The sequence below is a fragment of the Musca domestica genome, unplaced genomic scaffold (assembly GCF_030504385.1).
Source record: "Musca domestica strain aabys unplaced genomic scaffold, Musca_domestica.polishedcontigs.V.1.1 4, whole genome shotgun sequence".
Lineage (NCBI taxonomy): Eukaryota > Metazoa > Arthropoda > Insecta > Diptera > Muscidae > Musca > Musca domestica.
This window is the reverse complement of record NW_026712328.1, coordinates 11,938,818-12,000,657: the sequence shown is the minus strand read 5'-3', so window position 1 is coordinate 12,000,657 and position 61,840 is coordinate 11,938,818. Positions and strand designations below refer to the sequence as shown.

General features: G+C 31.2%; 1 protein-coding gene across 2 annotated transcripts; it reads left to right on the top strand.

Moving 5' to 3' along the window:
* Positions 1 to 4,489: 4,489 nt before the first annotated feature.
* On the top strand, positions 4,490 to 55,436 carry LOC101887934 (uncharacterized). Of its 2 annotated transcripts, XM_059126898.1 has the most exons (11): positions 4,490 to 4,640; positions 4,697 to 4,794; positions 4,846 to 5,371; positions 22,092 to 23,524; positions 23,584 to 24,319; positions 24,378 to 25,773; positions 25,825 to 26,251; positions 26,309 to 26,392; positions 54,674 to 54,849; positions 54,910 to 55,111; positions 55,171 to 55,436. In XM_059126898.1, the coding sequence occupies exons 1-11, from the start codon at positions 4,614 to 4,616 to the stop codon at positions 55,415 to 55,417; spliced, it is 5,352 nt and encodes a 1,783-aa protein (XP_058982881.1). In that variant the 5' UTR covers positions 4,490 to 4,613; the 3' UTR covers positions 55,418 to 55,436. The 2 variants fall into 2 exon arrangements, with proteins under 2 accessions (XP_058982881.1, XP_058982879.1); XM_059126896.1 differs by having other exon boundaries at positions 24,378 to 26,251.
* The last annotated feature ends 6,404 nt before the right edge of the window (positions 55,437 to 61,840 follow it).

Below are 61,840 nucleotides of genomic sequence, written 5' to 3'. Positions count from 1 at the left end.
ATTTCATCGTATGCATCGACAAAATCTAGAGTTTTTGTAGCGAAATAATCCTTTAGAGATATATAGAACCTGGTTGACCTTTCATTCAGTTTTCGCGGCTTTCAATTATTTATTCAAAATAAATGCAACAAGTTGTTTGATTTTTTTATTGTTTTGATACTAATTCTGACATTACAAGCCAAACAGGTAGACCTCTATACTTGCAATTTTTTCAAAGTTGTCCTACCTTCTCTTCATTGTACCATGGGTAGATGCATGGTACAATGATATCAAGGTAGGGCAATGATACCATATGATTTCAATTTTTTTATTTTCTTGGCTTAATATGTCATCTTTATTTGTTTATGTATGTGTTTTCTTTTCAATAACAAAAAAATTGTTCAGAAAACATTCAAATTCGGATGTTTTCAAAATGTTTATTTCATCGTATGCATCGACAAAATCTAGAGTTTTTGTAGCGAAATAATCCTTTAGAGACATATAGAACCTGGTTTTGAAAAGAAGTGTTGACCTTTCATTCAGTTTTCGCGGTTTTCAATTATTTATTCAAAATAAATGCAACAAGTTGTTTGATTTTTTATTGTTTTGATACTAATTCTGACATTACAAGCCAAACAGGTAGACCTCTATACTTGCAATTTTTTCAAAGTTGACCTACCTTCTCTTCATTGTACCATGGGTAGATGCATCAACGCTTGGAAACATTGATATGTCAAAATTTTTGAAATATACTTTCAAAAATAGGTATGTTTGTATATGTTTTCGTATACGACCCCAATCGGAAGTTGTTATTATATGGATTTTTTTTAACAATTTTGACAAATTTGAATAGGTTTTCATTCAAAAATTTCAATTCCAAAATTTGTTTGACAGTTCATTGTCCCAGCGACTACCTGTATTCGTCTACCGTTGATTTATGAATAAAAATTGACAATGAAATGTTGTCAAATGTATAAAATGCCCCGTATGCGGGCAAAATACATGACATTAAAATCGCATACGTGTGCATAAAGCTTTCAGCGCACACGGTTCGAACATTCATTTTGCTCTTGATTTCGAAATGTGCAGACAATGTCGATAATGTGGCGTTTCCACTGCACTCGATTTGCTCTCTATTCGTTTTTTGACCCTTAACTATGAAAAAACTACCTAATTCTTCACACAAAATTTCCTGAGCGAACACTCATATTTGTAAATTGTTGAAATCAAATCACTCTCAGAATCAGTATTGCCAGTATTATTCAGTCTCTCGTCCCCAAAATCAAAAAACGTTTCCCCAAATCTCCTCAAATTTGATTCAATTTCCTCAAAAAAAAAAAATCCCCAAGTATTTAACAAAAAATGAACAGAGTAAATTTATTTGAAAAAATATTTGTACATAGAATTCTATTCATAGACTAGTTTATCTTGCATATTATACATGTAAAATAACATAAAATTGAAAATAAGAAATAAATAGAACATTTTAATTTCATAGACTAGAGTTTTCAAAGTTGCAATGCAACCACGTCAAAACTTCAAATTCTAAATCGTCAGCATTTTCAGTCTCATTTGGTTTATATCAATTCTTATAATTTAAAAGCTTTAACTTTTCTTGGTAGGCTCAAAATGTTTGCAGCAAATAGAATTATTTGAAAATTGACTATTTATTATTTATAAAAGAGCTTCCAACAAATCATACTGCATTTTTTATACCCTACACCATACATAGTAAGGAGGAAATAAAAAGTTCGTCATTCCGTTTGTAACTCATCGAAATAATAACAAGTAAAAAAAACAGTAAGTTCGGCCGGGCCGAACTTTGAATACCCTCCACCATTTGGAACGAATAAGAAAATTTTTAAAAAATTAATCCATTAAAAATTCTTTTAAAATATTTAAAATATCTAACATCGGAAGGTGCCGATATATGGGGATATACCATATTGTGGAAAAATTCTAAGACGATTTAGCCCTGTCCGTCCGTCTGTTGTAATCACGATACAGTCTAAACAAATTGAGATAGGAAGCTAGAATTGTGCACATATCTCTCTTTTGTCTGCAGGCAGGTCAAGTTCGAAGATGGGCTATATCGGGCCACGATATCGTATAGCCCCCATACCCCCCGATTTTCGGTATTTTGATGATGTTAGCAACATTTTTCAATGGAATTGTCTGAAATTCCACAAATAGGTCCCTTGTAAGTACTTTACCCCCTGACAGAGAATTGTCTATATAGGCCAACGATATCGTATATCCCCCATATAACAGTACAACCCGATATTCGGTATTTTGATGATTTCAGCCATTTTTTCAATGGAATTATCTGAAAATCCACACAAGGAGTTCCTTGTGAGTACTTTACCATCAGATATAGATTTGTCTATATAGGTCCACAAAATCGTATATCCCCCCATATATCGGCACCTTCCGATATTAAGTATTTTAAAGATTTTAACAGAATTTTTAATTGATCTCTTTGTTGGATAAGTTTTTCATTCGTTCCAAATGGTGGAGGGTATTCAAAGTTCGGCCCGGCCAAACTTACTGCTTTTTTACTTGTTATATCTAAGTTTGGTTTCACTGAGTTCATACCTGAAAAAAATCGTTCTACACATACATTGCTGGTTGGCACCTTCTATTTAAAACAATCATGCAACTTTTAGCATTTTCAATGCAAATATCAATGTAACTGTCATGGTAGAAAAATACAGGTAGATGCATCTACGCTTGGGAACATTAATATGTCAGAAATTTTTAAATAGTTCTTCAAAAATATGTAAATTTGTGTATGTTTTCCTACACGGAGGAGGTTGTTATAATATGCATTTTTTAACAATATTTACAAATTTGAGTATTTTGTCATTCAACAATTTCGATTCCAAAATTGGTTTGACAGTTCAATGTCCCAGCAGCTGTGTCGAAGCGTCTACCTATATTCTTCTACCATGGTAACTGTTCTACAAATATACCTTTTTTGACATCACTACAACCGAGACTCTTTTTCCAAATCGCAATGTGTATATGTTATAGGCAAACACAGAGTATGGAAAGAGATAAGTAGATAGCAAATCCATTTCTTAAATCTGGTATAAATTATAACTACTTTGTCTGGTTAGTGGGAAACGTATTTTATTTATGCGTTACGGATGTAAATATCAAAATAAGTAAGGTAGTTAGAATTTTTATTGAAAAAAAAATTCTCACAAATTCCGCAATTTTTTAAAAAATCCCCACTAAATCCTTAAGTCCCCAACTTGAATTTTTCGTCCCCAATTTGAAAAAAATATCCCCTTTTTGGAGAAAATTCCTCAATACTGGCAACACTGCTCAGAACAGCTATTTTTCGCTGTCCCATCTCTAATAAATGAGAGCATTTATCGAAAAAATAAAGTATGACATTTAAAAATTAAAAATAGAAAAATTTAATAAAATTTTAAAAATTTTTAGAAAGACTGAAAACTACTATGTTGAATGGCGTATGTACATTCAAACGTAAGTACATTTTGTTGTCTCTCTCATTCGAGGTACGCATTTTGTCCACGAGTTGAAATTTTCACAGAAAACTGCAAACAAAAGAGGCAATATTTTCAAAATATTTGTATCGCAGAAAAAAAATTTGACAAGTGTCTCTCCAGCAGAATTAAAAATAGAAAAATACACAAATATGTTCAAAATGTCAACATTTACAGAAAAAGTTGAAAACGTGAATGAAAATTGTAAAATTAACTTGGGAGAAAAGCAATAATTTCTTCTATTCATATTAGTGAGAATTTCATGTATTTTCGTATAAATCCACATTAAAATCAACAAACAAATTTTTTGAAAAAAGGAATTATTTTACGAATCGTGCCGTGTGAACGGGTTAATTCGTGTACAAAATTCTGAGAGCGAACAACGTGATTGAAAGTGTAATGAGAACATAGCATAACGAACGGTACAGCCCGTGTGGTTGAAAAAGCCCGTGTGCTTGAAAAAGAAAGTAAACGAAAAATGTAAAATATATAACAGAATCTGGACGAAAAAAATGCACAAAAATATTGAATTCACGCTCGAAAATATATTTAAAATTATTTAAAAAATGAATAGTTTCACTTACGAGGTATTACTAAGCCTGCGTTAGTCTCTAATTAATTTTTCGGTATTTCGGCATCGATACTTCATATTGATTTTCTTAATAAACCGACTTCAACACCCAAAAACATTTTTTCAGTATCCGACATCTGTATGCACCGACAGAATATGCATGATCCCTCCACCGCGCACCCGTCAAAATCGAGCGTCATGCACGAGAAAAATTAAAAAATTCTGATGCACGAGAAAAATTAAAAAATTCTGATGCTTGATGCATCAAGATGTGACGCATACATATAAATGTTCACTAACGTAACGTTTTACCATAGTGGGGAAGTTGAATATTTGTGTACGCTACGTCGAATTTTAGGTAACGTTGTGAGATCGAAAATTAGTTGAAATGTCCATGAGAACATGGTATTATTGCACATTTCCGATTACTACTATTTATTATTATCGATGTTCAAAGCAGCCAATACAAGCAGTGTCGTGAAATTTTAAACATTTGAACGCGGCAGCATCTCTATTTGGAATTTTTTGTATAAATTAAACAAATAACAATGGATTTAAAAAAACGAAGAAGTTCTGTAAGTAATATGTTTTAATTCGGTTTACAACAATTCACTTTATTTTGTGGTTATAGCTACGAAAATACATTCCGAAAGATGATGAAAACGGAGCCTCAGCTGTGACACCACGCCTGAAGAGAAGAATCAGTTTCAGTGGAAAACGTTTAGTCAGGTATTTTTTTTTTTTTTAATAAAACACATTGAGCTAACAAGTTATTCTTAGGGAGTTTCATGTGGAAAAGGAACCTAAAACTTGGGACAATTCGTACGAAGTATCGGACCATATAAATGTAGAGGAAATGGATGGAAAAGTACCAGAATTTGAAAATGCCGCCAACCCAAATATACAAAACCCACAAAAATCGACATTTTCAAGGCCAGAAGAATTGTTTGGCGAAAATTGCGACGAATCAACGCAAAATGTAAACGACAATACACTAAAGTATTTAATCAATAAGCCCTTGTCGAACAATACTTTGTGCATTGAAAACAGCGTTGATATTACTCTATTTGAGAACGAAAGACAATATTTTTCAAAACCGAAAAAGAATGTGTCACATTGCAATTTATCAAACTCAAATCAAAGTAATATTAACAGCTTTTCTCTATATGAGAATGAGTTTTTTGAATTGCCAAATTTGCGATGCAAAGTGTATGGTGAGCGTACAATCGACTTCATGGACGATCTTAAAGATTTACGTGTTGGAAAAGAAGCGAATTCAACCGAAAAAAAAATTGATCTTCCTCAAGTAAGTGTTTTTATTATCAAATGTAATATAAAAGTTGTTGCCCAGCAAACGTTATAAATTTTTTCATAGAGATAATTGTTATACATTGGACTTAAATATTTTTGGAATTTCAATACAGTAGATTCTGGACTTCACTTTCCCCTTAATTTCATTTGTCCAATTTCTACCAATTATTTGGCATTTTGGCCATTACTGAATATTTTTAATTTTGGTGATAACACAAACGCCTAAAAAGCGTTCAGCAATCTTCCAGCAAGTGTAGTCATAATGGAAATCGAGATCCAAAGCACCTCAATTCAAATATCATATGTTCACCTTGATATGTTTTTATACCCTCCACATACATAGTATGCAGGGTTTATTAAATGTGTTATTCCATTTACAACTCATCGAAATAATAATTTTAGACCCAACAAAGTATATATATTCTTGATCAGTGTAAAATTCTAATCATTTCAAACAAAGCACGTATTTTTTCATCAGAGTAAAATTCTAAATAGATTTAGCTATGTCCGTTCGTCTGTTTGTTGTAAGCACGCTAGAGTTCAAACGGCATGTGATAGGTAGCTAAAATGTTGCATAGAATTGCCTTTTGTATGCAGTCAGGTCAAGCTCGAAGATGAGCCATATAGTCAACGTTTTCGTATAGTCCCATATAACTGTACCTCTCGATATTTTTGACTCACATCCTAACGGAAAAGTTTAAAATTCGGAATTTAGAGTTCATAACATGTTTTACTTTTTTGCAGAGCTTTGCTTATATAGGTCCACGTTTTTCTATGGCCCCCATATAGAGGTACTTCCCAATATTTGGTATTTTGACTATTTTAGCCACATACTAAAAATTCAGCATTTGTATTTCGTAATGAGTTCTTCTTTATAAGTCAACATTTTTCTTTAGCCCCTATCCTCCTGATATTCGTTACCTTGATGATTGTAGCCAATATTTTTCCAGAATTTAGATTTCGGCATTTACAGATATATTTTCACACGACTTACATGTAGAAGAATAGTTTTGTTGTTTCTTTTGTTTTTTTTTTCAATCGTTCCCAACGCCACTCTTTCCCACCCCAACCGACCGTGGGGGCGACCTACCCAATAAGTAGTGGTCCCGTACTCACCATGATCCGTACCATGGTGGAAAATTAGTAGGCCTTTAAATAAAATATTTCATTAGCCGGTGAAAATTTTTTTTACTCATTTGAAAACAATTATTCTATATTTTATTATTATTATTTTTTTTTTTTTCGAACGTTCCCACGCCTCACATTCCCACCCCTGCCGACCGAGGGGGCGACCTCCCTTTACGGAGGGATCGTACACATCATGATCCGCATCATAATGGGAATTCAGTAGGAAATTGAAAACCAGCTACAGAATCTAATTCATCAGCTAGTTTGTCAAATAATAAAACATGTATGTTAATTGTTTAAAACTAAAATTATTCTAGATTTAATAACTTCTAAACTCATACAAAAATCTACATTATAATACACAGAATTAAAGTCAACACACATTTTATTAAGAGGTTCGCCCATTGAATAATTCGTGCGGTGAAAATCAGTATATAATAATTGGTAGTATCTACTAGATCTAAAAGGAACATTAATTCTAATAGATGAGATTAGGAAATCTGAAGGTATATAACCATTTAATATTTTTAGTACAAACATGGAGTTCAACATAATACGTCTGCTTTTAAGTGTAGGCAATCTAATTAATTTTAGCCTGCTAGCATAAGAAGGCAAAACAAAATCACTATTCCAATGTAAACCTCGTAAGGCAAATAGCAGAAATTGTTTTTGCACGGATTCTATTTTATCGTAATATATTGCATATTGAGGATCCCATACAACAGAACCATATTCCAATATAGGTCTAACAAGAGACGTAAATAATTGTTTTGTTATATATGGATCAGAAAATTCTTTGGCCCACCGTTTAACAAAACTTAAAACACCATTTGCTTTATTTACCATTGTTATTACATGGCTATTAAAATTTAATTTTGGATCCATCAAGAGGCCTAGATCGACAAATGAATCTACAGTTGATAATGAATGACCGTCAATATTATATTGTAATATGCTTACATTTGCTTAAATTTAACTCCATACAATTTAACTTGCACCATTTAAAAAGGCTATCTAAATCGTTTTGAAGTAAACTGGCTCGTTTATCACAATTATGGGAAATGAATAATTTAACATCATCTGCGTACATTAACAATTTCGAGTAATTTATGGAATTAGGTAAATCGTTGATAAATAAAAGAAAGAGGACCGGTCCAAGGTGACTTCCTTGCGGAACACCCGATGGAACGTTAATCGTTTTGGATAGATACCCTTCAAACAAAACTAGTTGTGATCTATCTTTTAAGTAAGATGATATCCATTTGACTAAGTTTGTGTTGAAACCCATATAATTTAATTTATATATTAGGAGTTCATGGTTAACCCTATCAAAAGCTTTACTAAAATCAGTATAAATTGTATCAGTTTGTTTACGCTGAACAAATCCTTTTATTACTGTTGACGTAAATTGTATAAGATTTGTTGTAGTTGAAAGACCACTACGAAAACCATGCTGATATGGACTCAATATAGATTGAATTTTCTGTGAAATTACTGCAGTAATTAATTTTTCAAACAATTTAGGTATGGCACTTAATTTTGCAATTCCTCTATAATTTGACACATTAGTAAGACTACCAGACTTATGTAAAGGTATAATATAAGATTTTTTCCAGAAAGTAGGAAAGTGACCAAATTTCAGTGAATAATTAAACAATATAGTTAACGGAAGTGCTAATGTTTCTGAACAATATTTAAGAATTATATTAGGTATGCCATCCGGTCCTGGACATTTAATCGATTTTAAACTACGCAGACTATTGTACACATCCTGACGTTGTAGAAAAGGCATACAAATTTGATCAGCCTGTGACAACTTATAAGGATACGAATCTTTAATTTGGCAAGATGTACTGGAATAGGTTGTGGCAAAAAAATCTGCGAAACATTCAGCAATATCTGTGCCTGTGACAAATTCTTTGTTGTTATATTTCAATACAGAGGGCTTTGAGAAAACTTTTCGTTTTAGATTAACAAAATCATAAAAAGATTTAGGATTGGATTTAAAATTAATTTTAATCTTGTCTAGGTAAAGATTATACCATCTACGAGACTCTTAAGTATATTTAGATCTGGCAACAGAGTAATTTGTGTAGTCTATTGATAAGCCTAATTTTTTATATTTTCGAAAAAGCTTATTTTTAGAATTCTTTAAACTTGATAACTCAGGGGTAATCCATGGATATTTATTTGAATTTTTAACTCTAGTGGTTGGAACACATTCCAGTTTAAATCTATTTAAAATATCATAAAATTTATCAATTACATATTCTAAATCTTTATGGCTGTTACACAGGCACACAGAAGCCCAATTTACGGAGGAAATGAGGGTATTAAATTTTCGAAAATTAGTTTTTTTTTGTAATTAAGGACAGTTTTAAATGAGTCGGACTGACTTTCTTCAATTACATAACTATGAGTCATGGAGATATATAAAGTTGGATGGTATATATCTTCAGGAGTGCATATTGGAGGAATTCTGAATATATCAAAATGCTGCGTTATATTTACAAACGCCAAATCAAGAATTTTGCCGAGGGAATTTTTCGCACTGTTTATTTGATAAAGATTTAAGTCACACAAACTATTTATAACATCAAATGTATACTGAGTACTGTTCATTTCGGATGGCAAAGGAATCAAAGCTTCAGAATCTGGCATTGGAAGCCACCTAATGGAGGGCATATTAAAATCACCAAGGATCAGAATGCGATCGGAATCTTTCATTTTTTCAGTGATTAAATTTATTGCTGATAAATGCTGATTATAAATGTCAAGTGAAGATGAAGGGGGAATATAAGAGCAAGTTACAAACAATTTAGATATGCCCAATTCAATGGAAACACCAACAAATTCTATATCAAGAAAATCATTTAGATCAATTAAATTAGTGGTATATTTGGTATCAACTGCAATAAGGACGCCACCACCTTTTTTACAAACACGATCTTTTCTAAATATTTGATATTTTGAACATAAAATTTCACTATTTAATATAGATGTTTTTAACCAAGTTTCGGAGAAAACCAATACATTATAATTGAAACCAATGCTATCAGTATATAAACTGGTTAATTTTGTATTAAGCCCCCTCACATTCTGATAGCAAATAGAAAATGAGTCATTTAGTTTTTTTGGCACCGAATCTGGTCTAAGAGGCAAATGCGCTAAATTATCGGATCTCTCCACAAATTCTTTAATAAATGCCCTAGTAGGCCAAAATTCTTTTAAAATCAACTGTACAAAAATACTTTCAGGCACAACGATTTTGAAGGAAGATCTACTTTCAGAAAATGCAGATCGGAGCTTATAGCATCTCAAAAAGTAATCTCCCTCAGTTTTTGATTTTATGTAATACATTATGTCATCGGCCGTTGTTTCTGGCGCAAACCTTGTTGCAAATATCATTTTCATGGCGGGAGCCATAGATAATGATCTTTGGACAGGTTGAGTTTTGCCAGTAGCAGTCTCGGGACGATCACTAGTGGTAAGTGAAGGAAGTGATAATTCCTGTATGTTACGAGTAGATTGGGAGGTTTTCTTAGAAACCTCACTATCAATACTCATAACTTCAGGATTATTTACCAGGGTTGGGCATATTGCACTAAATTTTTAGTGCACTAAGAATCAAATAATTAGTGGTAGTGCAATTTTTAATTCCACTACCACTAAAGGGTTAGTGGTAGTGAAAAATAAATTGCACTACCACTAACCGTTTAGTGATATTTAAAAAAAATTGCACTACCACTAAATTTTAGTGGTAGTGAAATTTTAATAGCACTACCACTAAATTTAGTGATTTTTCAAAAAAAATTTGCACTACCACTAAAATTTGGCGAACCCAAAAAAAGCACTATGTATATAAATATTATACCAGCTATAATGAAGTTTATTGAAGTGAGTAGGGAACAACAATCCAGAATATATAGTACATATTCATAAAATTTGATTACTTTTCTAAATAGCACTAATTTAGTGCTATTTTTTATGAAATACCACTAATTTAGTGCAAGCTTTTTCAAATACCACTAAATTTAGTGGTAGTGCTATTGAAATTTCACTACCACTAAATTTTAGTGGTAGTGCAATTTTTTTTTAAATATCACTAAAGGGTTAGTGGTAGTGCAATTTATTTTTCACTACCACTAACCTTTTAGTGGTAGTGGAATTAAAAATTGCACTACCACTAAATGAACAGTGATAGTGAAATTATCAGTGCACTAAAAATACAGTGCATTATGCCCATCTCTGTTATTTACCCCTTTACCTATACCGCTGTTATCTACCGGAACTGGGTGTGTAACAACACTGGCATACGACTGTTCACGTCCAGTCTCAGTTGTTTCAGTGATATTAACTGAAACCGGTTGTGGAACAGTGTTTTCCACAGAAACTATTGCTTTGCGACTAGGCATTCCCTTAGTTGGTGCCTTTTTCGCAGCCCTTTTGCGTTTCTGGCCAGAAACTGACGGTGACGACACAAACTCATCTAATTCTTGGTATTTCTCAAACAATGTAGAGAAATTCTCGAATCGGAATGATAGTGAGGAAAAATCTTTTTTCATCGATGTCAATTCCGACTGCAAATCCTTTACAAAATTATAAAAGTCTGCAGAGAGTTTCCTACATTGCACACAACACCAACGAACACCAACATTATTTCTAATTGTGTCTACAACTTTTGCATTAATCCTAGCACACTTTGCATGCCATTGATTAAGACAAAACCAACAGGTAACACACAATTCATCCTCTGCAACAATATTACATAATTCAAAAGGGCACGACATTTTTTATTTTAATTATTATTTATTTTAATTATAATTATTATTTTTTAATACACAAGATACAGCTATATTTTTCAAGATTAGATCTGTAGCTGGAATTTTTTATTTATTTATTTATTTTATTCTTTTTTAAATTCTTTTTTTAAATGTTGGCAACTCTATGAGATGACAAACAAAACAAGACGATATGTTACAACAACTAATTAGCTAATGTAACAAAAGAAAGAGGATAAAAGGAGAATTTACAACTACACAATTTAAAAATTAATATTACTTTAAAAGACAAAACAAAATTTTAAAACACTACACCAATTATCACTTTGAGTTACAAAATCACTATTGAACACTTTAATACACTTTTCTACCAGATTAATTAATTTAATAAAACATATAACTTAATTTTTTTTTCAAAAGCACGGAGCACCACAATTTTTTGACACTAATCACAACAGGGTTGCCAACAATTTATTCATAATACTGATACCAAAATCTACGATATCATACAATGACTTGAGATCTAGACGACGCATTCTATTTGTAGATTCCCCCGTTTAAAAAACTGATAATACCTGTTTAATGTAAATGAAATATTTATTCCAAAAGAAGAAATAGGAGAGTCCGAAGACACATTACCATTTAAGATTTTAATGGACATGATATGTCTACCTTTTACTGTAGGTAATCGAATTAATTTTAGTCTGCTTCAATAAAATCTATAGATTTAAAAATCAGACATAGTTTTTGCCATGGTACATGGTTTTTGCGCCGATTCAATTTTATCAGAGTAAATGGCATAATTAGTATCTCATGCAACTGAAGCGTGTTCTAGTATAGGCAGAACAAGTGATACAAATACGGATCAGAGAATTCTTTAGCCCACCCTTTTATGAATCCTAAAACTTGATTTGCTTTATTAATAATATGATTATTAAAAGATAATTAAGTATCGACTAGTAGGCCAAGACAAACAAGATATTTCACAGGTGATAAAGGAGTAGATCGTGAAAAACACATATGTTTATGCTTTACTAAAATCTGTTTGTAAGAACATGAAATAGGCTCAACTTTATATGAAATTATATCAGCTATTCGAAAAAGCTTTGGAAATGCACATAGTTTTGGAATGTCCCTATAATTGGATGCGTCAGATAAACTACATACTTTATGTAATGGTATTAAGTAAAATTTCTTCCAGAGAATTTTTTAAACAATAGTGCCAATGGGATAGCTAATATGTCTACGTTGACTGACAAGACGTCTAAAAAAATTAAAATATTGTTTTTTTTTTCTAAATATTTTTTTAATTGCTGGCGGCAATACATGGGTATTTCGAAACAAAACCAATATTGAATTCAGCCAAGAAAGTATGTGGTTGTTATCACTAGGCCCAAAATTTTCAATTCCTATTAATGAAAAACAATTTTCGGCGGTACAATTGATAGCCGACTTGGAACAATGGGTCCAAACCTTAACGGAGAAATAATAAGATCAAAAATAACACATAGAATTTTAACGTTTAGACGAGCATTTAAACTTAGTCCAAAAGAAAAATTCATTCTCCAAATATTTGAAGAGGCGAAACAGTTTTTAAGAAAACACAAAGACCAAATTATAGTCGCAAAAGCTGACAAAGGAAATAAAACAGTGGTTATGTACAGAGACACTTACAAACATGGTATGGAAACCCTTTTAGCTGACAAAACAACATACAGAGTTTTGAGAATGGACTCCACACAAAAGTTACAAAGAACGAATAACAAAATAATCATGGATTTGCACAAACAACATTACATAACTGCTCAAGAAAAGTTCACGTTAAAAACACATGCTTCCAATGCACCGAGATTATACGGTCTTCCCAAAGTACACAAGCCAAATATGCCTTTGCGTCCAATTTCTTCTTCGATGCAAACTTTCAAAAAATGTAGGATAAATACTTAAACATATTATAATAGATAAAAATATTATAAAGAACTCAGTGGAATTAAAGAAAAAACTAGATAGAATAAATATGGAAGACGAGGACATCTTTGTTTTATTCGACGCAGTTTCATTATTTACAAATATACCAATCTATCTAGAACATAACATAATGACGCAATGGGAAACTCTCCAAAAATATATAAAAATTCCAAAATTCCTCAAAATTATACAATTCTGCCTAAAAAACAATAATTATTTTATATTTGATGGGCAAATATATTCACAAATATATGGAATGCCCTAACAATAGCGAACATTGTACTAGACACACTTTTGATGCAAGTAATGGAAGATCTTGACAAGGAAACCATCCAATTCATATTTTTGACGAAATATGTCGATGACATGTTCGCAATAATTAAAAAGGGAGAGGAAATAAGAATTTTGGAAATTTTTATAAATACCACAATAAACTCAAATTCACATTGGAAATTGAAGATAACATCAGCTTACCATTCTTGGACATAAAAATACACAGAAATGGCAAAAAGTTGTACACAGACTGATATATGAAACCAACATCAACAGGAAGAATAATAAAGTATCACTCTACACAACCACTTCAACAGAAAATAAACACCGCCACAAATTTAATAAAAAAGCCTTAACACTCTGTCACGAGTTTATATTGGGACAGCAAAGCGAAGCTTAAACATAAGAATAACAGAACACAATACAGACATACAAAAAGGAAAACACACAACAGCTTTGGCACAACATTGTGTTGAAAAAGGCCACACAGCTGATCTCACAAACGTCAAGATTTTGGACAAAGAGAAGCATGAGAACAAACGATATATATTAGAGAGCTTAAGAATACAACAAAAAATAAAGAGTGCAAAAAAAGAAAGAAAGACAAAGATAAAGCAATTTTTAGTCGTATTCCAACAATCTGTGATTCTAGCACCTAAGCAATACCTGTGATATTTATAATAATTTTAATTATTTTTACATTTAGTTATTAGTTTAACGAAATCTAAATGTAGAAACTTGAAAAAATTATTTGTAAGTATTACTTCACTTAGTGCTAGGAACAAGAATGTAATATAAACTTAAATAAATATTTTACCACTTCTGTTGTAAAATAAAATAAAATATCCCTGAAGAAGTTGGAAAATCCCAACGAAACGTCGGATGAAAAATGAAATAAATAGTTTTTATTTTCATTAAATAAAACCCAGACCTAAAAAGCCCAATAAGACAAAGTCTTAGATCATTCATAAAATTTTTATCTCCAGCAGTAAAAAAATTGAGTATAGATCACACAAGTAAACATTCCATTAAATGTCGCTCAAAAGATGTATAAAAGTGTCAAATTGTAAATACCAAAGCTCGTTACAAAAGGTTTGGGAAAATCAAAATGACGGTTCAATTGACGGGGAATGTTTGGCTTCCATTGTATTACCGTGGAGAAACAAATAGAATGTTTCGGGAGGATGTGCTAAAAAAGGCACACCTGCCCCTAATTAAAACTTCTATGCAATACAATGCTGGCTTAATGATATTAACGCAAAGAAGATTAAATTTAAGAATCACGGACATGCAGTTCAATTATGCAGGAAAAATAATAAAATTACTCAATATAAAATGACAATAAATTAAACAAACATTTAAAATTTCTAGCAGATTAAGTCAACGTTTAAAGCAGTACACCAGGTTGTGGCATGGTTACGGCATAGAACCACTAAATATTTGTCCAGTTAACTTCTTCATCCCAAATTCACACAAACCGTCTTTAGTTGCGAATTTCATAATTACCCGTAATTTTAAGAACGAATTTTCCAACTTATGATATTATATTATATCCCAATTACTTTGAAATTAATACTACTTCCAAAAATAAGCCCATAAAAATCATCATCCCCACTAAATATCCCTGATGAGCCGAGTGTGTCTCTCTGGCTTTCCGTTTTACTGCAGATTTTAGATCGTCTCGAAAGAGAAATATAGAAATAAAATTATCAAAAATAAAATATATCACAAATATAAAATGATAAAATCAACGTAATAAATAAATATCGTTATGATATTTATTTATTACGTACGTAGCAGAGCGAATTTAAAATTTAGTAAAAAAAAGGATTCATATCCTCCGAAAATGTTTGCGAAATCTTTAATATATTTAAATCATAGGTACCGTTTTATGCAAAAGTGAGTAACGTCATTGCCCAATAGCCAATCTGGGAGTTGGACAATTCTAAGTAGATAGTATTCGGTTACTAGATTGAAGTTCACAAAAAGGTGTTTGGGTACAAAATGGTAGATCGAATTTACAATTTGGTAAGGAAAGGATTCATTTCAGATCCACCGATCTATAGAGATTCTAACAGATAGCCTCTATGGGGACTCTAACACACAAGGATTCTTTCCAGATGCACCGATCTATAAAGATTCTAACAGATTGGCGGACAAACAGACGGATATTATTTGCCTTTATGGGGACTCTAACACACAAATTATAAACGATTGATATATATTTTTTAACAGCTGTGCTTTATTATTTAGGTTTCTAACTCTCAAATTACAACCTATGGCTGAAAAATAGGATTAAAAATAACAGATATTTTTTTCAGATATACATTAAAATTAAAAAGTTTTGGTATTCAATGCACAATATGAATATCTATTATAATTTTTTGCCATACAAAGTGCGGTTTCTACTACACATTTTAAGTAATTAATTGTCAAATTTGGTATTAAAACAATTTGAGCTATTTAATTTTAGGTAATCTTTAGAATAAAGTATTCCATCCAATTAATCGTGCTCAAGTAAATTTAATTTTGTTGAGGTTTACATAACTAAAATTTCATTCCAGTAGCGGGACCACCCGGTCCATTTTCTGGAATGATGTGAGTGGTTAGCCACAATTTGAAAATTTTTGTCAGGTACTCAGGTTCCGGTGTGTCCAGTTGTTTCAACGTTACCATTGATATTCCGTTTGGATCCAACGGTTTGGATAACTTAGCGTTTCCTATGACATTTGCATCATAAACTGTGGCGGTGTCTTTTCGGTGGGAAGAGATCTGTCACGACGTAGTACTTTTCGCGTCACCCTGTCGCTCTTGAGGTGCTTGAATAATTGTCGGTTAAAATATTCAGCTCACCTCTTCGGATCAATCATCATTACGTCGCTAAATGACAGAGGTCATATCATCTTTTTCCCCAGGGTTCGGTTCCAATGTTGCAACAATTCATATGGTCTAACCACATCTCCTCTTGTGTTCCTGTACCAACCGGTTGACTTCTACATTCAATTTACAGATTCTGGTATCAGTAGGGTTGGAATGACAGAGATTATCACGCTCATTTGCTAGTCCCGATGCCTCTTCTGGGAAACTGCAGCTTTGATGATGTCTCCGAATACACATTTAAAACCTCTGCAGTTCCACGCTTCACTGCTACACCCACACATTCTATGTACGGATCACAAGAGACTAACTCAAACTAGCTACAGGCCTTTAATTGTGTAATGGGCACGCTAATCCTTGAGATCTTTCTTCAGTTCATTGTAACCAAAACAAAACGTTGCTGTGAAAAAGATCTGCCAATAGAACTTGAGTCGAACCTGGAGAGTTTCTAGTGTATAATTCGCATATGCTAATTTGCAATAAGTTCGAAATATATACTACTTTCCAGAGAACGGCCCTTGTAAGCCATCATCCACATCAAATATGCCTGATGAGCCGCTTAACCAACGGCGAAACGCGTCGCATAGTGGTGAGTGTGTGATAGTGTCTGTCTGGCTTTCCTTTTCACTGCAAATTTCAGATCATTAAGCTCGTCTCGAAAGAGAAAACAAACACTCAAAACAACGTTCGTTGAGCTTCAAAATATTCCTCCACATCATATATTCCACTATCTCATGTATTTTGTCTCGGAGTCACTTGCAACTAAATTGCAAGCAAGTCGTTGGAACAGCATCATGTGGTGTAAGATGCTCCGGTATAGGTTGCTATTCGGGTGACTGACGAAGACTCAGAAGAGGACCACGAAGACGTGCTGTATCACGTCGCAACATAGTCTCTTCTGCTGTAGTCTCGCAACCACTTAATCCAGAACAGTTCCTGCAGTGCACCCAGTCTCTGCAACACTGAGGTGACAACCGCTGGCCGAAACTGGCATTTTGTACTTTTTAAATTTTTATTTGGTAGATAGATAGATTAATAGGAGGAGATACGGATTGAATATTCTTAATGTAATTATAGTTGGGGAATTATCGATGACAATTCGAACATGAGTAATTATAAACAGTGCGTTTTTGTATGTCGGAAGGCCAGTAAGTTGGCTGAACGGAAGATATCACATTCAGTATAGCTGACGAAATGGTGTTGAAAGGTTTTCACATTTTAGTGTAATGATCTAAACCAGTGGTGCCAAAAGTTTACTGGATTCTGACCCATCTAACAAACACTTAACAATTTGGGACCTATTGGCTGCTTTAGAAAATTAAGACAGGAATTTGATAGATATATCAAACAGGCAAGGATCTTTCAACTAACTGAGAGCAAGAATTTCGTTAAATAAATCAGTGAACTTTTCACTTGTTCTTGTCGACATATTTGTCGGTCCTAAAGTGTGTTAAATATCTTATTTGACTGTTCATAGTTTATCTTCTCTTCCACGAAATAGGTGTCAACGTCGTTTCTTTATAATGATAAATGAAGTGCAATTGCAGAATATAAGCAAAGTTTAGGTAGCCTTCTTTTTTTAAAGATGTCCTTGACATTAGTATTTATTTATCCTTTTTTTACTAGGATGACATTCGTTTATAAAAACATAAATGCAATACGATGTTATATTTCACGCTGGTTTAGTGATAATAATATGGAAGACAAAAGCGATGATATTTGGTCCGTCGCACCGACTGGGAAGTTGTGTTAAAATGCCGGTTAATGTTTATTGTCTAACTTCGTTAATCGTTAAATTTATTTAGGTGTTATTCTTCATTCAAAGCCAAATTCTTCTATGCATATTCGTGCCTTATGACCCAAAGATAAAATATACACCGAAAATTAAACTCAATTGATTTCTATTTGCCTCTCTTTGTGAAGAGAAATACTTCTGGTACAGCACATAAGCATAACTGTTTAACTTCATTTGTTTATAATTTGCATCGTTTGCACAATAATTATACTATTCATTTCAAGATGTTTATTATTTGCGTACGAATTGGATGGACACCAGATTTATGCCATTGGTAAATGTCAAGATCATGAAAGATTCTCCATTGGCCACAACATCTTTGAGTTACAGTGAGATGAATTCGTTGTTAAGTAGGTTCTAGATCATGTACTATAATTCAAATGTGTGACCAATGGACAACAAGACGATAAAGAACGAAAGGAAGATAATTGGGTCCATCAATACCGGTTAATATATTGGTTTTCTCATTTTAATACCCTACAGACAACCTTGTCCGCCTTCAAAGAATAAAATATTTAAATGTGTTTGGTTGTTGTTGTTGTAGCAGTAGTATATGTATGTGTTTGCGTTCTGCTAATCTGGTTCCAGCTCCAGGTTTAGAAATTCGGCTACTTTTACGGGCTGTAGCCAGAGATCTTCTGGAGTGAGTTGGGTAGGTTTGGCTGAGCAATTAAAGAGGTGTAGCGTATTGTGCGGGCCTGTATCGCACGCCGGGCAGGCGTCACGCACATCTTCATCAATTCGTGCCCAATACGAATTGAGACGACTACACCATCCTGAACGTAATTGCGCCAAAACTACCCTGGTTTGTCTAGGCAGCTGACGTTCTTCAGCTGCAATGGATGGGGGTGGACTCCGAGGACGGCATTCACTTTATAACTGCTAATAGCATCCGCGACTGCATCGGTGTGAATGCCACTCAGACCTGCCTGATAGGCTTCTTGATCTAGAGGTTCTCTCTTGTGGCTCTGGACCTCCCTCTCTAGATCATGTATGTCCTTCCTGACACGCCTGGGTGGGGGAGATTTATCCACCATATAATGGTTGGGATGACTCTCACGGTAACACCCAAGCAGGTACTGCAACGAAAGCATAAGATTATGCAGACGTTAGGGAAGGACTTTCACCTCCTCATGTAGATGGTTCACTGGTGTCATGAGGAGGCACCCTGTCGCAGTTCTCAGGGCAGCGTTCTGGCAGGTCTGGATATGCTTCCACTGCCTAGCACTAGTATTCGCAGACCACACTGGAGCCGCATAGCTGACCACAGACCGACTATCGCGTTATAAGAGGTCAACAAGGTATCTTTGTCCGCACCCCAAGAGCTGCCGGCTAGCACCTTGAGGACCTTGTTCCTACTTTTCATTTTGTCGCAGATAGCTGTGGCTTGTGCGGACGACTTGAACATGCTGTCGAACGTGACTCCAAGAATCTTGGGGTAGTTCGTGGTCGGTATTAGATTCCCCTCGACCTGAACATTCAGCTGTGTTCTCATCTCCGCAGACCATGTGGTAAATACTGTGGCCGTTGATTTCGTGGCGGATATTTTCATATTTCTCGCGTGGAAGTATGCGGCAAGCTCCGTGAGATAGGGGTTCAACCTTTCGCATATGTCATCGACCACTGGACCCGACGCCATGATCGTACAATCATGCGCATATGTTACGATCTCAATGCCGTCTGGAGGGCGAGGAATTCCGGAAAGGTAGAGGTTAAACAGTTCCGGAGATATCACCCCACCTTGGGGAACTCCCTGTTTCACTCTACGGGCTTTGGACTTCTTGTTCCGGAATTCCACGAACGACTGGCGTCCACACATATAGTTGATTATCCAACGTTTAAAACATGGCCGGAGGGTAGTTCTCTGCACGTCCTCAAACAGTGTGGCATGATTGTATCAAATGCCTTTGATAGGTCAAGGGCTACCAACACTGTTCTGTCACACGGCCTGTTCTGGTTCAGTCCTCTACTAATATGTGTGGAAATGGCGTGTAATGCTGTTGTGGTACTATGTTGTGGACGGAATCCGTGCTGGTGGTTGGCAACATTACCATTGAGATTCCGTCCGGGCCCAACGCTTTGGATGACTTAGCGTTACGGATGACATTTGCAACATCACCCATCGTAAACTGTGGTGGTTCCTCCTCGGCGGGAAGAGATCTGATACGACGTAGTACTCTTTGCTTCGCCCTATCGCTCTCGGGGTGCTCGACAAATTGTCGGTTAAAATATTCCGCGCACCTCTTCGGATCAGTCACCGTTACGTGGTTAAAAGTGACTGAGGTCCTATCATCCTTTTTTCCAGGGTTCGAGAGCGACTTAACCGTTACCCACAGCTTACTCATATCAGTTACAGGTTGCAGCACTTCAGATGGTCTTGCCACTTTTTCCTCTTATGCTCCTGTACCTACCGGTTGACTTCCACTGTCAAATCACTGATTCTAGTATCAGTGGGGTTGGTACGACGGAGATCATCACGTTCGTTTGCTAATCCCGCTGCCTCTGCTGGGAAATTTGGTCTTATCTCGGGTATTCGAACAGCAGGTATATAGCGAGCGGCTGCAGCTTTGATGATGTTTCGGAAAATCCTTTCTTCTAACCGAACGTCACAAGGGTTGGACAGTTCTCTGAAGCTGCTGTTGGTGAATTCTCTGAACTCTGGCCAGTGAGCTTTCCCATGGTTAAGGAAAGTGCGGCGTTCAGAGGTTATGAAATCGGTTATTGCCTACCAATAATGGGCTAATATCAGGCAAATAACGCGGTTCACAGCTATTAATCGGCGGGATATACACATTAAGCACCTCTACCTCGGCAGTTCCACACTTGACTGCTACCCCATACATTCCATGTATGGGTCACTAGAGACTAGCTCAAGCGAGATAGGTCTGTACTGAACAGAATGGTGTAACAGGAACGTTAATCCCCCACCTCCACTTCTGGTGCGATTCTTCCTTAGTACGTTGTAACCATAACAACGTTGAAGGCTGCAATTTTCATTCAGCTTGGTTTCATGCACCGCTGCGATCTTAATATTCATCCGACTCATAAATTCCACTATCTCATCTATTTTGCCTCGAAGTCCGTTGCAATTGAATTGCAAGAATGATGCACAATCCGGAGTTGGAACAGCAACATGTGGCATTAGGTGCTGCGGTGTTGGTTGCTGTTCTGGAGACTGCGGTGGAGTGCCATACTCCGACGACGTCTCTGATGAGGACGACGAAGAAGTGGACTCGCTGGGGACGACGTTACTGCAGCAAGTCGCAACATAATCCCTTTCGCTGTAGTCTCGCAAACGCCTTAATCCGGAACAGTTCTTAAAGTGCACCCATTCTCTGCATCCATTACATCGCACCGAAACAGATGTGTGGTAGATGACTTTCTGACAAACCGAGCAGAACCAAGGTCCGGGGTTTTCCTCAATCCCGGAACGGACCAATAAAATCCAGAGCAAGCATTCCGGGATATACGTGGGAGCACCCAATGCAGATAAATGAACAAACACAAACATGTACATACTGGGTTGGCAGCCGCTGGCCGAAACTGGGATCTTGTTGTTTCAGGTCAATCCGGTATCGTAGAACCCGCTGCCGTGGGATTGTAAATGTGTTTGGTTGGGGAGTTTGGCTTCCTAACCATTATTTTTAACCTTTAATATGTTATTCTGATTGGTTAATACTTTCATCCGCTAAAGAAAATTTCTATCACTCACAATGCAATCAAAGAACCGTTTTTACTACAGAAGTTGAACACATGTATTTATATGAATGTTATCGAAATACGTCTTATTTCAGTTTTGAAAATAAATTGCAAATAATACTTAAAATTAATATCATGTTAGTCATTTAATAATTGCCATTAATTAATGTATATATAATGTATATATATTTTAGGAAGAAGATATTTTGGAACCACGATCTGATGTAAATCAACCAGAAATGACTACAAATTGTTCTTTATCAGATTCTAACTTGAATTCTAAAAAAGAAATTTTCCCAGTGAAAGTAGGTCTTAATAATAGCTGCAAAACTGTGGACGAGATGGATATTACAATTCAGAAAGACATGAATGAACAATCGTCAAATATTTTCTGGGATACTAAAAAAGGGAATATGTTTCCAGTGAAAGTCACTCTACCTGACTGTTGCACAACTTTGGGCGAGATGGATATTACAACTCAAAATGACTTGAATTTCGATAAAGAGAACATGAATCCAGCAAATACTACAGATGTTGACACTGCTAAATCCAGGGAGCATTTGAATGCACGGAAATTGTACCAATTAAAACCCACCACTAGCGATACTTCCTACATGGACATTGACAATCAGCTTACGACAAAAACCAATACTCGTATAGCAAAATCATCGGAGGATTTTAGTAGAATGATCGATAGCATGTCCCTTTCACAAGAATCTAATGAAAATTGTGCAGATTCACAAAGAGATATCGATGAAGATGGGCTTACAAGTTGTCCCAACAAAGAAATCCACGTATCCCAACGCAATAAAGGTAGTGGATCAACGGATATGGACGAAGATATATCACCAATAAAAACACCCATCACTAGACATATGACTAGCACAAAAAAATTGCTCGACAATTGTGGGCCTCCAAAACTGGTGGTGAGAAAAATATGTACGCCACTTATGAGCCATTCTAAAAATATAGTTGGGCTTGAGGCACGATTATTAGAACGTTATCATAATAAGCAAGGCAAAGAACCCACGCCTGATAAATGTACCGATCATGTCTCAACCACAATTGATGCTGCTGTAAAACCTAAGGGACTAGATAATTCTCTTAATTTTTCTATAAGCAATACTAAAAATATGTCGTTGTCTTCGGAGTCTTCATCATCTCTATTGATTCCATCTGAATATAAAACATACAACTTAAAACAACTTAATGATGATATTGAAGGAGGAAAAATACAATTGTTTTCTAAAACTCCTACAACAGATGGAAAAACAAAATATAGCAATTTAGAAAACAGAAAATTTAACAAGAACAGGAAAACCCTTTTTTTTGATGATAACATAGATATGGATGCAACTACTTCCGAAGAAAAAATTGATATTTTTGAATCCAATGCTTGTCGATTCACCGTAAATCAAAATATTAGCGCCAATCCGCGAATTTCTCTCTACGAGGATAAATTTTTAGACAATACCAGTTTTTTAACGAATGCTAAATTAGACGATACTGCTTCGCGTAACAACACCAAAAGAGAATTGTATAATATGCACGACATAGATATGTTTGAGGAAACTCAAAGGGAGGCAGCAAAGCAACTTGAGAAAACATCATATGACCAAAACAATGCGTAAGATAACTGCAACAAATTTGTGTTAATTGTTTTTTAATATTTATTTTTATTTAAAGGGAAATAGAAAGTTTTTTCCCATATCACAAGCTGGCTGAGATACATGATAATGTAAATATTACAGAATTTTGTACGGAAGATACAAATCAAAATCATGAACCTCTTCACACAATTGTTTGTAACAATGACATATTGGACAACAGGGAAACAGAAAAAATATATAATGATGTAGAAAGTGATGCAAAAAAAATTGTAAAAATACGAGTTGATGAAGAGAATTTTCAGCCGCAGAAAGCGCAATACGACAGTAAAAGCATAACTAAACCATCTAACGAAAGAAAAACAATATTCGGAAGTTTCGACATGGATATTGAATATACTGACTCGGCAGTATTCCAGAAGATAACTGAAAATGAGATATCTTGTTACTACGGTGTCGGCCAGAAAACACACAATGCTATATACATTAGTCAACTTGATCCATCGGACAAATTACGCCCTAAAATCGATATGGAAAACCAAAAGTTGTCTAGACAAACAATATACTGCGTAAATGATATGGAACTTGAGAATTATGAAGGCGACACAAATTTAGAAACAAAAAGAAGTTATGGTGGCGTACAAAATGATAACCTGTTTCTAGAACCAGATGACATGGTTCTTGAAAAGTCCATTAATCGTTCTCACGTAATAGAAGAACCTGGAACGAAGAAAACTCTTGAACGAGAATTTGAAACAAGTACAACAACTTGTTTGAACGACGACACTAAAGGTCCACTCGAGATATGTGAACAAGTAAGATGAAATTAAATATATTTATTTTTTTTTAATAAATCCGAACCATATATTTTAGAACACTTGTAGTAACCTAATTGACAAAGCAACGTCATCAGAAAATTATAGCCGAAATCAAAAGAAAACAAGAAGAACTCGGATTTTAAACGAAAGTATTGATTTTGAGCCGTCCGAGAACGGCAGATTAGTTGCAAATAAAACATTAGCAGAACGTTACACCAAAAATATAACTGATACACGTATCTTAGATGAAAGCATCAATGTCATCTTTCATGAGAAAGATGCAAATGAAAATGCTAATTCTCGTACTAAAGGAGATAATATGGTACATAATGACACTATGAATGAAATGAGCGCCAATAATGAATTAGATGTCTCAGATAATGTAGAAAAGTCTTTGGATAAAAAATCAATTTGCTGCAGACCTGCTCATCTAAAGATTATTCCCAAAAACGATTATGTTAATGAATCTATTATGGAATATCATGGCATGGATTTAGATAATTCGATAAATATACTTGTGGGAAACATAAGTCCCAATGATGGGGAACCAAAGGAAAACACATATACACATAATATTTGTAATCTCGATAAGGATTTTTCAGAATTAAGGAGAGAGGAGGAAGGTCCACATAATGCTACAAACATATCAGAGAAGGAATTGCATCCTAAGAAGATATATACTTGTAATGAGGAATGTGAAGACAATGGAGAACTCTTAATTAATGAGGTGGAAGACATTACCAGTCCTGAAGCTGTAATAAAAGAATCAGCGTGCGGAAAAAGAGTTCTCGTGAAGTGTTACGTTACACCCAAAGTTTTACCACTCAAACTGAGGAAAATCCCTCCTGAACCTCAAAGCGACGATGTTGTGCCGATGACACCACCGCATCATTCGATAACTGAATTTTTGGCATACGAACAGACTGCAAATAGTTCAATTCATAATGAATGTACACACAAAAGATTACCCATACATTTAACACCTTTATCATCCAATGCGAAAAAAAGGCAAACTGTTTTATTTACGGAGGGTGAAAACGATTCGGAGCAAAGAAATTATTATGCAAAATTCAATGAATCAATAAATGACAGTCATAAAGATTTAAATATACATCATATAAAAGAATCTTCACCACCACTTTATGGGGACGATAGTGTCGAAATGTTAACAAGCGATATAATGAAATCGGGAGATATGAAAGATGATGTTGAAAATACTTCAGAAAGTATTCAAGAAATACGGAAAGCGGCATTTAATCGTAGAACTAAATCTAATATGAAGTTTCTAGAGCCCATCCATTCTGGAGAAACTTATAAATGTACAGAATCATTTATATTTGATGGCAAATCAATTTCTATACACGATATATCCGAATGTTTTTCCAGTAATAAAAAAAGTGTGGGTGAAAGTCTTGATGTGCACAAAGAAATATGCCTGGAAACGATGAAAGGTATTAATTTCCAGAACTGTTATATTAATTTAACATGCGATAATACTTTAGCAAATATTGACCAGACTACATTTAGTTTGGTTAAGACTATTTCCGATGACGACGATGATGATAATGAATTTGAAGAGAAAACAATTGAAAGGTCAAAGGATTACAAATCTAATTCGTTTACTAAAGTAAATGTAACAAACACATGTCGGAAGTGCAAAAATTGTCAACAATCTATTCAAAGCGAAAGTGTTGACATTGTTGACGACACCTTTCACTTACCCAAAATGCAACCTATTCCAACTTTGGATCTAAACAGGCTTAAGCGTCTGCGCTGTCGTCCACATATTTTAGATGTGAATAGTTTATGGCAGCGAGTAAGTTTGGACCGCACTGTCGTAAATACAAATGATTTGTCGACGAGCGATAGCCAAATTGAATGTTCTATTATTATAGAACCAATAAAAAGATATGTGATGTCTAATAAGATGTAAGTAATGTTTCAAATATATAGTTTATCGAAGTATTTAATTTAAACTTTTTGCAGAAAGAAGAAACATTTGAATGTCCCTTATGTGGATGCTGTTGTGGAAAGGAAATCTGCTGCCTCACGCATCTGTGAATTGTCAAGGTATTTATGTGGTACATTTAACTTATATTTAATAACCATTGTTGAAGCAAAGGTTGATGATTTTTCAACGAAATGATGGAGGGTATTCAAAATTCGGCCCGGCCGAATTTACTGTTTTTTTAATTTTTTTCCCTGAGCTAAATAGCTGATCATGTGCAACTTTGGCTCCCATGGCTGCCAACGTTTAATTGCAGTTGCACTCTAAGGCTAAGGCTAATTTCTATAGGTTAGGGCTTTTAAACGCTGATTATAACTAAGGATCCGAAACGAAAAACCATCAAAAGTCCAACCAGTAGTGGAATTGAGGAACACAAGAATTAATTAGATTAATTGGAAACATGACCAGCATTTAACTTCCCAACATCCACATTCTTAACTTTACATTCCTCAGCACACAAACTATTCTTTCTTTAATATTGAACATACTTGTGTGGTTTTATTAACGTCAAAACTTTATAATCAAGCAAAGGTATACCATATACACATAGTTTCAGAAGACAATTGCAGTTATTATCACTTTACAAAATGCACATCTAATCGGAACGATTTGCAAACATTGAACACCACAATTTAGATATTGACCAGTGGATCAACATAACTGTAGTCAGCATACTCGTCTAGGTTGCGCCGATTAGGTACATAAAGAAACAATAAAATATAAACGAGTGATCAGATATTCGAGGACAAGAAAACTGATTCAAACATGCCGACAAATTAAAAGGCACAAAAAAAAAAAAAATATTGAATTATGCACACTAATGCACGGCAATTTAATGTTTTGTACTTTTTCCTTCAAACAACACTTGTTCATTTATCTTGACAGATTAAAAAACACGAAGATATTGCTTTACATTAAAAAACGCATATAGACTAACAACAATCCATTAGTAAGGGATGCCATTGCGCTCAATATTTTCGTTTACAAACTCATCAACCTATCAAATATACGACATAAATTCTAAAACGTTTAACCAGGGAATCTATGTACAATAAAGAATACGCGGTGTTATTTAAATCAGGGGTTAATAACCAATATATTCAGGACATATATTCCTATATATTCCGAATATTCCTGTGAGCTTAATATAAATAAATATAAAAAAATTTGTAATTAGTTGAAGAATAATGAATTTATGAACTAATTTTACTGGTATATGAAGTTTAAAGTGAAACACGCTTGAATTTAGATACTTTTGTATAAAAATGTTTCCTTTACCCTTAGATGGATGATAGTAATAATTCTGCCCGGCCGAACATAATTTTTTTTACTTGTTTTTAAAGTAATATGAATTATTTGTCATTGAAATTGCGCGTTGGAGACCCCATAATTTTCATATCTTTTATCATAGTATAATTCAAAGACGATTAAACAAATGTCCGGTTCCTTAAATCATATGATGATCAGTTTTTGCATGGATGGTTTCTTCCCAAATAACCATCATTTGCCGAAAATAGTATGAAAATATGGTTAAAATGTAAGATATACTTGAAATCGGTTTGTATACTTATCCGGGGGTTATGGCCCATATCATGAACTGCAAAAGTGATTTAAGGTATCGTGAAAGTTTAGGAAGAATTTCTGAAAGAATAGAAATCCTTTTCCCTTTATATTCGGTATTTCACTTATTGCAGTCCCAATGAATTTTGCATATTGAGTTCTCATTGGACGGATTATTGTCATTTGATAGAAGTAGGTGGGTCCACGTTTTGAAATGAGCCCCATAACGTTTTGTCGGTTATTTTTGTTTATTTAATTGTGTTCGCATCTTCCAGCTGAAGCACGATGTAAATCCTGGAGTTGAACGCTAAATGCCGATTTCAGACATGAAAGATCGCCATTTAACATCTTATTGCGTACTATTTCATTTTTGATATTATTCATTCAGAATTCAAAACAATAAAAAATGTACACTTCTATATAGTTTTTAAATTGAAAAAATTTCACGCCAAAAGGATTTTTCTTTTATATATTTATTGGCATATTTTACGCAATTTTTTTTTGCAAGATTCCATTCCGAAGTTGTATGAATTGTGAAAATCTGTCAAAACGTTCTTGAGTTATAAGCATAGTAACTAATAAAATAATTTAAAAAAAATCTTCAACTTGTTCACTGGTTTTTTACAGCCAATATTTAAAGGTCCTTATGAAGTTTGGTCCTTACTATTATTTTGAAATTTGATTCCATTGAAAAAATGTTCTCAGTTATTCCCTATTTTAGAGTTTTTGCAGTGCAATATGCTCTTTTTTGATTTTTTAGCAATTTTGATTTGACCACGTTAAATTATTTTGACACCATCTTTTCAGTTCTGCCACTCCATAAACTACAAAACACTACAAATGTACATTCCGAAATAGTAAGTCAAAATGGAAAAAAATCATGCAAAATAAAACATTACTATTGTACACTTCAAAAGTCAAAATGAAAATGTTAAAATTTCACATTTTTACGGCATTTTTTGGATTTTATCCTTTTATTTATTTATTTATTTATTTTCAATTAGTACAGAAACTTAGCCAACAGGGCCATGGACGGTTCAAAAAACTTCTATACATGACTACTCTAAAATTATTATAATATCCTTAATCCTAAAAGAATTACTTAAAATTAAACACTAAAACAAATTAACAAAAAATGAATAAAATTAACAATTGATTGATGGTTCCAAGAACTCCTATACATGACTACTCAAAACTATTCATAACATCCTTAATCTTAACAATAACATTAAAAAAATAACAAAAAAAAATTAGCAGAAATCACAATTCATTGAAGATTTAGATAAATCAACTATGCAAGGAAAAAAACAAATTAACACAAGAAAACTATATATTTTAAACAATATTGAAATGAGCATATAATTTACGCCTATAACATTTTAGGGAAGAATTGAATGTCTTAAGATTAGGTGGCAGATTGTTGAAAATGCGAGCAATTCTTACATAGAAGGATTTTTCCAACAGAGGAGTCAAGCGTGGTATAACAATTTGCAGGTTCCTTACAGATCTCGAAAACTTAAAAAGGTCCAAAAGAGTAGAAGATGTCCTCAATTTAAAATGTTTGTAGAAGAACAACATTGACCTTAAATTCACAAAACACTCAAACGAACAACCAAGAAACTCTTTCACAGAAGGAGATATATGATCACGACGTTTGACACAAAAAACATATCGCATTACTCTATGAAACAATAGTTTTAACTTACGAAAAACAAAACCGTAGCTACCCCCAAAAATCTCAATACAATATAAAAAGTGAGGCATTATTAATGCATGTACCAACTGAATTCTAATCTTCTTAGGCAAAACTATGTCCAAGCAGTACAACTTCTTTAAAATAAAGTTAACTTTGGACACTAAAGAATTCACATGCACATCAAACACCAAACCAGAATCAAGAAACAAACCAAGACATTTCATCGAGCTACAACATTTATAGGCGTCCTATAAATGGAAACTCTAATTGAATCCTCTTGCAAGTTCCCAAAAAACATAACTTTAGATTTTTGAGTATTTATTGAGAGACCGTTACAGGACAACCAAGTTACCAACATATTAATATTAAAATCAATTGACGACTGCAACACATCCATAAACACATATTCTCCTTTAAACAAAATTTGAATGTCATCAGCAAATGCAAACGACATACAGTTCCTACCATTAATACAACTCAGCAAATCATTAACATACATAACGAACAATAGAGGGCCAAGAACAGATCCCTGTGGTACACAACTAACTCACTGGAAGAAGATTGGAAACAACATTTTTACCAGAGACATACTGTTTTCTCCCGAACAAGTAAGAAAACATTAACTTACAAGCCGAGGACGAAAAATTGAAGAGACGATGTAACTTACTAATTAAATTGGCATGATTAATCCTGTCAAATGCCTTCTCCAAATCAAGTGATAATAAAACACAGCAATCACTAGCACTGACAGAATTTCTTATATTGTCAGTCAATCCAACCAGAAGAGATGTTGTGCTACGATTACTTCTAAATCCATACTGACTCTGGTGTAATAGTGAATGCTCATTTATATATTCTAACATTTGATCTTTCAATACATATTCAACCATTTTAGAAAGAATTGGCATTATTGATATGGGTCTGTACTCATCAGAATCACCACTTTTATGAATAGGCACTATTTTAGCAATTTTCCAGAGCTCAGGAAACACAGACACTGTCAAAATCGTATTCACAACATGAAGCACAAAAGGACCAACAAATGGAAAAACAAGTTTAAGAAATTTAAGTTTAAAGCCATTGTAACCTACTGCTTTTGACTTAATTTTATTAAAGGCGCCAATAACTTCATCATAACTAACACAAGAAATATAACAGACATCCATAGATTGATTGGAGACAAAACAAGAATTCAACATCTCAACATCCACATTTTCAACTTCACATTCCTCATCACTCAAACCATTCTTATTTAATATCGACCACACTTCCTTTGTGGTTTTATTCATAAACAATTCCTTGTGAGCAATATACTTCAACCTCCTTATGACTTTCTTAGCACGGTTCCGACAACGACAAAAATTCCTCCAATTATCTAAAGTCCTATTTTGAAGATACGCCTTATATGCTGAATCCCTAAGGGAAACATGATAACGGATGTCAGAAGATTTAAACCAATCACTATTATTATTCTTATAAAATCTTCTTCTTATCGGAACAACTGTATGCAAACATTGAAGACCACAATTTAGTATATTTACCTGTGAATCAACATCTGTCACTGTAAACACTTCTTCAAAGTTGCATAAATCCAAAGCATCCGAAATCGCTACTGGTTCTGCCAAGAGACAATTCCGAATTGGTGTAAATTGTTAAAATCAGATCAGCGGTTCTTGAATTATAAGCGTAGTAACTAACACATCTTCCTTATATATATAGATAGATTCCGCGTGGTCAGTTCCCTAGCGCCCAAATTAATTCCTAAGTTTGGAGGGAAAGTCAACAGTATTTCGTGTAATAATTTTCAAACCGATATCTTCATTATCTGGCAAATATAAAGGTTTTAGATAAATCAAGATAGTGGGCGTAAAAGTAGGCGTGGTCAATATTTTTTTCTTTAAAAATTATGCAAATCGGTCCAGCCGTTTTTAACTGATTCCATTACCAACAAACAACAATTGATTTTTATATATATAGAAGAAGAAGAAGATGACTCAGTAAGCTTTTTTCACGCAAAAAATTTGCCAAAAACTGGCCAATTCATCGGCAAATTCATTGCCAGATATGTTGCAGTGTCCAGGAACCCAACAGAGCTTGACAACCGACTTAACCTTTTCCAGGGCATTCTTGCACTCCAGAACAGCCATAGATTTGATTATAAAAGAATTTAGAGCTTTTAGGGCCGCTTGACTATCGACATATATAGTCACCGGTCCATCCCGTTCATTGAATCTGTTTTCCAACAGCTCTATGGCCATTCTGACAGCAAAAATTTCTGCTGAAAAACGCTACAATCGCTGTTTAGCCTGAAGGATCTTTGGATACTTAAACTTTCACAGTAGACTCCAGCCCCCGTTCCACTTTCCATCTTTGAACCATCAGTATAGACAGCTATACCGTTAAAAGATGGAGTGCCACGGGACCAGATATCCCTGTTTGGTATGCGGATGTCGAGTAATTCAAAGCTGTGCCTAAGGAGTATATAGTCACTAGCTATAGCCTTAAGAATGACAGAGTGTCCGAAGGATTGACTCCGCCATTGTCCCAGTTCATTAAGTCGCAGGGCACACCTAGCAGCTAGTTCCTCTACAAATAAGCCTAGCGGCTTTAAATTGAGTAGGGTATCTAGAGCGGATTGTGGCGTGCTCCTGACCGCACCTGTAATTAGTAGCGATGCAACTCTTTGAACTTTATCAATATTCTTACTGAAGGTGGTTTTCCTTAAGGAATGCCACCAAACAAGTCCCCCATAAGTTAGGATTGGTCGGACGACTGACTCATATATCCATCGGATAATATGGGCTTTAAGCCGCCAACTCTTTCCTATGGAGTTTTTGCAGGAGTAAAGTGCATTTAAGCCCTTCTTCGCTCGCTCCTCGATATTCCTCTTCCAGCTTAGTTTCTGGTCTAGGATAGTACCGAGATATTTTGCTTCCGAAGAAAGGCTTAGAATTACACCGTCCAGCATTGGCAGAGAGAAGACAGGTATTTTCCGCCTCCTTGTAAAGAGTACGAGCTCAGTTTTGGATGGGTTCACGCCTAAACCATTCCAACGCGCCCATCTGGTTAGTTTAACTAGAGCTCTCTGCATAAGATCCGAAACAGTTTGCGGAAATTGTCCAGCAATCAGCAGGACCACATCGTCGGCGTAAGCCACGACCTTTGTTCCGCCGTGTTCCAGATCGAATAAAATGCTGTTTAAATTAAATCTATCGACATCCGATTGAGATGGAAGTGCGATGGACACATTTTATTATATTTTGTTTTGTTCTTTAATTCTAAAATGGATTTGGTTTCACAATGTAATAGCTATGCGACTCACTTAAATCGGATGCAAGTTGTATCGATATTTCATTTTTTCCTATTGACATACATTTGGATGGGTATTAAATTGCAATGCCAGCGGACTGCTGGGGATACTGCGGCAGTTCCAGAATATAATATTTAAAAACTAGCTGGCCCGGTCCGCGTTGCCGACCCCTACTTTTAGTCTTTAATGCATATTATTTTAAGCATTATAGAATTATGTAAGCGGCATAAAGTTTTGTTATAAGTAAAATAACTCCATAGTAATTTCTAAATAGAAATAAACATTCATGGGAAAAATTATAATAGATAATAATCTACCGTCGGTTTTATATATTTTGAATAGCCTGATCTTCTTTTTCAGCCTAAGGCTATAATTGAGTGTTAAAAACCTGTATGATATAGAACTTCTATAATAGCCCCATGTGAAAACTCAGCTAAATTTTTGGTATTGAATTTCCAATGTTAAGAATACCGTGCTGCGTGGTATTTAGTTTTGTTCACCTCATAATTGAGGGCGGAATGATTTCAAAATAGTCAAAGATAATTGCTTTTTTACACACGTGAAATATTAATTTATTTTTGTCATTTAAATTGTTAGTTAGAGAACCCATAAAGTTTATATTTTTTCATCATAGTATAATTCAATAACGATCAAAAAAATTAATATTCGTGATTTTTTCATGTTTCTGCCACAATTTGATATTTCGGAGTTTATGGCATGTAGATGTAAATCCCACATCTACGTTCCCAACCAATATTCTCTTGGGAGTTTCAAATTCAATAGTATATCAAATTTTCTTTTCTGACCAACATTGGTTAGGAAAGTGGATTTGGGTACACTAATGTGGGAACTATACTCGAATAAATGCCTATGTGGACAATTATATGAGGGACGATTCTCTACCCCAGAGTTGCCTAAATACATTTTTTAGCCAAATCAATTGATGAATGTGGTCAAGACCAAGATGGACTCTACTCAGAAAATTGAAAATATTATGAGAAGAGGTTTTTTACACCCTTAGAAACAACGATTCCAAATAAAGGCCAAAAATGAAAAAAAATGTCGAAGGCCAATGTCGAAGACATGATCATATTTTGCGAGGATTGTTTCTTATCAAATTACCGACTTTTGGTAAAATGAGTATGAGAAAAATGTGGTTAAAATGTAAACAATACTTGAAATAGGGTTGTACCCTTATCCGGGGGTCATATATCATGACCTGCAAAAGCGATTTAAGACATCTTGAAAGTTTAGGAAGAATTTCTTTCTTTTTTCCTAAATGTCCAATTCGCTCTATCATTTTGCACTCTTTATATTCGGTATTTCACTGACTGCAGTTCCAGTGAATTGCATTTTGAGTTCTCATTGGGCGGATTATTGTCATATGAAAGAAGTAGGTCCACGTAGGTCACTCATTTTATTTTAAATATTATTCATTCAGATTTCAAGGCAATAAAAATGTTCACTTCAATATAGTATGTCAAATTGAAAAAAATCACACCAAAAAGATTTTTTTATTAATATTTTTATTGGATACCATTCCAAAATTGTATGAATTGTCAAGTCGTTCTTTAGTTATACCTTGCGTATTTTTTCCCCGATTTGAGAATTTTTGCAATGAGATCTCTTTTTTCAAGATTTTTAGCAATACTCTGGTGTGACCGCGTTAAATTATTTCGATAACATCTATTTCGTTTCGCCACCACATAATTTGGTACTGCACTTCAATGTAACCCGGCTTCTATTTCAGTTCTAAAGAAATCGAGTCAATTAAATAAATTGGTATTAATATTGGAATCAAAAAGAAAAAAAAATATTATAAAAAACACTACAAATGTACATTCGAAAAAAGTAAGTCAAAATAGAAAAAAAAACATACAAAATAAAACATTACGATTGTACATTTCAGAAGTCAAAATGAAAATGTTAATATATCACATTTTTACGCGTTTTTTTGAATATTATCCTTTTCGGAAAAGAGACTATTTCAAATTTGTATGAATCGTTAAAATCAGATCAGAGGTTATTGAGTTATAAGCGTAGTAACTAACACAACTTACATTTATATATATAGATAGATATCATACCTTAATTAATATGAGTTCAATAAATACTTAATTGCTAACTGAGCAATAACATTAAATTGTTCTTGTTTATTTTTACAATCTGGTAGTTCACTAATAATAATAAACGTAAGAGACGTAATTTCTCTCTCGGAGAATAAATTTTTTTGGCTACTTCGTTGTTATTAGTAGGTAATGGAGAGCTTATAATATTTGCAGTTGTAGTGTTGCCGAATGACTGAGTCTACACATTAGCCGGAGGGTGTTGAACAAAATTCTTTAGAGACATATAAAGTTTATCGCTTTTATGCTTCAACTGACTATATGATTTTTGTCCCAGTTCACAAAATCTTCATTTGAAATGTTGAAAGTCGTTTTTTTTTAATGTTTTTATTGGGGTTATTAAAAGGTTCTTTGATTTCCAAATACATTTTCCTATTGGGACATCCTTCAAAAGTTGCCTTGTGCGCATTTATTTTTATTTGCATTTGGGCAAATAGTAGTTAAATGTTTGCTGGCACAGTTGGCATAATTGGGATTTACATTGTAGTTACTGTCGTCATGGCCATGCATCTGGCATCTATGACATTGTATCACTTTGTTTCTGGCCTTCTTTTGAGATTAACAGTACCTCTCTTGAAGTAAACAATAAAATTCGTATCTTCGAAAAAATCACGCGCTTTTAAAATTGCTTTAACTCTGCAACATTTATATCCCAAATTAATGAGAGGGGTTTTTAAATCCTCAGGTGATCGGCCGTCCGATAATACAGTACGACTTTAAATCTTTATCATATTTTTTGTCGTGTGAGAAAAATTGAGATTTATTTAGAGAGAGAACGCTTTTTATTTGGTCATCCGACTCTACAACATGTGAAAACATATTAATTCAACTCCGATTAATATTTTTTAATGAAATAATCGAAAATCTATTCTCTTCCAAGTAGATCTTGTACTTTGAGAACAGAATGACCCAATATTTTGATCAGGGGCAACACTGCTTTCTTTTCCGGAGAGCAATTGTTACTTTCAATATTGTTCTCAACGGTCATAATCAGCATCATCAAGAGCTTTTTAAAGGCAAATAAATATTACTCACATTAGAAAAAATTGTCATATGCCTTGATGTAGACATTTTGTCTACATCATAAATGTAATATTATCTACGTTATTAACATCCGATATAATACTGTAGAGGTACGTCTATTGCAAACGAGAGTACAAAGTGAAAAGAGATATATATTTTTTGTATGAATTTCTACTGCAACCGCTTCAAACGGATGCGAGTGGAGGAGTCAACATATAGTCCTTTTCATTTCATTTCATGCAAGACGATTTCCCTCGGTCAAGAATACATCTAACACTTTCAAAAGTGAAAGATGCGATTTTCTTTTCACAGTTTGCTCCCACAAATCATGAATCAATTTATGCAGGAACATCAAAGATTGCCTCGGGCAGCCTAACAACGACTATGAAATGGTGGAGCAATGTGGTTTTGACATAGTTACGCAGAACAACAGCCTTCAGAACGGAACAATTGAATAATAAACCAAAGATCAGTCGATGAGCAGGAAACGAAGAAGCTGATTTTAAAACACCTCTTTCAGGTATCAATAATAATAATAATAATAATAATTATAATAATAATAATAATAATAATAATAATAATAATATAATAATAATAATAATAATAATAATAATAATATAATAATAATATATAATAATAATAATAATAATAATAATAATAATAATAATAATAATAATAATAATAATAATAATGATAATAATAATAATAATAATAATAATAATAATAATAATAATAATAATAATAATAATAATAATAATAATATAAAGTTTATATTTTTTCATCATAGTATAATTCAATAACGATCAAAAAAATTAATATTCGTGATTTTTTCATGTTTCTGCCACAATTTGATATTTCGGAGTTTATGGCATGTAGATGTAAATCCCACATCTACGTTCCCAACCAATATTCTCTTGGGAGTTTCAAATTCAATAGTATATCAAATTTTCTTTTCTGACCAACATTGGTTAGGAAAGTGGATTTGGGTACACTAATGTGGGAACTATACTCGAATAAATGCCTATGTGGACAATTATATGAGGGACGATTCTCTACCCCAGAGTTGCCTAAATACATTTTTAGCCAAATCAATTGATGAATGTGGTCAAGACCAAGATGGACTCTACTCAGAAAATTGAAAATATTATGAGAAGAGGTTTTTTACACCCTTAGAAACAACGATTCCAAATAAAGGCCAAAAATGAAAAAAAATGTCGAAGGCCAATGTCGAAGACATGATCATATTTGCGAGGATTGTTTCTTATCAAATTACCGACTTTTGGTAAAATGAGTATGAGAAAAATGTGGTTAAAATGTAAACAATACTTGAAATAGGGTTGTACCCTTATCCGGGGGTCATATATCATGACCTGCAAAAGCGATTTAAGACATCTTGAAAGTTTAGGAAGAATTTCTTTCTTTTTTCCTAAATGTCCAATTCGCTCTATCATTTTGCACTCTTTATATTCGGTATTTCACTGACTGCAGTTCCAGTGAATTGCATTTTGAGTTCTCATTGGGCGGATTATTGTCATATGAAAGAAGTAGGTCCACGTAGGTCACTCATTTTATTTTAAATATTATTCATTCAGATTTCAAGGCAATAAAAATGTTCACTTCAATATAGTATGTCAAATTGAAAAAAATCACACCAAAAAGATTTTTTTATTAATATTTTTATTGGATACCATTCCAAAATTGTATGAATTGTCAAGTCGTTCTTTAGTTATACCTTGCGTATTTTTTCCCCGATTTGAGAATTTTTGCAATGAGATCTCTTTTTTCAAGATTTTTAGCAATACTCTGGTGTGACCGCGTTAAATTATTTCGATAACATCTATTTCGTTTCGCCACCACATAATTTGGTACTGCACTTCAATGTAACCCGGCTTCTATTTCAGTTCTAAAGAAATCGAGTCAATTAAATAAATTGGTATTAATATTGGAATCAAAAAGAAAAAAAAATATTATAAAAAACACTACAAATGTACATTCGAAAAAAGTAAGTCAAAATAGAAAAAAAAACATACAAAATAAAACATTACGATTGTACATTTCAGAAGTCAAAATGAAAATGTTAATATATCACATTTTTACGCGTTTTTTTGAATATTATCCTTTTCGGAAAAGAGACTATTTCAAATTTGTATGAATCGTTAAAATCAGATCAGAGGTTATTGAGTTATAAGCGTAGTAACTAACACAACTTACATTTATATATATAGATAGATATCATACCTTAATTAATATGAGTTCAATAAATACTTAATTGCTAACTGAGCAATAACATTAAATTGTTCTTGTTTATTTTTACAATCTGGTAGTTCACTAATAATAATAAACGTAAGAGACGTAATTTCTCTCTCGGAGAATAAATTTTTTTGGCTACTTCGTTGTTATTAGTAGGTAATGGAGAGCTTATAATATTTGCAGTTGTAGTGTTGCCGAATGACTGAGTCTACACATTAGCCGGAGGGTGTTGAACAAAATTCTTTAGAGACATATAAAGTTTATCGCTTTTATGCTTCAACTGACTATATGATTTTTGTCCCAGTTCACAAAATCTTCATTTGAAATGTTGAAAGTCGTTTTTTTTAAATGTTTTTATTGGGGTTATTAAAAGGTTCTTTGATTTCCAAATACATTTTCCTATTGGGACATCCTTCAAAAGTTGCCTTGTGCGCATTTATTTTTATTTGCATTTGGGCAAATAGTAGTTAAATGTTTGCTGGCACAGTTGGCATAATTGGGATTTACATTGTAGTTACTGTCGTCATGGCCATGCATCTGGCATCTATGACATTGTATCACTTTGTTTCTGGCCTTCTTTTGAGATTAACAGTACCTCTCTTGAAGTAAACAATAAAATTCGTATCTTCGAAAAAATCACGCGCTTTTAAAATTGCTTTAACTCTGCAACATTTATATCCCAAATTAATGAGAGGGGTTTTTAAATCCTCAGGTGATCGGCCGTCCGATAATACAGTACGACTTTAAATCTTTATCATATTTTTTGTCGTGTGAGAAAAATTGAGATTTATTTAGAGAGAGAACGCTTTTTATTTGGTCATCCGACTCTACAACATGTGAAAACATGTTAATTCAACTCCGATTAATATTTTTTAATGAAATAATCGAAAATCTATTCTCTTCCAAGTAGATCTTGTACTTTGAGAACAGAATGACCCAATATTTTGATCAGGGGCAACACTGCTTTCTTTTCCGGAGAGCAATTGTTACTTTCAATATTGTTCTCAACGGTCATAATCAGCATCATCAAGAGCTTTTTAAAGGCAAATAAATATTACTCACATTAGAAAAAATTGTCATATGCCTTGATGTAGACATTTTGTCTACATCATAAATGTAATATTATCTACGTTATTAACATCCGATATAATACTGTAGAGGTACGTCTATTGCAAACGAGAGTACAAAGTGAAAAGAGATATATATTTTTTGTATGAATTTCTACTGCAACCGCTTCAAACGGATGCGAGTGGAGGAGTCAACATATAGTCCTTTTCATTTCATTTCATGCAAGACGATTTCCCTCGGTCAAGAATACATCTAACACTTTCAAAAGTGAAAGATGCGATTTTCTTTTCACAGTTTGCTCCCACAAATCATGAATCAATTTATGCAGGAACATCAAAGATTGCCTCGGGCAGCCTAACAACGACTATGAAATGGTGGAGCAATGTGGTTTTGACATAGTTACGCAGAACAACAGCCTTCAGAACGGAACAATTGAATAATAAACCAAAGATCAGTCGATGAGCAGGAAACGAAGAAGCTGATTTTAAAACACCTCTTTCAGGTATCATAATAATAATAATAATAATTATAATAATAATAATAATAATAATAATAATAATAATAATAATAATAATAATAATAATAATAATAATAATAATAATAATAATAATAATAATAATAATAATAATAATAATAATAATAATATAATAATAATAATAATAATAATAATAATAATAATAATAATAATAATAATAATATAATAATAATAATAATAATAATAATAATAATAATAATAATAATAATAATAATAATAATAATAATAATAATAATAATAATAATAATAATAATAATAATAATAATAATAATAATAATAATAATAATAATAATAATAATAATATAATAATAATAATAATAATATAATAATAATAAAATAATAATAATAATAATAATAATAATAATAATAATATAATAATAATATAATAATAATAATAATAATAATAATAATAATAATAATAATAATAATAATAATAATAATAATAATAATATAATATAATAATAATAATAATAATAATAATATAATAATAATAATAATAATAACAATAATAATAATAATAATAATATAAAGTTTATATTTTTTCATCATAGTATAATTCAATAACGATCAAAAAAAATTAATATTCGTGATTTTTTCATGTTCTTCTGCCACAATTTGATATTTCGGAGTTTATGGCATGTAGATGTAAATCCCACATCTACGTTCCCAACCAATATTCTCTTGGGAGTTTCAAATTCAATAGTATATCAAATTTTCTTTTCTGACCAACATTGGTTAGGAAAGTGGATTTGGGTACACTAATGTGGGAACTATACTCGAATAAATGCCTATGTGGACAATTATATGAGGGACGATTCTCTACCCCAGAGTTGCCTAAATACATTTTTTAGCCAAATCAATTGATGAATGTGGTCAAGACCAAGATGGACTCTACTCAGAAAATTGAAAATATTATGAGAAGAGGTTTTTTACACCCTTAGAAACAACGATTCCAAATAAAGGCCAAAAATGAAAAAAAATGTCGAAGGCCAATGTCGAAGACATGATCATATTTTGCGAGGATTGTTTCTTATCAAATTACCGACTTTTGGTAAAATGAGTATGAGAAAAATGTGGTTAAAATGTAAACAATACTTGAAATAGGGTTGTACCCTTATCCGGGGGTCATATATCATGACCTGCAAAAGCGATTTAAGACATCTTGAAAGTTTAGGAAGAATTTCTTTCTTTTTTCCTAAATGTCCAATTCGCTCTATCATTTTGCACTCTTTATATTCGGTATTTCACTGACTGCAGTTCCAGTGAATTGCATTTTGAGTTCTCATTGGGCGGATTATTGTCATATGAAAGAAGTAGGTCCACGTAGGTCACTCATTTTATTTTAAATATTATTCATTCAGATTTCAAGGCAATAAAAATGTTCACTTCAATATAGTATGTCAAATTGAAAAAAATCACACCAAAAAGATTTTTTATTAATATTTTTATTGGATACCATTCCAAAATTGTATGAATTGTCAAGTCGTTCTTTAGTTATACCTTGCGTATTTTTTCCCCGATTTGAGAATTTTTGCAATGAGATCTCTTTTTTCAAGATTTTTAGCAATACTCTGGTGTGACCGCGTTAAATTATTTCGATAACATCTATTTCGTTTCGCCACCACATAATTTGGTACTGCACTTCAATGTAACCCGGCTTCTATTTCAGTTCTAAAGAAATCGAGTCAATTAAATAAATTGGTATTAATATTGGAATCAAAAAGAAAAAAAAATATTATAAAAAACACTACAAATGTACATTCGAAAAAAGTAAGTCAAAATAGAAAAAAAAACATACAAAATAAAACATTACGATTGTACATTTCAGAAGTCAAAATGAAAATGTTAATATATCACATTTTTACGCGTTTTTTTTGAATATTATCCTTTTCGGAAAAGAGACTATTTCAAATTTGTATGAATCGTTAAAATCAGATCAGAGGTTATTGAGTTATAAGCGTAGTAACTAACACAACTTACATTTATATATATAGATAGATATCATACCTTAATTAATATGAGTTCAATAAATACTTAATTGCTAACTGAGCAATAACATTAAATTGTTCTTGTTTATTTTTACAATCTGGTAGTTCACTAATAATAATAAACGTAAGAGACGTAATTTCTCTCTCGGAGAATAAATTTTTTTGGCTACTTCGTTGTTATTAGTAGGTAATGGAGAGCTTATAATATTTGCAGTTGTAGTGTTGCCGAATGACTGAGTCTACACATTAGCCGGAGGGTGTTGAACAAAATTCTTTAGAGACATATAAAGTTTATCGCTTTTATGCTTCAACTGACTATATGATTTTTGTCCCAGTTCACAAAATCTTCATTTGAAATGTTGAAAGTCGTTTTTTTTAAATGTTTTTATTGGGGTTATTAAAAGGTTCTTTGATTTCCAAATACATTTTCCTATTGGGACATCCTTCAAAAGTTGCCTTGTGCGCATTTATTTTTATTTGCATTTGGGCAAATAGTAGTTAAATGTTTGCTGGCACAGTTGGCATAATTGGGATTTACATTGTAGTTACTGTCGTCATGGCCATGCATCTGGCATCTATGACATTGTATCACTTTGTTTCTGGCCTTCTTTTGAGATTAACAGTACCTCTCTTGAAGTAAACAATAAAATTCGTATCTTCGAAAAAATCACGCGCTTTTAAAATTGCTTTAACTCTGCAACATTTATATCCCAAATTAATGAGAGGGGTTTTTAAATCCTCAGGTGATCGGCCGTCCGATAATACAGTACGACTTTAAATCTTTATCATATTTTTTGTCGTGTGAGAAAAATTGAGATTTATTTAGAGAGAGAACGCTTTTTATTTGGTCATCCGACTCTACAACATGTGAAAACATGTTAATTCAACTCCGATTAATATTTTTTAATGAAATAATCGAAAATCTATTCTCTTCCAAGTAGATCTTGTACTTTGAGAACAGAATGACCCAATATTTTGATCAGGGGCAACACTGCTTTCTTTTCCGGAGAGCAATTGTTACTTTCAATATTGTTCTCAACGGTCATAATCAGCATCATCAAGAGCTTTTTAAAGGCAAATAAATATTACTCACATTAGAAAAAATTGTCATATGCCTTGATGTAGACATTTTGTCTACATCATAAATGTAATATTATCTACGTTATTAACATCCGATATAATACTGTAGAGGTACGTCTATTGCAAACGAGAGTACAAAGTGAAAAGAGATATATATTTTTTGTATGAATTTCTACTGCAACCGCTTCAAACGGATGCGAGTGGAGGAGTCAACATATAGTCCTTTTCATTTCATTTCATGCAAGACGATTTCCCTCGGTCAAGAATACATCTAACACTTTCAAAAGTGAAAGATGCGATTTTCTTTTCACAGTTTGCTCCCACAAATCATGAATCAATTTATGCAGGAACATCAAAGATTGCCTCGGGCAGCCTAACAACGACTATGAAATGGTGGAGCAATGTGGTTTTGACATAGTTACGCAGAACAACAGCCTTCAGAACGGAACAATTGAATAATAAACCAAAGATCAGTCGATGAGCAGGAAACGAAGAAGCTGATTTTAAAACACCTCTTTCAGGTATCAATAATAATAATAATAATAATAATAATAATAATTATAATAATAATAATAAGAATAATAATAATAATAATAATAATAATAATAATAATAATAATATAATAATAATAATAATAATAATAATAATAATAATACTAATAATAATAATAATAATAATAATATAATAATAATAATAATAATAATAATAATAATAATAATAATATAATAATAATAATAATAATAATAATAATAATAATAATAATAATAATATACTAATAATAATAATAATAATAATAATAATAATAATAATAATATAATAATAATAATAATAATAATAATAATACTAATAATAATAATACAATAATAATAATAATAAGAATAATATATAATAATCATAATAATAATAATAATAATAATAATAATAATAATAATAATAATAATATAATAATAATAATAACAATAATAATAATAATAATAATAATAATAATAATAATAATAATAATAATAATAATATAATAATAATAATAATAATAATAATAATAATAATAATAATAATAATAATAATATAATAATAATAATAATATAATAATAATAATAATAATAATAAATAATAATAATATAATAATAATAATAATAATAATAATAATAATAATAAATAATAATAATAATACTAATAATAATAATAATAATATAATAATAATAATAATAATAATAATAATAATAATAATAATAATAATAATAATAATAATAATAATAATAATAATAATAATAATAATAATAATAATAATAATAATAATAATAATAATAATAATAATAATAATAATAATAATAATAATAATAATAATAATAATAATAATATAATAATAATAATAATAATAATAATAATAATAATAATAATAATAATAATAATATAATAATAATAATAATAATAATAATAATAATAATAATAATAATAATAATAATAATAATAATAATAATAATAATAATAATAATAATAATAATAATAATAATAATAATAATAATAATAATAATAATAATAATAATAATAATAATATAATAATAATAATAATAATAATAATAATAATAATAATAATAATAATAATAATAATAATAATAATAATAATAATAATAATAATAATATAATAATATAATAATAATAATAATAATAATAATAATAATAATAATATAATAATAATATAATAATAATAATAATAATATAATAATAATAATAATAATATAATAATAATAATATAATAATAATAATAATAATAATAATAATAATAATAATAATAATAATAATATAATAATAATAATAATAATAATAATAATAATAATAATAATAATAATAATAATAATAATAATAATAATATAATAATAATAATAATAATAATAATAATAATAATAATATAAAGTTTATATTTTTTCATCATAGTATAATTCAATAACGATCAAAAAAATTAATATTCGTGATTTTTCATGTTTCTGCCACAATTTGATATTTCGGAGTTTATGGCATGTAGATGTAAATCCCACATCTACGTTCCCAACCAATATTCTCTTGGGAGTTTCAAATTCAATAGTATATCAAATTTTCTTTTCTGACCAACATTGGTTAGGAAAGTGGATTTGGGTACACTAATGTGGAACTATACTCGAATAAATGCCTATGTGGACAATTATATGAGGGACGATTCTCTACCCCAGAGTTGCCTAAATACATTTTTAGCCAAATCAATTGATGAATGTGGTCAAGACCAAGATGGACTCTACTCAGAAAATTGAAAATATTATGAGAAGAGGTTTTTTACACCCTTAGAAACAACGATTCCAAATAAAGGCCAAAAATGAAAAAAAATGTCGAAGGCCAATGTCGAAGACATGATCATATTTTGCGAGGATTGTTTCTTATCAAATTACCGACTTTTGGTAAAATGAGTATGAGAAAAATGTGGTTAAAATGTAAACAATACTTGAAATAGGGTTGTACCCTTATCCGGGGGTCATATATCATGACCTGCAAAAGCGATTTAAGACATCTTGAAAGTTTAGGAAGAATTTCTTTCTTTTTTCCTAAATGTCCAATTCGCTCTATCATTTTGCACTCTTTATATTCGGTATTTCACTGACTGCAGTTCCAGTGAATTGCATTTTGAGTTCTCATTGGGCGGATTATTGTCATATGAAAGAAGTAGGTCCACGTAGGTCACTCATTTTATTTTAAATATTATTCATTCAGATTTCAAGGCAATAAAAATGTTCACTTCAATATAGTATGTCAAATTGAAAAAAATCACACCAAAAAGATTTTTTTATTAATATTTTTATTGGATACCATTCCAAAATTGTATGAATTGTCAAGTCGTTCTTTAGTTATACCTTGCGTATTTTTTCCCCGATTTGAGAATTTTTGCAATGAGATCTCTTTTTTCAAGATTTTTAGCAATACTCTGGTGTGACCGCGTTAAATTATTTCGATAACATCTATTTCGTTTCGCCACCACATAATTTGGTACTGCACTTCAATGTAACCCGGCTTCTATTTCAGTTCTAAAGAAATCGAGTCAATTAAATAAATTGGTATTAATATTGGAATCAAAAAGAAAAAAAAAATATTATAAAAAACACTACAAATGTACATTCGAAAAAAGTAAGTCAAAATAGAAAAAAAAACATACAAAATAAAACATTACGATTGTACATTTCAGAAGTCAAAATGAAAATGTTAATATATCACATTTTTACGCGTTTTTTTGAATATTATCCTTTTCGGAAAAGAGACTATTTCAAATTTGTATGAATCGTTAAAATCAGATCAGAGGTTATTGAGTTATAAGCGTAGTAACTAACACAACTTACATTTATATATATAGATAGATATCATACCTTAATTAATATGAGTTCAATAAATACTTAATTGCTAACTGAGCAATAACATTAAATTGTTCTTGTTTATTTTTACAATCTGGTAGTTCACTAATAATAATAAACGTAAGAGACGTAATTTCTCTCTCGGAGAATAAATTTTTTTGGCTACTTCGTTGTTATTAGTAGGTAATGGAGAGCTTATAATATTTGCAGTTGTAGTGTTGCCGAATGACTGAGTCTACACATTAGCCGGAGGGTGTTGAACAAAATTCTTTAGAGACATATAAAGTTTATCGCTTTTATGCTTCAACTGACTATATGATTTTTGTCCCAGTTCACAAAATCTTCATTTGAAATGTTGAAAGTCGTTTTTTTTAAATGTTTTTATTGGGGTTATTAAAAGGTTCTTTGATTTCCAAATACATTTTCCTATTGGGACATCCTTCAAAAGTTGCCTTGTGCGCATTTATTTTTATTTGCATTTGGGCAAATAGTAGTTAAATGTTTGCTGGCACAGTTGGCATAATTGGGATTTACATTGTAGTTACTGTCGTCATGGCCATGCATCTGGCATCTATGACATTGTATCACTTTGTTTCTGGCCTTCTTTTGAGATTAACAGTACCTCTCTTGAAGTAAACAATAAAATTCGTATCTTCGAAAAAATCACGCGCTTTTAAAATTGCTTTAACTCTGCAACATTTATATCCCAAATTAATGAGAGGGGTTTTTAAATCCTCAGGTGATCGGCCGTCCGATAATACAGTACGACTTTAAATCTTTATCATATTTTTTGTCGTGTGAGAAAAATTGAGATTTATTTAGAGAGAGAACGCTTTTTATTTGGTCATCCGACTCTACAACATGTGAAAACATGTTAATTCAACTCCGATTAATATTTTTTAATGAAATAATCGAAAATCTATTCTCTTCCAAGTAGATCTTGTACTTTGAGAACAGAATGACCCAATATTTTGATCAGGGGCAACACTGCTTTCTTTTCCGGAGAGCAATTGTTACTTTCAATATTGTTCTCAACGGTCATAATCAGCATCATCAAGAGCTTTTTAAAGGCAAATAAATATTACTCACATTAGAAAAAATTGTCATATGCCTTGATGTAGACATTTTGTCTACATCATAAATGTAATATTATCTACGTTATTAACATCCGATATAATACTGTAGAGGTACGTCTATTGCAAACGAGAGTACAAAGTGAAAAGAGATATATATTTTTTGTATGAATTTCTACTGCAACCGCTTCAAACGGATGCGAGTGGAGGAGTCAACATATAGTCCTTTTCATTTCATTTCATGCAAGACGATTTCCCTCGGTCAAGAATACATCTAACACTTTCAAAAGTGAAAGATGCGATTTTCTTTTCACAGTTTGCTCCCACAAATCATGAATCAATTTATGCAGGAACATCAAAGATTGCCTCGGGCAGCCTAACAACGACTATGAAATGGTGGAGCAATGTGGTTTTGACATAGTTACGCAGAACAACAGCCTTCAGAACGGAACAATTGAATAATAACCAAAGATCAGTCGATGAGCAGGAAACGAAGAAGCTGATTTTAAAACACCTCTTTCAGGTATCAATAATAATAATAATAATAATAATAATAATAATTATAATAATAATAATAATAATATAATAATAATAATAATAATAATAATAATAATAATAATAATAATAATAATAATAATAATAATAATAATAATAATAATAACAATAATAATAATAATAATAATAATAATAATAATAATAATAATAATAATAATAATAATAATATAATAATAATAATAATAATAATAATAATAATAATAATAATAATAATAATAATAATAATAATAATAATAATAATAATAATAATAATAATAATAATAATATAATAATAATAATAATAATAATAATAATAATAATATAATAATAATACTAATAATAATAATAATAATAATAATAATAATATAATAATAATAATAATAATAATAATAATAATATAATAATAATAATAATAATAATAATAATAATAATAATAATAATAATAATAATAATAATAATAATAATCATAATAATAATAATAATAATAATAATAATAATAATAATAATAATAATAATAATAATAATAATAATAATAATAATAATAATAATAATAATAATAATAATAATAATAATAATAATAATAATAATAATAATAATAATAATAATAATAATAATACTAATAATAATAATAATAATAATAATAATAATAATAATAATAATAATAATAATAATAATAATAATAATAATATAATAATAATAATAATAATAATAATAATAATAATAATAATAATAATAATAATAATAATAATAATAAAATAATAATAATAATAATAATAATAATAATAATAATAATAATAATAATATAATAATAATAATAATAATAATAATAATAATATAATAATAATAATAATAATAATATAATAATAATAATAATATAATAATAATAATAATAATAATAATAATAATAATAATATAATAATAATAATAATAATAATAATAATAATAATAATAATAATAATAATATAAAGTTTATATTTTTTCATCATAGTATAATTCAATAACGATCAAAAAAATTAATATTCGTGATTTTTTCATGTTTCTGCCACAATTTGATATTTCGGAGTTTATGGCATGTAGATGTAAATCCCACATCTACGTTCCCAACCAATATTCTCTTGGAGTTTCAAATTCAATAGTATATCAAATTTTCTTTTCTGACCAACATTGGTTAGGAAAGTGGATTTGGGTACACTAATGTGGGAACTATACTCGAATAAATGCCTATGTGGACAATTATATGAGGGACGATTCTCTACCCCAGAGTTGCCTAAATACATTTTTTAGCCAAATCAATTGATGAATGTGGTCAAGACCAAGATGGACTCTACTCAGAAAATTGAAAATATTATGAGAAGAGGTTTTTTACACCCTTAGAAACAACGATTCCAAATAAAGGCCAAAAATGAAAAAAAATGTCGAAGGCCAATGTCGAAGACATGATCATATTTTGCGAGGATTGTTTCTTATCAAATTACCGACTTTTGGTAAAATGAGTATGAGAAAAATGTGGTTAAAATGTAAACAATACTTGAAATAGGGTTGTACCCTTATCCGGGGGTCATATATCATGACCTGCAAAAGCGATTTAAGACATCTTGAAAGTTTAGGAAGAATTTCTTTCTTTTTTCCTAAATGTCCAATTCGCTCTATCATTTTGCACTCTTTATATTCGGTATTTCACTGACTGCAGTTCCAGTGAATTGCATTTTGAGTTCTCATTGGGCGGATTATTGTCATATGAAAGAAGTAGGTCCACGTAGGTCACTCATTTTATTTTAAATATTATTCATTCAGATTTCAAGGCAATAAAATGTTCACTTCAATATAGTATGTCAAATTGAAAAAAATCACACCAAAAGATTTTTTTATTAATATTTTTATTGGATACCATTCCAAAATTGTATGAATTGTCAAGTCGTTCTTTAGTTATACCTTGCGTATTTTTTCCCCGATTTGAGAATTTTTGCAATGAGATCTCTTTTTTCAAGATTTTTAGCAATACTCTGGTGTGACCGCGTTAAATTATTTCGATAACATCTATTTCGTTTCGCCACCACATAATTTGGTACTGCACTTCAATGTAACCCGGCTTCTATTTCAGTTCTAAAGAAATCGAGTCAATTAAATAAATTGGTATTAATATTGGAATCAAAAAGAAAAAAAAATATTATAAAAAACACTACAAATGTACATTCGAAAAAAGTAAGTCAAAATAGAAAAAAAAACATACAAAATAAAACATTACGATTGTACATTTCAGAAGTCAAAATGAAAATGTTAATATATCACATTTTTACGCGTTTTTTTGAATATTATCCTTTTCGGAAAAGAGACTATTTCAAATTTGTATGAATCGTTAAAATCAGATCAGAGGTTATTGAGTTATAAGCGTAGTAACTAACACAACTTACATTTATATATATAGATAGATATCATACCTTAATTAATATGAGTTCAATAAATACTTAATTGCTAACTGAGCAATAACATTAAATTGTTCTTGTTTATTTTTACAATCTGGTAGTTCACTAATAATAATAAACGTAAGAGACGTAATTTCTCTCTCGGAGAATAAATTTTTTTGGCTACTTCGTTGTTATTAGTAGGTAATGGAGAGCTTATAATATTTGCAGTTGTAGTGTTGCCGAATGACTGAGTCTACACATTAGCCGGAGGGTGTTGAACAAAATTCTTTAGAGACATATAAAGTTTATCGCTTTTATGCTTCAACTGACTATATGATTTTTGTCCCAGTTCACAAAATCTTCATTTGAAATGTTGAAAGTCGTTTTTTTTAAATGTTTTTATTGGGGTTATTAAAAGGTTCTTTGATTTCCAAATACATTTTCCTATTGGGACATCCTTCAAAAGTTGCCTTGTGCGCATTTATTTTTATTTGCATTTGGGCAAATAGTAGTTAAATGTTTGCTGGCACAGTTGGCATAATTGGGATTTACATTGTAGTTACTGTCGTCATGGCCATGCATCTGGCATCTATGACATTGTATCACTTTGTTTCTGGCCTTCTTTTGAGATTAACAGTACCTCTCTTGAAGTAAACAATAAAATTCGTATCTTCGAAAAAATCACGCGCTTTTAAAATTGCTTTAACTCTGCAACATTTATATCCCAAATTAATGAGAGGGGTTTTTAAATCCTCAGGTGATCGGCCGTCCGATAATACAGTACGACTTTAAATCTTTATCATATTTTTTGTCGTGTGAGAAAAATTGAGATTTATTTAGAGAGAGAACGCTTTTTATTTGGTCATCCGACTCTACAACATGTGAAAACATGTTAATTCAACTCCGATTAATATTTTTTAATGAAATAATCGAAAATCTATTCTCTTCCAAGTAGATCTTGTACTTTGAGAACAGAATGACCCAATATTTTGATCAGGGGCAACACTGCTTTCTTTTCCGGAGAGCAATTGTTACTTTCAATATTGTTCTCAACGGTCATAATCAGCATCATCAAGAGCTTTTTAAAGGCAAATAAATATTACTCACATTAGAAAAAATTGTCATATGCCTTGATGTAGACATTTTGTCTACATCATAAATGTAATATTATCTACGTTATTAACATCCGATATAATACTGTAGAGGTACGTCTATTGCAAACGAGAGTACAAAGTGAAAAGAGATATATATTTTTTGTATGAATTTCTACTGCAACCGCTTCAAACGGATGCGAGTGGAGGAGTCAACATATAGTCCTTTTCATTTCATTTCATGCAAGACGATTTCCCTCGGTCAAGAATACATCTAACACTTTCAAAAGTGAAAGATGCGATTTTCTTTTCACAGTTTGGCTCCCACAAATCATGAATCAATTTATGCAGGAACATCAAAGATTGCCTCGGGCAGCCTAACAACGACTATGAAATGGTGGAGCAATGTGGTTTTGACATAGTTACGCAGAACAACAGCCTTCAGAACGGAACAATTGAATAATAAACCAAAGATCAGTCGATGAGCAGGAAACGAAGAAGCTGATTTTAAAAACACCTCTTTCAGGTATCAATAATAATAATAATAATAATAATAATATATAATTATAATAATAATAATACTAATAAAATAATAATAATAATAATAATAATAATAATAATAATAATAATAATAATAATAATAATAATAATAATAATAATAATACTAATATAATAATAATAATAATAATAATAATAATAATACTAATAATAATAATAATAATAATAATAATAATAATAATAATAATAATAATAATATAATAATACTAATAATACTAATAATAATAATAATAATAATAATAATAATAATAATAATAATAATAATAATAATAATAATAATAATAATATAATAATAATAATAATAATAATAATAATAATAATAATAATAATAATAATAATAATAATAATAATAATAATAATAATAATAATAATAATAATAATAATAATAATAATAATATAATAATAATAATAATAATAATAATAATAATAATAATATAATAATAATAATAATAATAATAATAATATAATAATAATAATAATAATAATAATAATAATAATAATATAATAATAATAATAATAATAATAATAATAATAATAATAATAATAATATAATAATAATAATAATAATAATAATAATAATAATAATAATAATAATAATATAATAATAATAATAATAATAATAATAATAATAATAATAATAATAATATAATAATATAATAATAATAATAATAATAATAATAATATAATAATAATAATAATAATAATAATAATAATAATAATAATAATAATAATAATAATAATAATAATAATAATAATAATAATAATAAATAAATAAACCAATAATTCAAACAATAAAATATATCCAAGACTAAGACATTTTATAGCGTCTGATAGCATCGTTTATTTTTCATTAACAATTTGACTTATTTGAAAAAATTATCCTCTGTTGGAAAATTTATGTGACTTGCATTTATGTGACTTGCAATAAAATTCGTATCTTCGAAAAAATCACGCGCTTTTAAAATTGCTTTAACTCTGCAACATTTATATCCCAAATTAATGAGAGGGGTTTTTAAATCCTCAGGTGATCGGCCGTCCGATAATACAGTACGACTTTAAATCTTTATCATATTTTTGTCGTGTGAGAAAAATTGAGATTTATTTAGAGAGAGAACGCTTTTTATTTGGTCATCCGACTCTACAACATGTGAAAACATGTTAATTCAACTCCGATTAATATTTTTTAATGAAATAATCGAAAATCTATTCTCTTCCAAGTAGATCTTGTACTTTGAGAACAGAATGACCCAATATTTGATCAGGGGCAACACTGCTTTCTTTTCCGGAGAGCAATTGTTACTTTCAATATTGTTCTCAACGGTCATAATCAGCATCATCAAGAGCTTTTTAAAGGCAAATAAATATTACTCATATATAAATATTACTCATAATAATAATAACAATAATAATAATAATAATAATAATAATAATAATAATAATAATAATAATAATAATAATAATAATAATAATAATAATAACAATAATAATAATAATAATAATATAATAATAATAATATAATAATAATAATAATAATAATAATAATAATAATAATAATAATAATAATAATAATAATAATAATAATAATAATAATAATAATAATAATAATAATAATAAAATAATAATAATAATAATAATAATAATAATAATAATAATAATAATATAATAATAATAATAATAATAATAATAATAATAATAATAATAATAATAATAATAATAATAATAATAATAATAATAATAATAATAATAATAATAATAATAATAATAATAATAATAATAATAATAATAATAATAATAATAATAATAATAATAATAATAATAATAATAATAATAATAATAATAATAATAATAATAATAATATAATAATAATAATAATAATAATAATAATAATAATAATAAATAAATAAACCAATAATTCAAACAATAAAATATATCCAAGACTAAGACATTTTATAGCGTCTGATAGCATCGTTTATTTTTCATTAACAATTTGACTTATTTGAAAAAATTATCCTCTGTTGGAAAATTTATGTGACTTGCTTTTGAGGTACTTGTGGGTGTTGATCGTATTTTATAAATTTGCATTACTCACAGTTTCTGTTCATTTTTGGAAAATAGCTCCTTTGTAAAAGTTGAAATTTGTTTTCCTTTTCTGGTTCTTGATCGCTCTTATTTAGGTGCAAATCCTGTTAGGTAAGTGACCAGTCTTAAGTAATTCGTAATTTATAATGTGAAAAGTTTTTAAGAAAATTTCCTGCAAAAATCCTAAGAACAGTTTGAATAGTTGCTTCACTAGCTGTTAAAGTAATCGAATCTTCTTCACGCTATACGTTTTAATATGAGGAACAAAATATAATGTAATAGTACTTGTAGACTGATCACCTTCTCTTGATTCGGCTGAGTCTGATCTGGAACATGATGGAACGCTGTTGAAAGCATCAGTGGTCAAATTAAAAATCTAATCAAAGTCAAAACTTCTGTTCTTGAAATCTCAAAGGCATTTGACACAATAATGACACACAGTTTAAGAACTTCACATATTTCATTTCATGAAATCCACATGATTTTCTAGGTTTACGTTGGCTATATTGAAAAATGTAAAGAAAAAATAGCAGATTTTTAAAACATGTTTAAAGTAATGAACTTGTTTTCATAGAAAATTCACGCCATATTTCTTTCAGACAAAAATTTTCGAGGTGGATAATTGACCGTCAATTGGAAGAAAAATGTATATTAATGTTTGCACATAGAAAACTCGTAACGTTGGCCATAATGTTTACTTATGAAGAGTTGGATCCATTTGGGATGGAGATACAATTAAAAACAGTAGAAGTAACAAAAAATATGGTACCGAGGGGTAAGTTTGAAAATGAAAAAGTATATATAATAAAATAACTATACTGTAAATTTTCTGTAGAAACATGGAAACCCATAGATTTCGTGTTGGAATTTCACTTAAAATTATGTTTGCCATTTAATCTACTTACATTTTGCGGAAAAGGAAATGAAAATGGAATAATGGAAATTATGCAAAAGATCGATACCATTTGTAATCAAATTATCAATTTGGGTGTTCGTTTACAGCAAATAGTATATACTCATGGAGCGTCGATAATAAGGTAAATTTAATTGCAATAGTATATTTTTTAGTAACAGTAACTTTTCTGTTTTGTTATAGGGACCAACATCGAACATATGTGTACAAGGTTGTTCGTAGAATAGTCTCTCGTTCACACCAATATCCTCTTGTGGAAAAAATAGAATTCAAAATTGAATTGCTAAACCTAAAAAAACTAAGTTATAAAGATATTACGATGCCATCCCTGCATAAGTTTTCCGAGAGTATACACTCGCTTCCAAACGGTGTAGAATTTTTAAATATTTTTTTAAATAATCCATTAATGTATTTGAATATGAATGAATAAATCGCCTTTATATAACAGAGTTGTTTGTACCATTACAATTTAAGTCTTTTCGAAAAACATCATGAGATGAAATGGGGTAAGTGTACCAGTAGTCGGCATTTTAGGCTTTTCAATATTTCAATCTTTTAACATTCTATGTGAAATCTTTCAATTGCAAAAAAATAAAGTAGTTCAAATCCCATTTTTTTTTTTTAGTTTTCGAAATAATAAACAACAATTGAATTTGTTTTTATTAAATTGGCAAAAATTGCAATTTTACTAAAATAGTAGTTTTATGCCAGTAGTCGGCACCATTTTCCAATGCTCGGCATGTCTATTTGCCAGTAGTCGGCATATGGTATTTCAGTAAAAAAAATATTTTTTTGTATTTTTTTTATTTCAAAAAGTATAAAACAATGCTATATTACTAATTCACAGTTTAATTAATTATATATTCTTTCATTCTAAACCAATTATAGGTAGAAAATCAAGAATAGTATGGTTACCTTCAGTAACATGGATTTTCAATTTAAATAAAAATGAGATTAAATAAAAAAATAAATATTATATTTGCAATTTGTGAATTGATGTCTATCCTTTCTTCAAAAATACCACTGCTATCTAAAGCGACAAATAGCTGATTTAAAAAACCTACTTAATTTAGAAAAGGTTGTCAAAAAGCAAAAATAAAAGCAACTGCCGACTTGAAACTATTTTTTATTTGAGTAGTTTTTGGATTATTTTTTAATACTTTTCTCAAGTTTTGGCGAAATTGGTCAAAAATGATATTTTTCTAGCAATCGGCACCCTCTGCCGACTACTGGCAAATCTATTATTTTCTGTTCCTAACGTCGGCATTATATAATATAAGAGAAAAATACTTGATTTGTACGTTTTTAAGTTATAAAATGATCTATAGGCTGTTATTTACTATTATAAAATATTTCTGATTCCAAAAGTATTAAATTAAATGTACTTAAATCGATTATTAAGTTGACGCCACCACTAATTTTTTCTTTACAAACAAGCACTATCGCACGCGTTGGAAGACACTCACTGACAAAAACCGTTATTCTCTCGTAATAAATGATCGGAGCTCATTGGTTTTTACAGAAAGAGAGCAGAGAATACTGTTGACGTTTTTTGCAATTATTTCATTATTTGGTCAATTCTATTTTTAGTTATTTAAGTTTAAATTTCAAAACTGCCGACTACTGGGACATGCCGAACATAGGCGCACTTACCCTATGTTTTAAGAAGTTAAAAAACGTTATTCAGGCCTATTCATGATAGGCATGATATTTTTATTTTACTAAAAGCATTTCTGTCGATATACAGGGTGAGATAAAAAACTACAACAAAGTCAAACGCCATAATTTTTTAATTTTTTTTTAATTTTTATTAAATGAAAGCAAATAATGGTTAGAATAAGTTTAGATTTGTCCGAATTGGTCACCTTTGGCACGAAATATGGTCTTCAAACGGCCAATAAAACCGTCACACGCTGTCCGAATATTGTTCTGCGGTATTTTGTCCCATTCCCGGAGAAGCGCTTGTTTGGGTGATCGACACTTTGGTTTTTTTAGTGACAACCTTGCTTTCCAAAATACTCCAGACACAATAGTCAAACGGATTGGTATACGGAGATTTGGAGGCCATTGTACGCTTGAAATGAAGCGAGGAACCTCATTTTGTAACAATTCTTGGGTGGCGCGCTCCGTGTGTGATTGTGCTGAGTCCTATGGTATGTTCAAGGTGTGCGGCCAAAATGTTTGCGTATTCAAGGCTTTAATACACCCTCGCAATAATAACCGGCATTTATTCTGATGCCACGTTCGATTAATACGAGCGGAGAGCGACCATCAGCTGTTATGGCGGCGGAAAATATTGGAAAAATTAAAAAAGTTGAAAAGCTAACAAACAAATTCTGCTGTAATTGTCGTGGAAAGTATTTATTTGTAGTTTAGTGAAACAGTAAAATCAGGCTTTCTTTTACATAAATCCTTCGTATTCAAATGTTTTCGTTTTAATTTGGGTTTTTATATAAATTTTGAAAGCTCGCGTACATTGCCGAAATAAACTCAAAACCTATCAAAAAATTGTAAAATAAATTTGAAACGGTAAACGAGTAGCTAAGTTCGGTCGGGTCCTCCAATATCCTCCACCATTCCAAAAAATACCGTTTAAATGATGAGTTTTATACGGCGCCTATACGAAGACGCGGACCTGCATAAGTAATTCTTTTTTCATAGTCTGTAGAACCCACTAAGATCTTCAAATACGAAATTTGAAACAATTCCGGCCAATAATGTCGTTAAAATCCTCAAAACACCGAATAAAGGAAGGTACTGTACCCCATATCATGGTACAATGATATCAAGGTAGTATCATAGCCCTACCTATGATTTAATTTTTTTTTATTTTTTTGGCTTAATATGTCATTTTTATTTGTTTATGTATGTGTTTTCTTTTCAATAACAAAAAAATTGTTCAGAAAACTTCAAATTCGGGTGTTTTCAAAATGTTTATTTCAACGTATGCATCGACCAAATTTAGAGTTTTTGTAGCGAAATAATCCTTTAGAGATATATAGTACATGATTTTGAAAAGAAGTGTTGACCTTTCATTCAGTTATCGCAGTTTTTAATTATTTATTCAAAATAAATGCAACTAGTTGTTTGATTTTTTATTGTTTTGATACTAATTCTGACATTACAAGCCAAACAGGTAGACCTCTATACTTGCAATCTTTTCAAAGTTGACCTACCTTCTCTTCATTGTACCATGCCCCATATAACGATATGGAGGCTATACAAAGACGTGGACATGCATACGAATTTTTTTTTTTGCATAGGATGTAGTAGCAAAATACCGAAGATCGGGAGGTACCGTTATATAGGAGCTATACGAAAACGTGGACCGATATGGCGCATCTATCATGAACACTTCGAGGAGTTACAAACGGAATAACAAAGCAAACATAAATAGAATCCTGGTACAATGAAGACAAGGTAGGCTAACTCTGAAAAAATTTCAAGAATTGAGGTCTACCTGTTTGGTTTGCAAAGTCAAAATTACTATTAAAACAATAAAAAACTAAATAACTTGTTGCATTGATTTTGAATAAAAAATTGAAAACCGCGAAAACTGAAAGAAAGATCAAAATTTCTTTTCAAAATCATGTTCTATATATCTCTAAAGGTTTATTTCATAGCACAAGGTAGGCTAACTTAAAAAAAACTGAAAGTATATAGGTCAACCTGTTTGGCTTGTAATGTCAGAAATACTATCAAAACAATAAAAACCCAAATAACTTATAGCATTGGAATAATTTAAAACCGCGAAAACTGAATGAAAATTCAAAATTTATCAAAATCATGTTCTATATATCTTTAAAGGTTTATTTCGTAACAAAATCTTTAGATTTTGTCGATGTATTCGCTGTAATTAGTATTTTGAAAACACACGAATTTGAATATTTTCTGAACAATTTTTTATTATTAACCAGTAAAGAAAGTCTTAAAGTCGGGCGGGGCCGACTTTATGATACCCTACACCACTTTGCTAATTTAGTAGAGCTCCACATAACAATTAAAAGTTTTTATGGGAGAATTCAATCATACACGCTATGATTATAATTATAATTTAAAGTTCAAAGTACTAAATATGCCGAAGCTTTTGTATCTTTTAAATTGGGAATTGTATTGCCCATTTGGTGCACAATTAATTTGAAATCGGATAAAGATATATATGGGAGCTATATCCAAATCTGAACCGATCTCGATAAACTTTGGCAAAGATATCTCTGAGCTGTATTTGATATATTTCCCTGAATATCGTTGTTACGGAGTGCAAATTACGGCTCTGGGTAACAAATATAACGAATCGGATGAACAATATATATGGGAGGTATAGCTATATCTGAACCGATCTTCACCAAATTTAACATACTAGCTTCTAGACTCAATTCGGTCGCATGTGCTAAATTCCATCCCATTTGGACAAATATTAAACGTTTGATGCACAATAAAAGGTAAATCGGACGAAGTTATATATGGAAGCTATATCCAAATCTGAACCGATCTCGATAAAATTTATCATATGTATTTCTGAGCTGTATTTGATATATTTTCCCAAATATTGTTGTTGCAGAGTGCATATTACGGCGGCGGTGGACAAAAATAACAAATCGGATGAACAATATATATGGGAGCTATAGCTATATCTGAACCGATTTCGATCAAATTTGGCATACATATTTTCAGGCCTAATTTGGGTGTATATGCAGAATTCCATACAATTCGGGCTGATAGTACTCGTTTGGTGCACAATAAAAGGCAAATCGGACGAAGATATATATGGGAGCTATATCTAAATTTTGACCGATTATCTCCAATTTCAATAGGGTTCGTCCTTGGGCCAAACAAATGATCTGCGCAAAATTTCATCTGGATCGGGCAATAAATGCGACCTGTACTTTGTTTACAAAAATACATGGACAGACGGACAGACGGACGGACGGACGGACATGCATAAATCGACTCAGAATGTGATTCTATGCAGATCATCAAAAGGAACTATGGGTCTATCTCGTTTCCTTTTGCCTGTTACAAACAAATGCACAAAGACATAATACCCTGACCACCTTGTGGTGTAGGGTATAAAAAGAATACACACACCTAAACAAATAAAGTTGGCATATTAAGCCAAGATGATATGGTGACGTGACATATTTTTACTACCAACGCCATCTATTAATACAAAGCAATAAAATAAATGAACCACCTTTGGAAAAATGCCACAGTGGTGACAAGAACCAAAATCACAAGCTGCTGTTATACTGAGGTGCTTTTGCTAAAATAGGCACCAGGGTGCACAAAAATTCGCTGGCGTACGATAAAATTATGATCTTGCTTGAGCTCATTTTGCGATTGTATTTTAACGCGATAACTTCTTTACAAACGAGCACGAACACACAACAACGATCGTTCATTACGTTGGTGATTGAGATCATTTCTTGCAATCGCTCACACATGACAACGAACGTTTGCGACTGCTCATTTTGCCGGTTATGAGTGCAGGAATCAATTGTGTTTAGTCTATAGAATAGCTGATCGGTAGATTTATCTTGGTTATTGTTAAACAACTAACCAACCAATATGTATTATTCATTTAATAATTTAAAAATTAATTTCAATAATAATTTTAGATAGTGTTATTTTTTTTAACCAAGTTGAAATACACTAAAAATGTTAATGAAAAAAACAAGTTTAATTTTACTTAAACAATGTATACGAATTTGCTCAGATCTGGTCTATAGTGGCACATGGACTACTGGAAAAATCTGTACTCTAAAGAAAAAAATTCGTATAATCTGCCTGAAATAATTTGATCAGTTGATCTCACAAGATAAAGCAGTGACACAATTAATAATTTATTAATTGCCAAGTTGAATAACAATTGGTCTGTTCCAGAACTGCAAGAATGTATACGTCTTTAGTACGATAACCGATGTTTCTTTTATGATATCAACAAAAAAAGGCAAAAGCAATAGATTCTTGCAGGTTGTGGAACACAATTAATATAATGAGAAAGTTGCTATCTAAAAATCGCACAATGTACCTTAAATGTTTTTTTATACCCTCCACCATGGGTAGGAGGGTATATTAATTTTGTCATTCCGTTTGTAACACCTCTAAATATTCGTCGTAGACCCCATAAAGTATATATATTCATAATCAGCATAAAATTCTAAGACGATTTAGCGATGTCCGTCTGTCTGTCTGTCTGTCTGTTGAAATCACGATAGAGCCCACATTATTTGACGTAGACCTTTGAAATTTGGCACAAGTGTGTGTATTGTCCCTAGGATGGTTGGTATTGAAAATGAGATATATCGGTCCACGTTCTGGTATAGTCCCCATATAACGGTACCTCCCGATATTCGGTATTTTGATGATTTATGCCACATTTTTTCACGGATTTATCTGAAAATTGGTATTTGTAGATCATGACGGGTCCCTGAGCGTGTGGCAAAACATTGCATGTATAGGTCCACGTTTTGGTATAGCCCCCATATAACGGTACCTACCGATATTCGGTATTTTGATGATTTATGCCATTTTTTTTCACGGATTTGTCTGAAAATTGGTATTTGTAGGTCACAACGGGTCCCTGAGCGTGTGGCAAAACATTGCATGTATAGGTCCACGTTTTGGTATAGCCCCCATATAACGGTACCTACCGATATTCGGTATTTTGATGATTTATGCCACATTTTTTCACGGATTTGTCTGAAAATTGGTATTTGTAGGTCACAACGGGTCCCTGAGCGTGTGGCAAAACATTGCATGTATAGGTCCACGTTCTGGTATAGTCCCCATATAACGGTACCTCCCGATATTCGGTATTTTGATGATTTATGCCACATTTTTTCACTGATTT

Coding starts and splice junctions, on each gene's coding strand:
- LOC101887934 (XM_059126896.1), top strand. CDS start 4,614: ATGGATTTAAAAAAACGAAGAAGTTCT. Junction 24,320..24,377: donor CACTCGAGATATGTGAACAA/GTAAGATGAAAT, acceptor CATATATTTTAG/AACACTTGTAGTAACCTAAT. Junction 54,850..54,909: donor AAAAAATATGGTACCGAGGG/GTAAGTTTGAAA, acceptor AATTTTCTGTAG/AAACATGGAAACCCATAGAT.